The following is a 69855-nucleotide window of genomic DNA, read 5'->3' on the forward strand; positions in this document are numbered from 1 at the left end:
CCGGGTCCCCGACCCCGCGCGAAGCCAGGGAGGGGCACGGACCCGGGGACCGACGGCATCCGGGCGTCGCGGGCCCTCGGGCCCCGGCTGCAGCTTCTTACTTTCCTTTCGCCTAGGTTTGCTGGAGATCAAGGCGGTGGCGCTGCGGACCGTGGCCATCAAGGGCGTGCAGAGCGCCCGATACCTCTGCATGGACGCCGACGGCCGGCTGCAGGGACTGGTAGGTGTCCCCACGGGGCGGGACGCGCCAGACCCACGCCTGTCCCGGGCGGGGGTAGGGTTTGCGGGACCGAATCCAGAGTTGCCTGGATCCCCCTTCCCGGGCCCTCATTGAATTCCGAGGGGGAAATGGCAGGGCCGATTAAGCTGCGTCCGACCCCCTCCCAGCCCCCCCACGGAAGTGGGAAAGGCTGCTGTTTTTGGTCGCAGCTTGCAGCGGGAGAGTGGTTGGGAGCAGTTTTTGCATTCCCAATTGAGCCAAAAGCTGCCCGGAGGAAACCATTATCCGCTTCCTTTGATATTAAACAGGAAAACCCACCTCGGCCCATTCAGCCGCAGCCTGCATGTGGGTGGTCCTCCCTCCATTTCCCTCCCTGTGGTTTAAAGAGAGAGAGAGACCGAGGCTGTATGTTCACAACTTGGATCTTAAATCACTCTTCAAATAAGTCAGAAAAACCCAGTGCGTTGGAGGTTGAGCAGATGTTTAAGCATGAATTTGCGTGTTAGGACGTTTGAATTTCGGCGGTGGCGCTTATCCTTCTGTTGTACTCACCTGTCCCGGAAACTTTTTTTTTTTTTGAAGGGGGGAGGGGGCTAGAGGAGTGCATGAACTCCCTAGGTGGTGCAAACGGTTAAGCGCTCTACAACTGCGCAGAAAGGTTGGCAGTTCAAATCCACCCAGAGGCGCTCGGAAGACAGGCTTGGCGATCTGTTCCTGAAAGATTGCAGCCTAAAAACCCTGTGGAGCAATTCTACTCTACATATGGGGTCGCCACGAGTCTCCTTTGGCTCCACGGCAACGACAGGAGGGTACGTGGGGTGGCCCAGGTAACTACTGAAGCTTCTGGGGGAAGAGTGCGCAAGCTGGGCCTCTGGCCCAGAGGGAACAAAGGCGCGCGAGTTCAAAGGAACGAGCACTCGCCCCTCCCGCGCGGAGCCAGGCGCTCAAAGAGCCTGCGTGAAGTCCCGGGGCCCCCCACGCAGCCCGGCTCTGATGGAGAGGCCCGAGCCAGGGGTGGGGGAGGCTGCGCTTCCCGGGGTGCCCCCGCCTCAGCCAAGATGCAGATGCGCGCCTCCACTGGCGCGATCAGCAGCTCCTTTGTGAACCACAGCGCCAAGCTTTTTAGCATCTCTAGATTGTTTTGTGCCTCTGACGGGCATTTATTCAGAGTCCTCGCTTCTTTATTGCGGAGTCCTCTGTGAAAGACTGTGAAAGAACGCAAAGAAAGGAGGGGGCCGGAGTACTGAAAGCTGACCCCTAGAGCCACTCCAAACCCGTAGTGGCAACTTTTGTTATGTTGACATTTACTTAGGACAGGGGCAGCTAATGGTGGGCCTGGCGGAAGGGGCCAGTGGGTCTAACCCAGCCTTCTTCCCCTAATCCAAATCGGGGAGTCTGTTGGGGGGGATCTCTCCACTTAAAATCCCGTTCTGCCTCTGGATCCCTTGGGCCTGGCCCCGCAAAGATCGTGGTTGTTTTTTTTTTCTTCTCCAGCGGAAATTCCCCATTCTTCTATAAAGGTGAAATCGTTTCTTTTTCTACGTGGAGCAAGCAGGCGGTGCTACTTTCCCCCAAACAACAGCAGAGTAATGTAGAGGCCTCTGATGCAATGTGTTTTTACTTCTCTTGCTTTTAAACATCTACTGATTGGCATATTTTTGGAAATTCAGGAGAAGTCACCCTTGCCATACTATGGCTTTGTGGTGGCTTTGTGCCAGAGTCCCGAGCCGTGACTGGTTGCGTCATTCACGTTATCAGCATATCTCATCCACCTGCGGTTCACTAACCTCATAAACCTGGGCAGAAATGAAGCTGGGTGCTTCCTGGGATTATGTTTACTGCCCAGCTCTTCCAGGCTGCCCTGTCCCTGGTGCCTTTCAGACCTGCCCCTGAAGTGGTAAGGACACTTTCCAGATTAGCACAGGGCTGGCCCATTGGCACCTCTCTTAGGGCTCCCCCAAAAGCAAACCTGTTGCATGGAGTGGATTCTAACTCATAGTGACCCTGTAGGACAGAGTAGAACTGCCCCATAGGGTTTCCAAGGCTGTCATCTTTATGGAAGCAGATTGCCACATCTCTCTCCTGTGGAGTGGCTGGTGGGTTCAAACCACCGATCTTTCAGTTAACAGCCGAGCGCTTAACCACTGCGTCACTAGGGCTCCTTAAGACTACAGATGTCCTAAAACTCAGGTTTCCTTCTCCAGACGTTTCTGGCCACCCACCAGGTGCAGCCTCTTTGGGGGCCTTGGGGCTTGCTATTATCTTGATGTGCCAGGCAAGCTGACATCCTGGAAGATGCTCAGTAACAGGGGGAGCACGATGGAGCCTATACAGGCTTACAACCACAGGACTTAACAACCACAGCAGACGAGAAAGGCCCGAATCATGTAGTTCCCCTGGGTCTGGCTGGGGAGTGGATGCATTACTCAGGGCCGGCCCCACATCTGGGGGCCCGTGATCCTTAGCAAGACTGCTCCTAAGTGACAGCGTGGTTTAGCAGCGCCTCCAGGGTGCCCGTTCACACGGGGGCCGAGCGTACTTTCCAGTGTTAGTTATGTATTCAGTGTAAAGCGGGAGGCCTGTGCCTCCGTGGATATTACTGCCCAGGGCGAGGCTTAGCTCTGAAAGATATTTACAGACTATATAAAGTGTACCTGTATTAAGTATGTGTATAAAACCAGCACATATGAAATATAAACTTGAAATACTCGTATGTGTATAGAGAGAGACAGAGAGAGCCCTGGTGATACAGTGGTTGAGCATTCAGTCCTTAACCTAAGAGTCAGCCGTTTGAATCCATTAGCTGCCCCTTGGAAGCCCCACAGGGTTTCCTACACCTGGTGGCCTAGTGGTTAAGTGCTACGGCTGCTAACCAAGAGGTCAGCAGTTCAAATCTGCCAGGCGCTCCTCGGAAACTCTATGGGGCAGTTCTGCTCTGTCCTATAGGGTCGCTATGAGTCGGAATCGACTCGGCGGCACTGGGTTTGGTTTTTTTTTTTTATCTTTACGGAAGCAGATTGCCATCCTTCCCCTGCAGGGCAGCTGTGGGGTCCGAACCGCCGACCTTTTGATTAGCAGCTGAGCACTTTGACCAGCTGCTGCTGCGTCTGCTCTACATAGGGTTTTTGGTGGCTGATTTTCCAGTAGACACTAGGCCCTTCTTCTGAGGCTCCTCTGGATAGACTCAAACCTCCAAACTTTTTTTTAGCAGTCGAAAGCTTAACTGTTTGTGCCACCCAAGGACTTCGTATGTACTTGCGTATAACCCGTGCCGTTGAGTTAACTCCGACTCATAGTGACCATGTAGGAAGGAGTAGAACTGCTCCACAGAGTTTCCAGGGAGCGCCTGGTGGATTTGAACTGCCGACCTCTTGGTTAGCAGCCGTAACACTTAACCACTAAGTCAGCAGGGTTTCCGTACTATAGTATAGTACCAACACATATATGTATAGTACAGTGTAAGGATCTTTCGAAGGCATACAGGATCTGTATAAGGAGGTCCATAACAGCACGTAAGTGATACTCAGACACAGAAAGTGGTGGATGAGAGCAGGCCTGAGTGACCGTAACACAAATGTCCGTTGTTATCCTTCTGCTGGTCGTGTCAGACCCAGGGGTGCCCGCTGCTCACGGCCCGCCCGCCCCTTTTCTCCACAGCCCCAGTACTCGGCAGAAGACTGTGCCTTTGAGGAGGAAATCCGGCCCGACGGCTACAACGTGTACCTGTCCAAGAAGCATGGTCTCCCGGTGTCCCTGAGCAGTGCCAAGCAGAGGCAGCTATACAAAGGCAGGGGCTTTCTGCCCTTGTCCCACTTCCTGCCCATGCTGCCCATGAAGCCAGCAGAGCCGGGGGACCTGGACGACGACTTGGAATTTGTGTTCTCTTCACCTCTGGAAACCGACAGCATGGATCCTTTTGGGATTGCCTCCGGGCCGGAGCTGGTCCAGAGTCCCAGCTTTCAGGAATAACTGAGGCTCTGCCTCCCATGGCCCCCGCCCCTGGAGGCGAGGTCCTAGGCTGTGGGCCCCTGCCATGTGTGCGCTGACCATGCTTGTCCAGGAGTAATCCTAGTCTGTTCTGTTTAGCTTTAGGGAGAAACATGTAGGAGGTGTATGTAGCCAGAGTTTTATGTTGGCTGTGCCGATTTCTAGTGGATAGATTTGTATGATCATGAAATCCTAAGCCCTCCAGCCGCCCAGCTGCTACCTGAGTACCCCACCCACACCCTTACCGTTGTTGGACAAGTCGCTGTGCTGCCCCAGTTCTGCTTGAATAACCCCGCTGACGGGGAACTCACTACTTTTTGGGAACAATGTTGTGCCAAGCCGAAATTCTTCCTAACTCTCCCATTATCTCCAGCAGGGGCAGCTGGAAGAAAAGCAGTCATTTTAAACTCATGTACAAGCTCTGTGAAATGTCAGGTAAATTTGAGTCAACCCATAAGTCCAGGTGAGAACTGCATTCACCTCAAAGAGAGTTAGCCCTCCCCAAGCCCCTTTAGGCCAGGACCGAGCTGGGCAGGCACGGCCCACCAGCCTCAGGAGCAGGGAAGGCACAGAGTCCCCCCTACCTCTACCCCCCCAGCCCAGATAAATCTTGAGAACCCTGGCCCCAGTCAACTTCTTGGCAGCCTGCCCAAGCGCTACTAAGGTAGTTTTATATTTTCCCCTCTTAACAGCCAGCCACCTGCCCATAGCTGACTTTCTTGTCCAAGTTCAGGGCTGGGTCCTCAGAGGCGAACGGCCCTCATGCCACCTCTGCCCCCTGGAAATGAAGACAGCTGGTCCCTGTCCCCACCACTGATGGATTCAGGATTTCCAGGGAATCCGATCTGCCCAGGTGGTGTGCATTTCTGTGTGAAGGGCCCTTTGTGGTTCAGCCCCACCCACCTCCACACCCCTTCCTAGCCCTCCCACACCCCCTGGGAGCACTCTCCCTGCTAAGAGCTATGGATTTTGACCTGCAGAGAGCTTGTTGCTGCTTCCATCTCCCCGTGTCTCTGCCCCACGTCACCAAGTCCTCTGTGAATCTGGATGGCGAAGCCTCCCTCCTTAGGGGGACCCGTATGTCTCGTCACAAAGCCAGAGAGAAGGGTCTGAAGGCCCCGAGTCCTCAGCAGGGGAGGTGTGAGGCCCGTCCCCAGCACTTAGCTCTCAGCGTGGTATTTATGAGTAATTTATTATATGTACATCGCTTTATTTTCTTACTTTATTTATACCCCAAATTGTATTTATGTTATGTACATGAGTTTTGTTTTCTACATTAAAGCGAAGTTTGTATCAAAAGGCGTCTCTGTGTTATCCAACCGGAATACCCTTGAGAGATACAGGCAGGGAGAGGACGGGGTGGAAGGAGATTGGCGGGCTGGCCACAGAAGGAAATCCTCTCTGTGTTTCATGTCTGACACTGCTTCACCATACACAATTAGCTTTCCCACCTGAGGATCAGGTGGGTTAAATAATAATGTTAACACAGCAACCCTGTGTGTGTCAGAGTGGAACTGGTCTCCACGGGGTTTTCAGTAGCTGGTTTTTTGGAAGGAGGTGGCCAGGTGCCTCTGGACGGACTCTTACCTCTAACCTTTCTGTTAGCAGCCGAGCGCGTTGGCCCTTTGCACCACCCAGGGACTTGGGTTAAACAACAGATGCAGCTTAATCAGTGGCGAAGGCTGGGTTTGCACACCCAGACGCCCTTACTTCAAAGGAACCCTGGTAACGCAGTGGTTAAGGACTTGGCTGCTAACCAAAAGGTCAGCGGTTCAAAACCACCAGCAGGAGAAATATATGGCCATCTACTTCCGTAAAGGTTAAAAAAACCCAAGCCCTGGTGGCATAGTGGTTAAGTGCTACGGCTGCTAACCAAAGGGTCGGCAGTTCGAATCCGCCTGGCGCTCCTTGGAAACTATGGGGCAGTTCTACTCTGTCCTGTGGGGTCGCTATGAGTTGGAATTGACTCGACGGCACCGGGCCGTAAAGATTACAGCCTTGGAAACCCTATGGGGCAGTTCTACTGTGTCCTATAGGGTCACTATGTGATCACTACGAGTTAGAATTCACTCGACACCAATGGGTTTTTAATTTGCTCTTTCTTCATACCTGGGTACTTCCCTTCCTGCTGTCTGTTCAGAGTTTGGAAGGTTGGTGCAGCCACTGTGCCGGGAGTGTTTACAGCTGCGGGAAAAGAAAGCCGAACTATATGAGTTTCCTAACAAGCCAGCACCAAGTGGGCACCTTAAAACAGCAGGAACTAACTCCCTCACAGTTCTGAGCACAAGAAGTCCAAAGTTGGTGCCACTCAACCAAGATTAAGGCGTTGGTATGGTGCGCTCCCCCCAAACGCTCTAGGGGAGGACCCTTCCTTGCATCTTCCAGCTTCTGGTGGCCCCAGGTGTTCCTTGGCGCGTGGGTGCAGCATCACCCCATCTCTGCCTGTCTTCACATGGCCGCCTTCCCTCTTTTTATAAAGACACCCTTACTGAATTCGGTCCCACCCTACTCCAGCAGGAGCCCTGGTGGCATAGTGGTTAAGCACTTGGCTGCTAACCAAAGGGTTGGCAGTTCAAATCCTCCAGGCTCTCCTTGGAAACTCTATGCGGCAGTCCTACTCCTCTGTCTTATAGGGTCGCCATAAGTCGGAATCGACCCGACGGCATTGGTCTTTTTTTTTTTTTTTTGCTATCCAAAAGGCTGGCAGTGCGAATCCGCCGGCCCTCCTCAGAAACCCTATGGGGCAGTTCTACTCTGTCCCATAGGGTCGCTAAGAGTTAGAATTGACTCAGTGGCGACTGTTTTGTTTTTTGATTCCAGTACAACCTCATGTTAACCAGTAACATCTGCAAAGACCCTATTTCCACAGAAGGCCACACTCACAGGGACCAGGAGTTAGGACTTGAACATCTTTCTAGAGGGGACACAAAGCAACCCATAACACCAACTAACAGTGGCTGAGATCAAGATTTTCTCATCTATGGGACTATGAACACTGCGGACCACACAACTTTTTGTCGTGGGGGGCTGTTCTGTGCATTGTAGGATGTTTAGCAGCATCCGTGGCCTCTACCCCTGCACCCATGAGACATCAGTAGAGACCCCCAGACACCACCACTCGTTTGTTCTCTGGGGACAACATCAGCCCTGGCTGAAAATTGCTGGTTGAAAACCTCTGGCTGAAGCATAGGATTTCTTTTTGTCCAGAAACAAGAAAACCAGAGGTAACTGGTGTTGGCTTACAGCCCTGTGAGGCTGGCCGTCTTCTGTAATTCTCTTGGTATCTCTTCTCTATTATTCTCATGTCCGCGGCCTCATGGTCTCAGTATGGCTGCTGTGCCTCCAGCCAAAACATCTGTGCTCCAGACAGGGAGGAAAAATCATTGTGGCATTGGCACAATTCAACCCACAATAGTGCTTAGGTTGGCCATTATTATGATTAAGATACTTGTTAAAAGAAAGACTACAGAGGCCCAGAGCAAATAAGGCCCTCGTTCTCTAAACCATTGTTCCCACTGAGCCCAGGACATACAGTATTGTCTTCAGTCTGTTCCTTCCTCTCTCCCACTTGGAGCCCTGGTGGTGCAGTGCTTAAGAGCTACAGCTGCTAACCGAAGGGTCAGCAGTTTATATCCACCAGCTGCTCCTTGGAAACCCTATGAGGCAGTTCTACTCTGTCTTGTAGGGTCGCTATGAGTTGGAATCAACTCCACAGCACCTAACGACAACAACAACAGGAATCCCTGTCACCTTGCTGTGTAACCTTGAGTAAGCCACATCACCACTCTGAGCCCACATCCTTGTGTGGACTGTTCTGAGCATGTCTGCACAATGCCACCTGGCATACCACAGAGTGGCCTGCTGGCCAGCAACAGCCCTCACCAAGACCCTCTGCCCTGAGCTATTTCCATTGGTTCTCAAATTTGGTCTCACACTGAAACCACTTGGGGAAATATACAGACGGCTAGTTCCAGCCCTGGAAACCCTGGTGGCGTAGTGGTTAAGTGCTATGGTGCTAACCAAAGGGTCAGCAGTTCGAATCCGCCAGGCGCTCCTTGGAAACTCTATGGGGCAGTTCTACTCTGTCCTATAGGGTCGCTATGAGTTGGAATCGACTCGATGGCACTGGGTTTGGTTTTGGTTTGGTTTAGTCCCAGCCCTGGAGACTGTGAGTTAATGGGAATGGGTGAGGCCCAGGCATCGGGATTTTTTAAAGCAGCCCCTGGTTTTTTTTTTTTCCTGGTGATTCTAATGTGTAGCCCAGGTTAACAGCCACAGTGAAACAGTACAGTTCCATCCTTTGTGCTCTGGAGAAAACCTGCGGGGGGAAAACAAGAGAAGAAGGTTATCAGTGCCTCCATTTCCTAAGCTGCCTCCCTACAGTACAGCTGACAATAAGACAATAAGGAGTAAACGTACAATTTGTGAACTAATTCTCACTAGAGTGTTGAGGGTTGATATGTTTTCTCTCCAGGCCACATTTTCACTGGACCTGGCAGCCTCAAAGTTGCAATAACTGACTCTGTGGATGATCTGGGACACTCTGGCAGTCTTCTCCTGCCAGATTGTTTTTCAAGGCTGCATCTTAGCAGCACCCCTCTGCCCTCCACTAGTCCTGTCTCTGAGCCTCATAGAAAAATGGCCTTATCTTCCTGCTGGATTTTCCTTCCCTGCCTTGGGTCCAGTTTTGATCATCATCTCGGGTTTGCATCCACAAACCCAAGCCTGTTAACACTGAGCCAACTCTGACTCATAGTGACTCTATACGACAGAGCAGAACTGCCCCATAGGGTTTCCAAAGTTGTAATCTTTACAGAAGCAGACTGCCACGTCTTGCTCCTGCGGAGTGGCTGCTGGGTTCGAACCGCCAACCTTTTGGTTAGCAGCTGAGTGCTTAACCATTGCGACACAAGGGCTCCTAGGGTTGCCAAATTTAATAAATGAAAACACAGGCACGTCCAGTTAAAAGTAAATTGCAGATAAACAACACTTTTTTTTTTCTTAAAGTCTAAGTATGTCCCATGCAGCTTCCTGGGTGATGCAAATGGGTTGTGCTCAGCTGCTGAGTAAAAGGTTGGCCGGCTCGAACCCACCTAGTGGCACCCCAGAAGAAAGGCCTGGAGGTCTGCTTCCTTAGAGATTGCAGCCAAGAAAACCCTATGGAGCACTTCTAATCTAACCTGTGGAATCGCCTTGAGTTGGAATTGACTGGACGGCAACTATTTTTTGTTTTGTTTTATGTCCCACGCAATGTTTGGGACAAACTTATACCAAAAAGTATTCATGGTTTATCTGAAATTAAAATGTAACTGGGCCTCCTGTATTTTACCTGGCACCCAACCTTTAGGTCCACACCACTGACATGGTGTTGAGCAAGGAGAACCAGGGGCAAAAAGTGGCTCAAGCAGACGGGCCTTTCTGAGGTGAGAACCTAGAAAGAGAAATCAGAAGGTCTGGTGCAGGGTGGCCTTGGGGTAGCCGTTCTGTTTCAGGCCTCTTTCCCTATCTGTTTCGTGAGGGTCCTTAACTACCTCTAAGTGCTTGTGAGCCAGGAGAGGAAGCACCTCTCTGTGACCCTCCAAGGAGAGGCTGGACCCAAGGCCTGGAGCTGGGACTCCCACATTTGCAAGTGACAGAACGCTGACTCAGACCGACCTAAGGAGATAAAAAGAGACTTCCTGGCTGTCATTAGTGTAAAGGGCAGTGGTGCTGGCCTCCAGCCCCCTGGATCCAGCCCTGGGCGCCCTCTGTCCCTTGGTTTTCAGATGTCTTCTCCCTTCATGATGACAAGGGGGCCACCAGCCACTTCAGGCTTATTTTCTATCCTCCCAGTGGCCTCAGCAAGGATGGCAAGCAGTTCTCTCCTGCCAGCAGCCCCTGCAGGAGCCCCGGGATCCCAGCGCATGAACTTTTGTGTCCCATGCTCGCCCCAACCCAGTTCACCCTGGCCAGGGGACAGGATGCACTGACTGACTAGGCCTGGGTCACCTCCTCAGCCCCTGGGGAGTAGGGGAGGGGAGAGACAGAAACAGAGAGAGAGACTGAAAGACAGAGAGAGATGCAAGGTACAAAAAGGGGTAGAGATAGACAGGAGGAGAGATAGGGAGAGAGACAAAGAGACAGACAGAAAGATGGAGAGAGACAGAGATAAAAGATACAAAAGAGGTAGAGACAGAGAGAGAGACAAAGAGAGAGTCAGAGACAGAGAGAGACTGAAAGACAGAGAGAGATGCAAGATACAAAAAGGGATAGAGACAGAGAAGAGGGGAGATAGAAAGAGACAGATAAAGAGAGAGACAAAGAAAGATGGAGAGAGAGATACAAGATACAAAAGGAGAGACAGAGGGATAGAGAGAGAGAGTCACAGAGACAGGGATGGAGAGAGAGATGGAGACAGAGAGAGATGGGGTCAGAGAGGGAGAGAGAGACGGAGATGAAGGAGAAGGACATTTGGGGGTAGAATGAGAGCAACCCCACTCCAATCCCAAACTTGGCCCTGGTCCCTGCTGGAGATGAATTCGGAACAGTCCCTAGGACAGCTCCCCCCGGCCACCCGTAGGACACCTGAGTAACACCTGGCAGACGGCGGTGGTCGGCAGATGCCCTCCCCTCCCCCAGCGCCCCCAGGTAGAATCAGGAATGTGGGATCTGCTCAGGCCAGACACCCCCTGTGGAGCCCAGGTGTTTCACCTCCTGGGGCGTTTCGCCTGGTCAGCCCTCTGCTTTAACAATGCCCCAGAGGCAGGGGGAGGGGACTGGTTTCAGGGGGGAGGGATCCTTCCTGAGACTCTGGAGGAAGCCAGTCTCGGCCCTGCCCCCGCCCCCACCCCCCACTCCCAGGACTCCGGAAACCACAGGCTCCCAGACCCACCTTCACACCTCCGACAAGCAGGTTTTCAGTGGTGGGGCAGACAGACATACTAAGCAGGGGCTCCCAGTCTGAGAAGTCAGTGCCGTCTCCGTCCTGTTTTGAAAGGAGGGAAACTGAGGTAGAGGGGTAGGAAGTGGGGAAGGGGAGGCTGGAACCCCACCTTGCTCGGCTTCCTTTTTGATCCGTGTTTGCATTAAAACATAATTTTTCCTTCCTTTTATTTTCAACCTACCTGTGCCAGGGCAATGGGTTTGGGTTTTTTGGTCATGTGGTATTTTTCAACTAAAAGGAAGGAATATTTATGTTTTAATGCAAACGTGGATCAGAAAGGAGGCTGAGCAAGGTGGGGTCCCAACCGCCCCTTCCTTCTACTTTCAACCTACCTGTCATGTTTGAAGGAGCCATGATGGCACAGTGGTTAAAGTGCTCAGCCATTACCCAAAAGGTTAGCGGTTCAAACCCACCAGCCGCTCTGAGGGAAAAAGATGTGACAGTCTGCTTCTGTCAAGGTTTACAGCCTTGGAAACCCTATGGGCCAGTTCTGCTCTGCCCTATAGGACCGTTACGCGTTGGAATTGACCCGACAGCAATGGGCTCTGAGGGGCTTTAAGGCAGGTTAAAGTGCCACTCTATACCTTTTTCTTGGCCCGTTGCAGCACAAGGGCTCCTGTACAGTGAGGCCCCTGATCACTTTTAATCTCTTTAGGAGTACTGTACACCAATATTAGCTTTTCTACACCTCAACATAAAGAAAACAAGAGTCCTCACAACTGGACCAATGAGTTACATCATGATAAACGGAGGAAAGATTGAAGTTGTCAAGGATTTCATTTTATTTGGATCCACAATCAATGCCCATGGAAGCAGCAGTCAAGAAATCAAAAGATGCATTGCGTTGGGCAAATCTGCTGCCAAGGACCTCTTCAAAGTGTTGAAAAGCAAAGATGTCACTTTAAGGACTAAGGTGAACCTGACCAAAGCCACGTTGTTTTTAATTGTCTCCTATGCATGTGAAAGGTGGACAATGAATAAGAAAGAGAGAAGAATTGACACCTTTGAATCATGGTGCTGTTGAAGAATATTGAATATACCGTGGGCTGCCAAAGGAATGAACAAACCTATCTCGGAAGAAGTACAACCTGAATGCTCCTTAGAAGCAAGGATGGCGAGACTGCGTCTTACATGCTTTAGACATGTTATCAGGAAGGGCCAGTCCCCAGAGAAGGACCTCATGCTTGGTAAAATAGAGGGTCAGCAAAAAACAGGAAGACCCTCCATGAGGTGGACTGACACGGTGGGTGCAACAAGGGGCTCAGGTACAGCAATGACTGTGAGGACGGCGCAGGACCGGGCAGCGTTTCGTCCTGTCGTACGTGGGGTCATTATGAGTCGGCACCGACTTGACAGCACCTAACAGCAGCTACAACAGACCTGAAATGGTAGCGGGTTGATTGGCTGTGTTTAATTATTATTATTTTATTGTGCTTTAGGTGAAAGTTTACAAAGCAGATTGGTTTCTCACTCAAAAATTTGTTTCATACTTCCACTGGATTTGGTTTTTAGAAATTGTTTTACTGCGTGCTTTTCTGTTTGACCTATGTGTTATTGCGTACAGTACTTTAGATAATTCTGAAGTTAAAACTATACAACAAAATGCATTCAGAAGAGTCTCTTTTACTCCTGGGACCCAGACTTTGACATTTGTCTCTTAGGGGCCTCTGGGGCGCTGATAATATCCACCCTGATGGTGATTACCTAAGAAAAGGGCTGCTACAGAGTACTTTCGTATGATCATTGTTACAGCCAAAGAGGAGAAATGGAGTTCGGGACCAGAATGTTCTGGCAGCCGGAGCTGTCACTCCCAAGAGGAAAGCGAGGAGGGGGTGCAGAACCCTGGCTGCGGGTGGGCTAGGAGCCGCGCCAAGGGCAATGGCGCCCCCTGGAGGCCGGTGAGCGAAACGACCCCCGCGCGAGGCCCGCGCCGCCAGGTCCTGGGGGTCGTCTGTCTAGCTCTCTCGCCCCTGGCGACCCCGGCCCACCGACACCTGCCTTTACCGCGGATCCGGGACCTGGAAGAGCGCCAGTTGTCCGAGTGCACGCCGAAGCTGCGCACTCCTGGACGTGGTCTGATCTGACAGTGGGCCAGCTGCCCCCGCTGCTCACCTTTGCAGACAAACCCCCAGGGAAGTGGAAGTATATCAGATACACAGGAACATCTGCAAAGCCCCTACTGTGTGCCTGGAACCTGGGAAGGGGCGAGGAAGTGGAAGGCTCCATCCCTTCTGACACCTGATGTTAGTTTACCAAGGGTTTATGCTCCTAAGAAGAGAGAATGGCGAGATTCCATCTCCCGCACTTTGGTCGTGTTATCAGGAGGGACCAGTCCCTGGAGAAGGACATCATGCTTGGTAAAGCAGAGGGTCAGGGAAAAAAGGAAGACCCTCAACGAGATGGATTGACACAGTGGCTGCAAGAATGTGCTCAAACATACCTCCTGTTGTGAGAATGGTACAGGACTGGGCAACGTTTCATTCTGTAATACATAAGTCAGACTCCAACCCGTGGCACCTAACAACAACATACGTGTTACATACCACCCCCTGTCTGTCGGTTTGCTGTGCTGTGGCGGCTTGTGTGTTGCCGCGATGCTGGAAGCTATGCCACTAGTTTTTCAAATACCAGCAGGGTCACCCATGGCAGTCAGGTTTCAGCTGAGTGCCCAGACTAAGACTAGGAAGAGAGGCCTGGTGACTGACTTCCAAAAATCAGCCAATGGAAATCTTACGGGCCACAACAGAATTTTGTCCTGGACTTCTACTCTTACTTTGGACACATGGTCAAGAGGAACCGATTTTGCCTTCCTGCATTAGGAAGCAGTGGCTGTGTGCCTGTGAATCCCCCAACAGAATCAGGACAATGGGGTGATCAGGAGCTGGGGGACTGGGGTCCCAGAAGCTGAACCACATCTCAGATCTTGTACCTACACCCTTCAGCCGTTTGGGCTGGGCTGGCAGAGGCTGCCGCCTGCTGGCCAGAGCCCTTATGGCACCCCATAGATGCTCAGCACCAGGTGCCCCATCCCCACCAACTTCTCCTGGACCAGGCGGCCAGGGGTTCCTGAGGAGCAGGTGGAAATGGGACTTCCTAGTAGGCTACCAGAGCCCCCTTCAGGGAATGAGCAGAGGAGACGCTCAGCAGGAAAGCTTGACTGGGACTCAGCCCTTGGGTCCTCTGTCCTTGCCCAGTCGGAACGCATTTGGATTTAAAGTTTGAAAAGTGCCTTTTTCTTCAATCATGTTTTCATTTATTTTTGATGACTAGAGAATGAGTTCTCACTTTGAGGACTAAGGTGAGGCTGACCCAAGCCATAGTGTTTTCAATCGCTTCATATGCATGTGAAAGCTGGACCATGAATAAGGAAGGCCAAAGGTGAATTGATGTCTTTGAATTATGGTGTTGGCAGAGACTATTGACTGTACCCTGGACTGCCAGAAGAACAAACAAATCTGTCTTGGAAAAGTACAGACAGAATGCTCCTTAGAAGCAAGGATGGCGAGACTTCATCTCACATACTGTGGACCTGCTATCAGGAGGGATCATTCCCTGGAGAAGGACATCACGCTTGGCAAAGGAGAGGGTCAGTGAAAAAGAGGAAGACCCTCGATGAGGTGGATTGACACGATGGCTGCAACAATGGGCTCAAGCATAACAAGGATTGAAGTGAATTGTCACTTAATAGCTTCCTTGTAGGAATTTGGGAAAACTTTTTATTATTACTACGGAAACCCTGGTGAAGTAGTGGTTAAAAGCTGCTAATCAAAAGGTGGGCAGTTCAACCGAAGAGGAAATCACCAAATCAATACCATTCACAGTAGCCCCCAAGAAGATAAGATACTTAGGAATAAATCTTACCAAGGATGTAAAAGACCTATACAAAGAAAACTACAAAGCTCTACTACAAGAAATTCAAAAGGACATACTTAAGTGGAAAAACATACCCTGCTCATGGATAGGAAGACTTAACATAGTAAAAATGTCTATTCTACCAAAAGCCATCTATACATTTAACGCACTTCCGATCCAAATTCCAATGTCATATTTTAAGGGGATAGAGAAACAAATCACCAATTTCATATGGAAGGGAAAGAAGCCCCGGATAAGCAAAGCACTACTGAAAAAGAAGAAGAAAGTGGGAGGCCTCACTTTACCTGACTTCAGAACCTATTATACAGCCACAGTAGTCAAAACAGCCTGGTACTGGTACAACAACAGGCACACAGACCAATGGAACAGAATTGAGAACCCAGACATAGATCCATCCACGTATGAGCAGCTGATATTTGACAAAGGACCAGTGTCAATTAATTGGGGAAAAGATAGCCTTTTTAACAAATGGTGCTGGCATAACTGGATATCCATTTGCAAAAAAATGAAACAGGACCCATACCTCACACCATGCACAAAAACTAACTCCAAGTGGATCAAAGACCTAAACATAAAGACTAAAATGATAAAGATCATGGAAGAAAAAATTGGGACAACCCTAGGAGCCCTAATACAAGGTATAAACAGAATACAAAACATTATCAAAAATGATGAAGAGAAACCCGATAACTGGGAGCTCCTAAAAATCAAACACCTATGCTCATCTAAAGACTTCTCCAAAAGAGTAAAAAGACCACCTACAGATTGGGAAAGAATTTTCAGCTATGACATCTCCGACCAGCGCCTGATCTCTAAAATCTACATGATTCTGTCAAAACTCAACCACAAAAAGACAAACCACCCAATCAAGAAGTGGGCAAAGGATATGAACACACATTTCACTAAAGAAGATATTCAGGCAGCCAACAGATACATGAGAAAATGCTCTCGATCATTAGCCATTAGAGAAATGCAAATTAAAACTACGATGAGATTTCATCTCACACCAGCAAGGCTGGCATTAATCCAAAAAAGACAAAATAATAAATGTTGGAGAGGCTGCGGAGAGATTGGAACTCTCATACACTGCTGGTGGGAATGTAAAATGGTACAACCACTTTGGAAATCCATCTGGCATTATCTTAAACAGTTAGAAATAGAACAACCATACAACCCAGAAATCCCACTCCTCGGAATATACCCTAGAGATACAAGAGCCTTCATACAAACAGATATATGCACACCCATGTTTATTGCAGCTCTGTTTACAATAGCAAAAAGTTGGAAGCAACCAAGGTGTCCATCAACAGATGAATGGGTAAATAAATTGTGGTATATCCACACAATGGAATACTATGCATCAATAAAGAACAGTGACGAATCTCTGAAACATTTCATAACATGGAGGAACCTGGAAGGCATTATGCTGAGTGAAATTAGTCAGAGGCAAAAGGACAAATATTGTATAAGACCACTATTATAAAATCTTGAGAAATAGTAAACCTGAGAAGAACACACACTTTTGTGGTTACGAGGGGGGGGAGGGAGGGAGGGTGGGAGAGGGTTTTTTATTGATTATTCAGTAGATAAGAAATGCTTTAGGTGAAGGGAAAGACAACACTCAATACATGGAAGGTCAGCTCAATTGGACTGGACCAAAAGCAAAGAAGTTTCTGGGATAAAACGAATGCTTCAAAGGTCAGCGGAGCAAGCGTGGGGGTCTGGGGAATATGGTTTGCGGGGACTTCTAAGTCAATTGGCAAAATAATTCTATTATGAAATCATTCTGCATCCCACTTTGAAATGTGGCGTCTGGGGTCTTAAATGCTAACAAGCAGCCATCTAAGATGCATCAATTGGTCTCAACCCACCTGGAGCAAAGGAAAATGAAGAATACCAAGGTCACACGACAACTAAGAGCCCAAGAGACAGAAAGGGCTACATGAACTAGAGACTACATCATCCCGAGACCAGAAGAACTAGTTGGTGCCCGGCCACAATCGATGACTGCCCTGACAGGGAGCACAGCAGAGGACCCCTGAGGGAGCAGGAGATCAGTGGGATGCAGACCCCAAATTCTCATAAAAAGACCAAACTTAATGGTCTGACTGAGACTAGAGGAATCCCGGCGGCCATGGTCCCCAGACCTTCTGTTGGCACAGGACAGGAACCCTTCCTGAAGACAACTCATCAGACATGGAAGGGACTGGACAGTGGGTGGGAGAGAGACGCTGATGAAGAGTGAGCTAATTATATCAGGTGGACACTTGAGATTGTGTTGGCAACTCTTGTCTGGAGGGGGGATGGGAGGATAGAGAGAGAGGGAAGCCGGCAAAATTGTCAAGAAAGGAGAGACTGAAAGGGCTGACTCAAGAGGCGGAGAGCAAGTGGGAGTAGGGAGTGAGATGTATGAATGTTTGTAAACGTTCACTTGAAGCTTAATAAAAGTTATAAAAAAAAAAAAAAAAAGGTGGGCAGTTCAAATCCACCAAGCTCTCCTTGGAAACCGTATGGGGCAGTTCTACTCTGTCCTATAGGGTCGCTATAAGTCGGAATTGACTCAATGGCAATGGGTTTGGGTTTTTTTGTTTTTTATTACTGTTATTGTGAAAGGCAAGCTTGCTTCATGCTGTTGTTATTGTTAGTTGTCTTTGAGTTGATTCTGATTCATAGCGACCCTGTGTGTGCGGAGTAGAGCTGTGCTCCGTATGGCTTTCAAGATCGTGACCTTTCAGAAGCAGATTGCCAGGGCTTTCTTCTCAGGCACCTCTAGGGCGGTGCAAACTGCCAACTTTTCAGCTAGCGGTCAAGCATTTGACAATTTGTGCCACCCAGGGTCTCCTTGCTTCATGCTTAAAAAAAAAAAAATCCAAATCACAAAGTACAAAAAAATATAAAGGGGAAAAAAAGATTACCCAAAGATGACCACTGTGAGCACTTGGAATCCTACTCTTGCAGGTTATTGTTACACACCTGTGAAAACATGTTGACGCGTTTACGGGTTTCTTCCTTAACCAAAATGAGGACAAAGGACACGTTTGGTTTTTAGCTTTTTTTGTCCTAACAAAATGGATGTGTTTCCAGGTGACCTAGAAGTACATCTCCGTTGTCAGGTTTGGTTTGGTTTGGTTTAGAGGCTGCCTGGTATTTTGCTGCAGAAATATTGAACATTTTAAGTTCAATTCCTATTTGTGAACACATTTCAATAGGACACTTTGATGAATTTTGCATTTCACTTTAGTTAGATTGATTTGGTTTCCTTTAAGAATATGTGAAAATTTTCTATTTTTTAAAAGGTGTTTTATTTCTCAGTATGGTCTTATTCTTAGCATGGAAGTTCAGTATATTACCTTTATACCTTTTGTAAGGTACTTGGATGGTGCACAGTTTGAGCTTGACCACGAACTCACCCAGAATAAAGGCCTGGAGATCTTCTCCTGTAAAGATTACAGCCAAGGAAACCCTGTGGAGGAGTTCGCTCTGTCACACACGGGGTCACCATGAGTTGGGATTGACTCAGTGGCAACAGGTTACCTTTTGTTATAAATTAAAGATTTAATAATAGTGTTTTTTGAACTAGTGTTTCAGAGAAACTAAGATGATGCGTAGAAAGCTCGGTACGTTTAAAACTCTCTTTACGTAGTTTTCCTTGTTCCTATACAAATTTATCATTTCCTATTCCATCCAATTCAGGGAGGAACTTCAGTTTGTAAGATATACACAAGCAAACCCCTCAACCGTTTTCTCAAAAACTGACGTAATAAAGAGAGAAATTAATTCAGACTTTCCCGAACCACTTTCCCCCCACATTCACTTTTTATTTGTTCAGTGGCTGGAACAGAAACCAAGTGGGAAACTTACTGAAGGATGAGGAAATAAGTAAGACTTGTACTTTAAACTCTGCCTTTCTCTATTTTCAAGGCCCTATTTTTGAAGCCTGGTCCTTCTTTGGAAATAATACAATTTGTGAATAACAATATTGAAAATCCAAGATAGCATTGTCAGGCTCTTACCCCTTAACGTTAAGACAGTGTTGGTTCGAAAAAATATTTTAGAAACAAAATCAAGGAACAAGTGGGGAAGGAGGGATCTTCTTAAAGCTTTATTTAGAAAATTAGTAATTCGAATCAGTTGTGTTGATTTTTATAGCACATATGCTCTTTCAAAGCTTTGGAAAAATTTTTAATGGTGAAATTAAGACTCGTACCCTTCTGTTAGTTGTCAGCTGCCATTGAATCGGTTCCGACTCATAGCGACCCTGGGCACAAGAGAACGAAACGCCCCCGGTCCTGCACCATCCTCACAGTCGTCGCTATGCTTGAGCCCCTTACTGTAACCACTGTGTCAGTCCATCTCGTTGAGGGTCACTCTCTTTTTCACTAACCCTCTATTTTGTCTTCTGCATAAGTCTTTACATCTATGGTCTTTATTCTTTAATCGGACTTTTTTTTTTTCTTACTAGGTATCTGTTTTCCTATTCCAAAAGATATAGTCTGTTTTATTTTCCACCACTTAATAAAGCTTACACTCAGAAAATGCCTTTCAAATATGTAATAAAAAGAGGACAGTTCTCTTATTTCGGAAACGCTTGTAATACAACGTTAAGAGGATGGTGAAATATAAAATTGTACATATATTATATTTCTATAAAAATTCAAGGAAAAAATAGCAAAAGTAGCAAAAATTAATTTGTGGCCACGGTGGCAGGAGAGTGGGGTTTTTTTCACTTGTTTTTCCCTTTTTCCTACATTCCAAATGCTTTATGATTTCGTTTGCTTATGGAAAAAAAAAAAAAAGAAAGAAATTGAAAGACATTTTAAGAACAAAATAATGCAAAGTTTGTTTAATTTCACCATCCTTTTAAAAATTCTTTTTCTGCTTATGAAAGTAGCTCACGTCCATTGCAAAAATATAGGATTCTCAGAAAAAATATAAAGAGGGAAATTTAAAAAGATTGCTTGTATTTCCAAAACCTAGTTATGCTTCGGTGCAGTTCCTTTTGCTCTTTTTAAATACATAAAAGCCAGAGGAATTGGAATTCAAGTATATGTAGCGGCTTTGTATTTTTTCCTTCAACAACACGGCAACCGTGGTGGCAGAGTGGTTAAGGGCCTGGCTGCTAACCCAAAGGCCAACGATTTGAATCTACCAGCTGCTCCTTGGAAACTCTATAGGGCACTTCTACTCTGTCCCGTAGGGTCCCTATGAATACGAATCCACTCGCTGGCAACCGGGTTTTTTTTTGAGCCCTAGTGGTGCAGTGGTTAAGAGCTTGGCTGCTAACCAAAATGTTGGCAGTTCAAATCCACTAGCTGCTCCTTGGAAACCTGTGGGGCAGTTTTACTCTGTCCTATAAGGTCACTATGGGTCAGAATCAACTCAGCAGCAACGGGTTTGGTTTGGGTTTGGTCAGCAACATGTGCACTTTCCCTGATGTTACCTTTTTTTTTCTTATTTTTTAAATTGTGCTTTAGGTGGAAGTTTACAAATCAAATCAGTCTTTCATACAAAAAGTTATACACACCTTGCTATGCTCTTCCAGCCGCTCTCCTCATGATGAGACAGCACACTCCTCCTTTCCACCCGGTATTCCCCATGTCCTTTCACCAGCTCCTGTCCCCCTCTTCCTTCTCATCTTGCCACCAGACAGGAGTTGCCCATATGGACTCCAGTGTCCACTTGAGCCAGGAAGCTCACTCCTCACCAGTATCATTGTCTATCTTACAGTCCAGTCCAATCCCTGCCTGTAGAGTTGGCCTTCTGGAATAGTTCAGTCTTGGGCTAACAAAGGGTCTGGGGACCATGGCAGTCAAGGTCCCTCCAGTCTCAGTCAGACCATTAAGCCTGGTCTTTTTACGAGAATTTGAGGTCTGCATCCACTGTTCTCCTGCTCCCTTAGGGGTTCTCTGTTGTGTTCCCTGACCATGATGTTACTTTTTATTATTTTTTTTAATTAATTTTTATTGTGCCTTAAGTAAAAGTTTACGAATCAGGTCAGTCCCTCATACAAAAATTCACATACACCTTGCTATACACTCCCAGTTGCTCTCCCTGTGATGAGACAGCACAGTGCTTCCCTCCACTCTCTTTCCTCGTGTCCATTCGGGTACCTTCTGGCCCCCTCTGCCCTCTCATCTCCCCTCCAGACAGAAGATGCCGACATAGTCTCACGTGACCACTTGATCCAAAAAGCTCGTTCTTCACCAATATCATTTTCCATCCCCTTTATTCTCAGTCCAATTCCTGTCTGAAGAGCTGGCTTTGGGAATGGTTCCTGTCCTGGGCCAACAGAGGGTCTGGGAGCCATGGCCTCCGGGGTTCCTCCGGTCCCAGTCTATTAAGCCTGGTCTTTTTACGAGAATTTGGGGTCTGCATCCCACTGCTCTCCTGCTCCTTCAGGGTTCTCTGTTGAGTTCCCTGTCAGGGCAGTCATCAGTTGTGGTCGGGCACCATCTGGCTCTTCTGGTCTCGGGCTGATGTAGCCTCTGGTTTATGTGGTCCTTTCTGTCTCTTAGGCTCATAATTATTTTGTGTCTTTGGAGTTCTTCATTCTTCATTGTTTCAGGTGGGTTGAGACCAGTGATGCCTCTTAGATGGCTGCTTGCTAGCGTTTAAGACCCCAGATACCACTCTCCAAAGTGGGATGCAGAATGTTTTCTTAATAGATTTTATTGTGCCAATTGACCTAGATGCATGACATTACTTTTAAAAATATATTGTTTTTAATGGTTGCTTAAGAGTCCTAAATAAGAATATTTCGTGGTATACGACATTATGCTACCGCTTTGTCAATTTAAGCCACTTTCTGGCTTTTATGAACAGTGCTGCAGTAAACATCATAGGAACCCGGGTGGTGCCATAGTCAAAGCACTGGACTGCTAACTGAAAGGCTGGTCCTTCAAATCCAGCAGCCATGCTGCGGGAGAAAGGCCTGGCCTCCTGCTTCCATAAACATTACAGCCTTGAAAACCCTGTAGGGCAGTTCTACCCTGTCCTAGAGGGTCACTCACTATGAGTCGGAATCAACTCGACAGCAGTGGGTTTTTAACGTCATTGCACTTCGAATTTTCCCTTTTCTCTGATTACTTCCTTGAGAAGAATTCCCAGAAGTGAAATTACTATGTCAAAGGGTAAAAACATTTAAAAAGCCTTCCATATCTTTGCAAACTGCCAGACCGAAACATAATGCTAACATATTCAGCTCTGGGCGATGAGTAATATTCCTTTTTAATTTTAAAAAGGAAGAAAATCGTTTACTTGTTTCAATAGATTAAAAAAAATGCATCTAATTGAGCTTTCCGTTATTGTTTCTTTTGATTTCTGGCAGGGCTGTTTTATTCTTTTTTGGTTGTCAGCCATCTGTGGTTCTTTTCTGTGAATTATGTATTCAATCCTCTGCCCATTTTTCCTCTCCATATTAGGATGCATTCATTTTGTACCCATTTTAGACATTCTTTATCAATCAGAAATATTATCCCATTAGTTATAATATTTATGACAAATATTTTCCCCTGGTTGCCCTTTGGTTCCTAATTTTATTACTACTTTGGGGATGTACAAATTTACATTTTCATCTGGTAAACTATTTTGTCAGTTGACCAGGTAGCTGACATCAAATGAATCTTGCCTGAAAGCAGAGAATACCAGAAAGATGTTTACCTGTTTTATTGACTACGCAAAGGCATTCAACCACGTAAACTATAACGAATCATAGATAATACTGCGAAGAATGGGAATTCCAGAACACTTAATTGTGCTCATGAGGAACCTTTACATAGATCAAGAGGCAGTTGTTCAGACAGAACAAGGGGATACTGATTGGTTTAAAGTCAGGAAAGGTGTGCGTCAGGGTTGTATCTTTTCACCATGCCTATTCAATCCGTATGTTGAACAAATAATCCAAGAAGCTGGACTATATGAAGAAGAACGGGGCATCAGGATTGGAGGAAGATTCATTAACAACCTGTATTATGCAGATGACACAACCTTGCTTGCTGAAAGTGAAGAGGACTTGAAGATCAAAGACCACAGCCTTCAGTATGAATTACATCTCAACATAAAGAAAATACAAATCCTCACAACTGGACCAATAAGCAAGATTGTGATAAACAGAGAAAGTATTGAAGTTGTCAAGGATTTCATTTTACTTGGATCCCCAGTCAATACCCATGGAAGCAGAAGTCAAGAAATCAAACAACCATAGACACGGCCCAACTCCCTGAGGGACTGAGTTACTGGGCTGAGGGATGAAGACCATGGTCTTGGGAACGTCTAGCTCAACTGGCATAGTATAGTTTATAAAGAAAATATTCTACGTTCTACTTTGGTGAGTAGCATCCGGGGTCTTAAAAGCTTGCAAGCGGCCATCTAATATACTCCACTGGTCCCACCCCATCTGCAGCAAGGGAGAATGAAGGAAATCGGAGACACAAGGGAAAGATTAGTCCAAAGGACTAACGGACCACAACTACGACAGCCTCCACCAGACTCGGTAGAGCACAGCTAGATGGTGCCCAGCTACCAGTGACTGCTCTGACAGGGATCACAATAGAGGGTACCAGACAGAGCAGGAGAAAAATGTAGAACAAAATTCAAACTCCCCAAAAAAGACCAGACTTACTAGTCTGATAGAGACTGGAGAAACCCTGAGAGTACGGCCCCTGGACACCCTATTAACTTAGTGTTGTAGTTACTCCTGAAGTTCACCTTCAGACAAAGATTAAACAGGCCCATAAAACAAATGGAAACCCTGGTGGTGTAGTGGATAAGGGCTACGGCTGCTAAGCAAAAGGTCGGCAGTGAGAATCCACCAGGTGCTCCTTGGAAACCCTATGGGGGCAGTTCTACTCCGTCTTATAGGGTCGTTATGAGTCAGAATCAACTCGACAGCAATAAGCATAAAACAAACAATAACACGCATAGTCCAACCATGTATAGGAGACTAATGGGCACACCAGCCCAAAAGCAAAGACATGAAGGCAGGAGGGGACAGGAAAGCTGGACAAATGGAAATGAGGAACCCAAGGTTGAGAAGGGGAGAGTTTTGGCAACCAGTGTTACAAAACGGTATGTGTACTAATTGTTTAATGAGAAACAGACTTGCTCTGAAAACTTTCACCTAAAGCACAATGAAAAAAAAAAAAGAGAGAAAAGATCAAATACATATTGGCATTGGGCAAATCTGCTGCAAAAGACCTCTTAAAAGTGTTAAAATGCAAAGGTGTCTCCTTGAGGACTAAGGTGTGCCTGACCCAAGTCATGATATCATCGATCGCCTCATATGCACGGAAAAGCTGGACAATGAACAATCAAGACTGAAGAATTGATGCCTTTGAATTATGGTGTTGGTGAAGAATATTGAATATACCATGGGCTTCCAGAGGAATGAACAAATCTTTCTTGGAAGAAGTACAGACAGAACGTTCCTTAGAAGCTAGGATGGGTAGATTTCGTCTCACATACTTTGGACATGTTATCATGAGGGATCAGTCCCTGGAGAAGGACATCAGGCTTGTTAAAGTAGAGATGTCAATGAAAAAGAGGAAGACCCTCACGGAGATGGATTGACACAATGGCTGCAACAATGGGCTCAAGCATAGCGAGGAATGTGAGGATGGCGCAGGACCAGGCACTGTTTTGTTCTGTTGGACATAGGGTTGCTGTGAGCTGGAACTGACTCAGAAGCACCTAAAAACAACAACACTATTGATAGAGGAGCCGGGGTGATGCAGATGTGCTTGACTGCTAACCAAAAGGTTGGCCGTTGGAACCCACCCAGCGGCTCTGTGAAAGCAAGCCCTAGTGATCTGCTTCCCTAAAGAACACAGCCAAGAAAACTGTGTGGAGTTCAGTTTTAATCTGTAACACGTGGGGTTGCCATGACTGGGAACTGACTCCATTGAAAAAATGTTTGGGGAATTTTCTTTTATTAAGACGATCAGGTTGTTTCTCCTTTCTTGCACTGATGTTTTCGACATCCTAATAGCCAATATCCACACGTCTGTCAGTCTGTCCTACTGTGAGGGCCTGTGTGTTGCTGTGATGCTGGAGGCTATGCCACCGGTATTCAGATACCAGCAGGGTCACTCGTGGAGGACAGGTTTCAGCTGAGCTCCTAGACTGAGACTAGGAAGAAGGGACCCAGCAGTCTACTTCTGAAAAGCATTAGCCAGTGAAACCTTATGAATAGCAGCAGAACATTGTCTGATACAGTGCTGGAAGATGAGCCCCCCAGGTTGGAAGGCACTCAGAAGACGACTGGGGAAGAGCAGCTTCCTCAAAGTAGAGTCGACCTTAATGACGTGGATGGAGTCAAGCTTTCAGGACCTTCATTTGCTGATGTGGCATGACTCAAAATGAGAAGAAACAGCTGCAAACATCCATTAATAATTGGAATGTGAAATGTACAGGGTCAATCTAGGAAAACTGGAAATCGTCAAAAATGAACTGAAATGGAACGCATAAACGCATAAACATCGTTGCATTCATTGTCAAAAAGAACATTTCAAGATCTATCCCGAAGTACAATGCTCTCAGTGATAGGATAATATCCATATGCCTACTAGGAAAACCAGTTAATATGACTATTATTCAAATTTAAGCACTAACCTCTAAGGCCAAAGATGAAGAAATTTAAGATTATTACCAAGTTCTGCAGTCCAAAATTGATCAAACATACAATCAGGATGCATTGATAATTACTGGCGATTGGAATGCCAAAGTTGGAAACAAAGAAGAATCAGTAGTTGGAAAATATGGCTTTGGTTTGATAGAAATGATGCCAGAGATCGCATGATGGAATTTTCAAGACCAACGACTTCTCCATTGCAAATACCCTTTTTCACCAACATAAAAGGTGACTATACACATGGACCTTGCCAGAAGGAATACACAGGAATCAAATTGACTACATCTGTGGAAAGAGACAATGGAAAAGCTCAATATCATCAGTCATAAAAGGCCGGGGGCCGACGGTGGAACAGACCATCAATTGCTCATATGCAAGTTCAAGTTGAAACTGAAGAAAATTAGAACAAGTCCACAAGAGCCAAAGTATGACCTTGAGTATATTCCACTTGAATTTAGAGGTCATCTCAAGAACAGATCTGACACAGTGACCACTAACGACCAAAGATCAGACAACTTGTGGAATGATATCAAGGACATGATACATGAAGAAAGTAACAGGTCATTACAAGGACAGGAAAGAAAGAAAAGACCAAAATGGATGTCAGAAGAGACTCTAAAACTTGCTTTTGAATGTCAAGTGGCCAGCATGAATGGAAGAAATGATGAAGCAAAAGAGCTGAACAGAAGATTTCAAAGGGCAGCTCAAGAAAATAAAGCAAAGTATTATAATGACATGTGTAAAGACCTGAAGTTAGAAAACCAAAAGTGAAGAACATGCTTGGCATTTCTCAGCTGAAAGCACTGAAGAAAAAAAAATTCAAGCTTTGTGTTGCAATAATGAAGGATTCTATGGGGAAAATATTGAATGACCCAGGAAGCATCAAAAGAAGGTGGAAGGAATGCACGGAGTCACTGTACCAAAAAGAACTGTGGATGTTCAACCATTTCAGGAGGTAGCATATGATCAAGAACCGATGGTACTGAAGGAAGAAGTCCAAGCTGCACTGAAGACATTTGTGAAAAACAAGGCTTTATGGACTGACAGAACACTAGTTGAGATATTTCAACAAACAGACGCAGCGCTGTAAGCGTTCACTCGTCTATACCAAGAAATTTGGAAGGCAGCTAGGTCAACTGACTGGAAGAGATCCATATTTATGCCCATTCCCAAGAAAGGTGATCCAATCAAATGCAGAAATTATTGAATAATATTACTAGTATCATACGCAAGTAAAATTTCGCTGAAGATCATTCAAAAGTGGCTGTAGCGGTATATCGAGAGGGAACTGCCAGAAATTCAGGCCGGATGCAGAAGAGGACTTGGAATGAGGGATATCGTTACCGATGTCAGATGGATCCTGGCTTAAATCAGAGAATACCAGAAAGAGGCTTTCCTGTGTTTTATTGACTATGCAAAGGCATTCGACTGTGTGGATCATAACAAACTATGGAAAACATTGCAAAGAATGGGAATTCCAGAACACTTAACTGTGCTCATGAGGAACCTGTACATAGATCTAGAGGCAGTCTTTCGAACAGAACAGGGGGATTCTGCATAGTTTAAAGTCAGGAAAGGTGTGTGTCAGGGTTGTATTCTTTCACCATACCTATTCAATCTGTATGCTGAGCAAATAATCCAAGAAGCTGGACTATATGAAGAAGAACGGGGCATCAGGATTGGAGGAAGATTCATTAACAACCTGTGTTATGCAGATGACACAATCTTGCTTGCTGAAAGTGAAGAGGACTTGCAGCACTTACTGGTGAAGATCAAAGACTACAACCTTCAGTATGGATTCCACCTCAACATAAAACAAAAATCTCCATAACTGGACCAATAAGTAACACTATGACAAACGGAAAAAAGATTGAAGTTGTCAAGGATTTCATTTCACTTGGATCCACTATCAACACCCATGGAAGGAGGAGCCACGAAATCAAATGACGTGTTGCATTGGGCAAATCTGCTGCAAAGGACCTTTTTAAAGTGTTAAAAAGCAAAAATACCACCTTAAAGACTAAGATGCACTTGATCCAAGCCATGGTGTTTTTAATCGCCTCGTATACATGTGAAAGCTGGACAATGAATTAGGAAGACGCAAGAATTGATACCTTTAAATCATGGTGGTGGCAAAGGATATCGAAGATACCACGGACTGCCAGAGGAATGAACAAATCTGTGTTGAAGGAGTACAGCCAGAATGCTCCTTAGAAGCAAGGATGGCGAGATGTCATCTCACATACTTTGGACATGTTATCGGAGGGACCAGTCCCTGGAGAAGGACATCCTGCTTGGTGAAGTAGTGGGCCAGCTAAAGAGAGGAAGACCCTCAAAGAGCTGGATTGACACAGTGGCTGCAACAACGGGCTCGAGCTTAACAAGGATGATGAGGACCGAGCACGGCCCTGCAGTGTTTCCTTCTGTTGTAGGGTCGCTGAGTCGGAACCGACTGTATGGCTCCCACCACCACCACCGCCGCCAACATCCAGTCTGACTAAATGGGATTACTGTGGACATTGAAATCACCAACATTTTACACTGCAGTTTCGGATCTAGCTGCATCGTGGTAACTGGTGCATAGTGTCTTCCTCTGGCTTCTTGTCGTCGGTGCCTGGGTCCCGGGTAGCTACCCCCCTCCCCGTCCTGGCTCCAACCTGGGGACCCCCTTCCTTGAAATTTCGCCCCCCAAATCCCCCCCGGCCCGGAGCCTTCTGGTTCTTTGATAACTTTGCGAATGTCTTCCGTGGTTCTTTCTGAGCCACTTTTGGGAATCTGGTTCTGTTTTTTTTTTAAGTAAAAATTCGGGTTTCGGGTGCCCCCGCCCTGCCCACCCCAGGGGCGGATGGACGCGCCCGACGGGAAGCACCCGTCCCCACGGGAGCAAAGGCGGAAGTGCAGGGGCCGCCGGGCGGGGCTTCGCCAGGTCAGCTCCGCCCACCGCCAGGGCGCAGGCGTTCTGGCCCCGCGCCCGCCCTTTCTGGGCCCTCCCGGACGCCGTCGTTTCCCAGACTGCTCCGCGCAGCGGCTCCCGGAAGTGGCTTCACCCCCTCGGAAGCGCGGCGTTGTTTCCGAGCCCCGTGTGCTGGCGACGGCGGAGCAGGGTGACAGGCTCCCAGGGACCATGGCTGGGAGTCAGGATATGTTCGACGCTATCGTGATGGCGGATGAGAGGTGGGTGGCGGGGCCGCGCCGGGGCCGGAACCCGCCGTGTCGAGTGTCCGTGGCGCGGCGGGGCGGGGCGGGCGCTCGTGCCGTGGGTCCCGCTGGGGACGTGTGTGGGGCCAGCAGGCCACTGAGGGTCCTTTCTTCCCCGGCCGCCCCGGCCGGCGCCACGTGCCCAGCTGCTGCTCCGGGCCCGCCTCCCCCGGCAGGGGCATCTGTTGGGCCTGATGACGCCCTGGCCCCGGCGACGCCCCGTCCTCGGGGGGGACAGACCTTTGCCATCTGGGAAGTGCCACTTTCCCTTGTTCCCTCATCGGGGGACATACGGCAGTATTCACGGCTCCGCTGACAAATGTGTCAGACGTCGTCCCCGTTCTCTCCCGGCCCCTGGGGACCGTCTCGGGCCGCCAGTTGCTTTGTGGCCGCCTTCCAGGGTCCAGCCCACAGGAGGCGACCTGTAAATGTCAGCCAGGGAAGCCAGGGCGCCTGGAACAATCGGCCGCCGACGTGTATGGAGGACTTATTGTGAATCAGGCAGTGAGCTGAGTGTCCACACCAGTTAGGTCCTTTAGTGCCGCTAGCGAAGCGATCCTGTGATTTCCCTTATTTTACGGATGAAGAGGCAGGGTCTCTCCCCAGGGTCACATAACTGTTAAGTGTGTACCGCATGGGCCGTTCCAAGAAGCTGCTGTCATCTTTGGGGACTGCGGGTTCAAATGGTGCTAGTTCTCCTGAGCCCTCACAGCCAGCGCTTCCATTACATACTCCGTATCCCACAGTCAAGGAGCCCTGGTGGTGCAGCGGTTAAACGCTCGGCTGCCAACCAGAAGGTTCGAACCCACCAGCCGTTCCTCTCTGCGGCAGAAGGATGTGGCAGCCTGCTTCCGTAAAGCTTTGGAAACCTTACTAGCTGGTTCTACTGTGTGGAAACCTGTGGGGGCAGTTCTGCCCTGCCCTGTAAGGTTGCTACGACTCAGAGTCAACCCCAATGATTTCTTTTTTCTTTTTTATACCAGAGTAGTCACGTATTTTGTGGTGATCTGATGGCACTTCTCACTGCTGTTCCACTGAGATGCGATCGGAAGCCCTGTATGTGTTGAAGGTTTTTGAAGCATTTGACCGAGTCATTACTGCTTAGAGGCTCATAAGACTTTGGTGCCCTAACCTGCTACAGACCCGAACCACTAGGAGGTTCTGAAAAGTAGATTCCTGGGCCTTATTCCAGGCTTACTGAATGTCAGGGACAAAGCTCTTGAATTTGTATCTTTAAAATTTCTACCTGTGTTCTCTCCCAAGTTTGGGAATCACTGATGTAGCCCACTCTCCTCATTGTAGAAGAGGGGAACTGGGCTTCAAGGAGTACAGTGACTTGCCAGAGGAGAGACAGGAAGTGGGAGAGCTGGGATTGGAACCTAGGTCTTCTGACTCTTGAATTCTGTGCTCTCTCTGCTGCACTCTGGCTTGTCCTGCTGGCCCTGGGTAGTAGAGGGAGAACAGTTTTTTTCCAGAAAAAATACTCTGTTCGGTTCGTTTAATCAAACGTTTTGCTTTTGTGTCATAGATTTCATGGGGAAGGATATCAGGAAGGCTACGAAGAAGGCAGTAGTTTGGGTATAATTGAAGGAAGGCAGTATGGTGCCCTTCATGGAGCCAAAATTGGATCTGAGGTAAGTGGGAACCCTATCTGGGCATGAGTCCTTCTCATAGTTTATAACTTAACTTTGACGTTTGGTACAGTTGAACTGGAACTTCAGGACTTTTAAAATTGTACAGAGTGTTGTTAGAGAGACATGTGTAGTACAGAGCTGACGAAGCATGTTGCCGGAGAGAAGTAATGAAGTTACGCAGGCTGCAGAAGAATAAGATAAGGCCCCAGCAACCGCAAATTACAGTGAAACCTGCGAGAGCCGGAACTTAGTGGGAGAGCCTCGTTTCTCCAGGTCTTGCAAGTTTTCTGCCTTTGACAGGGTGCACTCTTTCCGCTTTTCTGTCGTTGCCTGTTGGTGCACTCGAACCTCCTTTTCTGACAAGTTTTTGCCTTACACAGGTTTCAGCGTACACTGGGGTGTCATGGGGCTACCTTGTGTCTTAAGCTGCATCCTCACCCACAGAGTGGATGCCCTGTGCCCTGTGAAGATACTCCATTTATGTTTACACTGCAATCACATGAGATCCGTAGTTTTTCTTCTGTTCTGCCTTTTTTCCTAGATTGGCCCTCACAGATAAAAAAGCCCTTAATGGCCAAATCTGAGGCAGTCACGACTGTATTAGACATAAATTGCTGCTAAACAGATCACCACAAAACATGTGAAATAAAAACGGCAAGCATTTACTTTCACACAGTTTCTGAGGGAATTTGAGAGCGGTTTAGCTGAGTGTTCAGGCTCAGGGTCTCTCCTGACGTTTGCCACGAGGATGTCAGCCAGGGCTGTATCATCTGAGGGCTCAACCAGGGCTGGAGGCTCCTCCACCTCCCAGATGGCGGCTCACACGGCTGTTGGCGGGAGGCCTCAGCTCCTTGCCATGTGGCTCTCTCCACAGTGCTGCTTGAGTGTGCTCACAGCATGGCGACAGGCTTCCCCCAGAGCCAGTGACCCAAGACATCAAGGCAAAAGTGATTTTAATGTTTTGTTGTATTTCCGGTGAAGGTTTATATAGCAGTTTCGGTTCCCATTCAGCCGTTTCTGCTCAAGTTGTTCAGTGACATTGGTTAGTCCTGCACGATATGTGAACATCCTCATTTCCATTCTGGTTGTTCCGTTTCCATTAATCTACCTTCCCTGTCCCCTTACGTATTCATCTTTGTTTTGAAATAATTGTTGGCCGTTTGGGGTGATGACGTCTTTTATGACCTAGAATCAGAAGTCACACCCCATCCCTTCCTTCACATTTTCTTGTTACACAAACCACCCTCATATAGCAAGAGGATTCTCCAAGGGTGTGAATACCAGCGGTGAGGACTGTCGAGGCCACCTTGGAGGCTGGTTCCCCTCCTGATGACTTAACCTCCTAACTCCTGAGCTGGACAGGGGCCCCCAGCACAACAGCGTAGCAGGTCCTCCTGTCCTCAGCCCTCACTCACGTCCTCTTTTGTTTGAGAGCTCGGCGATTAGATACAGTGTAGCTAGTTGCTTATCAATTTCACTCTGAAATATTTTTCTAAATTTACAGATCGGGTGCTATCAAGGTTTTGCTTTTGCGTGGAAATATCTTTTGCACAGTTGTGCCACCAAGAAAGACAGGTAATGTCTGAGACTTGTTTCGTTTTCTGCGTGTGGGCCAGCTCTGTGGCTCCCTAACTGACCTTGGGTGATTTATCAGACTCTCGGCGTCCTGATCTCCAAAATGGAGAGGATAGTAACGTCAGACTTGAGTGTTGTTATGACATGTAAAGGAAATGGGAGAAGGTGCCGGGCACATTTTAGGTGCCTGGTGAACACCGGCTGCTATTAAGACCTGTGATGATAGCTCATACCCCAGCCCTTTCCCTGGAGGGCCAGTGCACCAAATGGGTTCTAGATCCCTTGCCTCTAAGATAATGTTAAAGTCGGTGTCTTCCTGTTTCTTCTTCCCTAAGCTGACCACAGACAGGTTACGATAGTCTTGGCCTGACTTGGGCTTAGAGGCGGTGACTCCGTTTTCCCCAGTTTTTAAATATAGACAGCCAGTTTTCTGGTGCTTGTAAGTGCCAAGTAAACGCTAGCTGTTGTTACTGGAGTTGTTTTTATTTTTGGGTTTTTAAACCGCTCTTCTTGTGTTCTGAAGTCCCTGGGTGGTGCAGAGGGTTCATGAACTTGGCTACTGACCAAAAGGCTGGAGGTTCGAGTCCACTCAGGTGCACTGGAAGAATGGCCTGGTGGCCTACTTCCCGAAAAATGAGCCATTGAGAACACCATGGAGCACAGTTCTACTCCGACACACGTGGGGTTGCCATGAGCTGGAGTCGATGCGGCAGCACCTGGTTGCTATGTTCTACCTCCGTAAGCCCCTGAGGCCCAGTCTCCTCTTTTTCATTCCTAAGCTGGAAGCAAGGCCTGAAATAAAAGACACTCGTGGTCTGGCTATTTTGCACCTAGGGAGCCAGGAAGGCTCAGCCCAGGTGGTGCTTTGCCTCATTCTGACGCCTGTGGCTTTGCCTGGCGTGGATGGGGTACGTGGAGACATGGGACCAAGCCAGGAGGGTGGCATTCCCCCATCCACCTGACATCGTTGTGTTTGAAGTATTTTGAACTTCTAGAACACGGGCCAAACCCATATTCAGACTTCAGAACGAGGGTGCTTACCTGAGTGTGGGCAGTTTTGAGACTGGGTGCTCTCTGCCCTGTCTGCGTGGCCTGCTCCATTGGTCCAAGCAGTCAGGAGCGACCTTGTTCTCACGTTACCAGAGCGGCACCCCAGGGGATGTTTTGTACACCGGTTGGAGTAGTGGTTGGTTGGCAGCCTGTGTTGCCGCTGGGGCAGGCGGTGCTGGGCTTGGCTCTCAAGTCCTGGACTGCCCCAGCTCGGTTTCCCCGTCTCCCCCAACTCTGAAGTCTGCTGGCTCTGACGAAGTGCTGCATGTGTGTGTGGATGGCCCCGCACACGGGAGGAGCTAACCCCTGAGTCAGAGCAGGAATTGTCAAACTGAAGAAATTATACTGACAGGGAAGCCTGCCAGACCCACCTTGCTGCCACCCCCACCCCACCCCACCGCAGTGTCCAAGGGTCTTTTGGGAACACAACTTCAGAGCCTTTCCCTTAGAGAAGTGACTCATAAATTGTTGTTAGGTGCCATTGAGGAACCCTGGTGGCGTGGTGGTTAAGAGCTGGGCTGCTAACCAAAAGGTTGGCAGTTCAAATCCACCTGGGATACCCTGTGGGCAGTTCTATTCTGTCCTGTATTGACTTGGTGGCAATGGGTTTAGGTGCCATTGAGTCAGCTCCAGCTCATAGCGACCCCATGTATAACGAAGTGTTGCTCAGTCCTGTGCCATCCCCACCGTCATTGCTATGTTGAGCCCATTGTTGCAGTCACTGTGTCAGCCCATCTCCTCGAGGGTCTTCCTGTTTTTCGATGACCCTCTGCTTTACTAAGCATGATGTCCTTCTCCAGGGATTGGTCCCTCCTGAGAACATGTGCAAAGTATGTGGGATGAAGTCTCTCCATCCTTGCTTTTGAGGAGCATTCTGGCTGTACTTCTTCCAAGACGGATTTGTTCGTTCTTTTGGCAGTCCGTGGTGCATTCAGTATTCTTCGCCGACAGCGCAATCCAAATGCATCGCTTCTTCGTTGGCCTTCCTTGTCAGTGTACTTGCTTCAGATTGGTAGAGGCTGATAGAGGATCTCCTGCTCTTTCATTTTTCCGGATAAGGATGTTGGAGTGACAATGCGTGTCACCTGCATTTGCGTTCAGTGGAATAATGGGTATTTCACAGCAAAGAAACCACAGAGAGCAGTAGCCCGGGCTACAGGACGGTGCCTTAAGTCAAGTCACTGCAGCTCTTGGATAACTTCTGCGAGGCGCTCCTTTCCCTTTGCGGCAGCCTGGTGGGAACCGAGTGGCAGATGAGCATCAGGCCGGGACTAAAGTCTAAGGGTCTGGTGTTGTCATTACATCAGCTGTGAGCTGTCGTCCACTAGCTGTGACGGTGCGACCACTGGGCGTGTGTGGGCCAAGCCAGAGAAGAATAAGTCACTGCTTGCAAAGTTGCAGATGGGTGGTGGTCTTCACATCCTGTGAGGACATAGCTGGCTCTGCCCCACGTCTTGGCACCTGCCCTTTGTCTCCCGGGACCGGGTGCTTTGCTGAACACGTTCCGACCTCTCACAAGTTTGTGTTTTCTCAGAGAGTTAGTCGTCATATTCTTTGCAAACTGGTTTGCCATGGGCGACGTTCTTATTCTTCTCTGTGTCCCAAACACCAAATAGCGGCACGTACTCAGGAGGGCTCAGTGGTTTGAGTTCCCATCGATTCATCATAAGGCTTGTTGTTGTGAGCTTCAATTGGGTCGCCCCCAACTCCCAGTGACCCCATGCACGGTGGAAAGAAACGCTGCCTGGTCCCGCGTCATCCCCATGGTGGGTTGCGGATTGGATGGTTTTGGAAGGTGGTCACCAGGCCTTTCCTCCTAGTCTGTCTTAGTCTGGAAGCTCTGCTGAAACCTGGTTAGCATCACAGCAACACACAAGCCTCCACTGGCAGGTGGGTGGTGGGTGTGCGTGAGGTGCATTGTGGGGGAATCTAACCCGGCTCTCCTGCGTGGAAGGTGAGAATTCTCACACTGAGCCACCACTGCTGTCCTTCAAAATTCCCCAAGTCAGTGTCTAGAGTGCTCCTGCCTCCTAGGTGGTCAGGCATGGGCTCGGGGAGGGGTGCTCATCACGATGATCTGTGTTGCATTAAAAAGGTCAGAGCCCACCCGGTGTGCACGTATGTGGCTAGTCTTTAAATCTCCACAGGTAAGGCCTCTGGTCTCTGGGATCTGGTGGAAGTGCCGAGACTGGTGTTGACCGAGCACCTATTCTGTACCATGTTCTGGGCTTCACATCCATCATCTAGTCCTTGTGGAATCCTGTGAGGTCGCTGTTACCCTCCCCATTTGGCAGATGGGACACTGAGGCCTAGGGAAGCTCAGCCAGTCAGTGCCTGGCCAGCACGCCCCTCCCTTTCTGCAGGACCCCCTCACCTCCTCAGCAGAGATCTTTGTCTCACCTGAGTGGGAACTGAGCTCAGATGCCACTGATTGACTCCTACCCGCCAGAGGCAGGAGTCCGCCCGCAGCTAAACTCCCAAAGGCTGCGGGCACGAAGTTTCTAAACCCTGGAAAATCTCCAGACCTGGAGCAGCCGGTTGCTGTCCCGACCACTCTCCTTCTTGCCCCACTTTGTCTATCTTTACGCCCGCAGCGCAGAGAACCATTGGCCTGCGGGCTTGTCCCAGGTCGTCCCAGTCACTCAAATGTAGATACGCATTTGATGTAGATCCACGTTTGATGTTGGGGCATTGGGTATGGACGAAAGCATGTTGCTAGGTAAACAAACATCATTTTGTGTAATGAAAAACTTAGTCATCCTGCTATGATCTGAGGTGTTCTTAGCACACCCATTGCCTTTAAGTAAGCTTCTGGCATAGTCATAGCATAAGGAGAGGCTGTATGTACCCAGAGCTAAAGACTTCCTTTCTGTTTTACAGCAAAAAGATGAAGGTCTTAGAATCATTGATTGGAATGATTCAGAAATTCCCTTACGACGACCCTGCTTATGATAAACTCCACGAAGACTTAGACAAAATTAGAGGGAAGTTTAAACAGGTTTGTTTGACACGTGCTTCTTTTCGATGGAAGTGCTGGCCATGCCTCCCCGAGACCTGCTGGCAAGGCCTTTGGCGTGCACTTTGCTAATGGCTTTGGGGCTGCGTGTGCCGTATGAATCCTTAGTAGAAGGAAATAGCTGTGCATCTCAATGTAGGAAACGTGAAAACAGTCTAGAGAACAGTTATTAAAACTTACTAGATGGTTGGTATTATGGATTGAATTGTGTCCGCCCCAAAAATGTGTTGTAAATCCTAACCTCCTTGCCTGTGGTTATAATCCCTAGATAGCTAAGGAAGAATTTGGTAACGAGAAGTGAGGGTGCTGCTCTAACAAATACCTACAATGTGGAAATGGTCTCAAAACTGGGTAATGGGTGGAGACTGGAAGAGGTTTAAGGTGCCTCACAGTAAAAGCCCAGATTGCCTTGAACAGACATGTGGTAGAATTATGGACGTCAAAGGCAATCTGGTGAGGGCTCAGAAGGAAGGGAGGAGAGCCATAGAGAAGGTCATAGAGAATACATATGGCGCCAGCAACAGAATGTTGCTAGAAGTGTGGACATTAAACGTGCTTCTGGCGAGGCTTTAAAAGCAAATGATGAATGTGTGACTGGACAGTGGAGGAAGGGTGGTGCTTTTTATGCAGTGGCAAAGAGCTTTTCTGAATTATCCTCAAATGTTTGCTGGAAGGTAGAACTTGTAAGTGGTGAACTTGGATATCCAGCTGATGAGATCTCTAATAAAGATCTTAAAGGGGCCACATGGCTTCTCCTTGTTGTATATAGTAAAATGCAAGAGGAAAGAGATGGACTTAAAAATGAACTGTGCCCCCCGCCCCCCAAAAAAAATGCACTGTGCAAAATGAAAACGGAACTTAAAGATTTGGAAAATTCTGCTGTACAAACTAAGGACACATGCCCTAGAATGTTCCCCAAGGACGTGGCTACACAAGGTTTTGTTAAAGAGATTAAGCCTGTAACTGATGGATCTAACCAATGACCACAGCGGAAAATCCATCAGCTTAGACTGAAGGGGACAGAGAAAGAATGAAAGGAAAGAATGCTATCTGCCTCTTGGAATTCTACAGTCAGGAAATAGGCCAAAGGAGCTATATCTGTTGTCCTCCAAGAAAAGAAAAGGACCATCCCTGGAGCAGCTTGGAGATCAGAACTGTTGGAAGGACTGGGGGAAGCAGAGCTGCCTTGGTCTCAAAAACTGGGGCCACAGCCTCTGCGGTCTCAAAGGGTGGGACCATGGCCCCTGGAGTCTCAAAGGGTAGAGGCATAGCCTACTAGGTTTCAAAGAGTCAGTTCTTCACCAGCTTGGTTCTGGAGTGTGGGGCTGCCGTTCAGTTTGACCAAGAGGATGGGGCCTGCCCAAAGCTGAGGGGCCAGGGCTGTAATGCCCAAAGGGCAGAAGAATGTGGCCTGCCAGGGCCAAAGGGGTGGGGTGGCCACTCAGACGGACTAGGAGAATGGGGCCGCCCAAAGCTGAGGGAGCAGAGTTGCAGTCCCAGTGGGCTTGGAAGGCCGAGCTAAAGCCCAGGGCCAAGGGGCCTCCACCCAGAATCCAGAGAGCATGGCCAACACCCAGCGTCTGGAGGGTGGGGCCCTTGCACAGATGGTCCCAAAGAACAGAGGATTATTTTCCAGCCTTGAGAGCTAATGTAAATTGTTCTGGGTTTTGGACTTGCTTGGTGCCCTTTATCCCTTCTTTCCCTCCAATTTCTCCACTTTGTAGTGGAAACGTCTACCTTGTGCCTGTTCCACCATCGTACTTTGGAAACAGGTAACTCGTAGTCTAGATTTCATAGATAAAGAGGAATTTTGCCCCAGGTTGGAACACACCCAAACCCTTACCCAGATTTGATTGACAGGATTCAGAAGATGAGATTTTGGACTTGGGGTGGATTTAAGACTTTCGGGATGGTGCGATGGGGTGACTTTGTTTTGCATGTGGAAAGGACATGAAATTTTGGGGGTGAAAGGGTGGAATGTTACAGATTGAATTGTGTCCCCCAAAAATATGTGTTGTAAATCCTAACCTCTATGCCAGTGGTTATAATCCCATTTGGGAATGGGTTGTCTTTGTTATGTTAAAGAACAGGATTAGTGTGGGGCATGTCTTGAGCCTTTTGAGATATAAAAGAGATCAAACAAGCAAGCAAGAAGGGAGCGGTGGGGGAAGATCCACATGGAAATCTCCAAGGAACCAGGAAACAGAAGCTGAAGGACCTTCCCAGAGCCCACAGAGAGGGAAAGCTGTCCCCTGGAGCTGGCACCCTGAATTCAGACTTCTAGCTTCCTGGACTGTGAGAGAATAAACTTCTCTTTGTTAAAGCCACCCACTCGTGGTATTTCTGTTATAGCAGCACTAGGGAGCTAGGATAGTTGTAACAGATGAGAAGAGCTGCAGTTAGAAACGAGTTATGTTCTAATTTGTGAGTAAAAACACTCAAGATTTAAAAATACCATCTGTTTTTGTGTTTTCAGCTTTGTTCATTACTAAATGTTCAGCCGGACTTTAAAATTAGCGCAGAAGATTCCGGACTCTCATTTTGAGGATGACAGATGAACAAAGACGAAACATCAAGGAACGGATGTCCGTATGTTGAGTGTTTAAAACTGTGATTAAAGGCAAAACAATGATGGGGTGTTCATTGTTCTGTAGGGAGGGGTCCTATTCAGCCAGCAAAAGGGCTGCTATCCCTCTGAGGGCTTCTGCCTCTGTTGTCTTCGTCCCCGGGGCCTCCCTTGTTGGGCTCTTTCTGTCTCACAGCCTGAGGAGGCCCTGGCAGAGCCCTCGCTGGGCTGCCACACCTGGTCACCACACCTGGTACCTTCACGGGTCCTCTCCAGTGGGCCTGGCCTGGCTGGTTCCAGACAGGGCAGGTCTGGGTGGAATTACCACTTGGCCCTGGACTCAGTGCTCGGAAGAAGAGTACGTAAGAGAATGAGGGAGACGGATGGGGCGGGTGTGAAGTGAGTGAGTGGGAAGCAGTGATAATCACTGTGGCTCACGGCGCCAGGGCCTGTGCCATGGGCCCCTGTCCTGGTTTGACTTAGTCATTTCAGTAGCTCATCAGACACATGAGGAAACTGAGATGCAGGGGGATTGGCTGGTCCCCAGCTTGATTTCCCATGTTTAGACCAGCAGGATACACCGCTGCCTCTGGCACAACACACAGATTGGCACGGTGTGGATTCCAGATGGCACTGATGGAGAATCTGGTGCTTGGTGGTGCTTAGGGGAGTCCCATGTGGCCAGTTATATGGACACTGCTGAGAGGATGAGGCCAGCCCAGCCCAAGGGAGCCTGGAGTGGCCCTTCACAGCTGTCCTCTTTTGAAACATGGTCTGAGATAATCTTTAAACCTTAAACCAAAACTATCCCCCGAAGTCTTCTTAAAACCAAACAGTAGTTTAGCTTAACTAGTAAAGAATGTCTGCCTTGAGCACTGTGCTCTTTTAAGATCTGTATGGGATCAAATTGACAATAGCAACTCGAAAGGTTAGATAAGAGCCTCGGGCAGTGAATGCGTTCGTGGGGGAGGAGCAGCTCGGAAATGGAGGGTGAGAATGGTTGTGCAACTTGAAGAATGCGATCGGGGTTGCTGAATTGTACATTTAGTGATTGTTGAATTGGTGTATGTTCTGTGTATATTCTCAACAACAACAAATTAGAAAAAAAGAACATGGCTAAGGGGGAAAGATTTTGAACCACAAACTGAATGTTAGTCGCTGTTGCAAGGCAGAAACTCTTGGATCCTTTTAATGAGAGCTTTTGTGTCTGTCCGTGTTTTAAGGCACCTGTCCGCAGTGAAGCACAGGTGAGCTGGCCGGCTGGCTCAGCCCTACAGGGATTCAGCGGCCACACCAGGGTCCCCTGCTACGCTGCACGTGGCCGTCCTCGCTTCTCCACCTGAGAGCCTGTCTGAAAGCACCGAGCGAGATGGCAGAGCCCAGCCTCGACTCCACTCCAGGCCATCTTGTCAAGTTGCTCCAGAACACGGGCTCTCAATCCTGGTGAGAGTGCCTCACACGGCAGAGGTGGAGAGCCTGCAGCTGGCCAGGCCGCGCCATCTCCCTCCTCTGGCTCTGCTGACCTTGCTGTGTGCCAAGGCCAAGGCGCAGGTGGCCAGAGCTTCTGAAGGCTGAGATGTGGCTGTCTGCCGCTGAGCTGTCTCAGCATGGGCCGAACCACCCTGTGTCCTGGCCCTTGTGTGTCCAGCCCACTGCCCGCGAGGGGCCCTTCTGACTTTTGGCTCATTTACGATGAAGGTGCGAACAGCACTTTTCTCTGGGTGGTGAGATTACCGGGGGTTGTTTTCGTTGGTGGACGTTTGAGTTTTCTAAGTTACCTGCTTTGGTAATGTATCATTTTTATAATTAGAGAAGAAAATAAATACTGTATTTTAAAGCATAAGGCTGTTTGGGACCCTTTATAATGCAAATTCCAGCCCACTCCTTCCTCCAAGGTGTCTGGGATCTGGGTGTCCAGGGAGGGACATCCTGCTGGCCCCGCAGAGCCCACTGTTCCGTCTCTGCCCAGGTGCCTCATTAGTGCAGCCTAGAAGTAGGATCCTGGTGGCGAAATACTTAAGTGCTGCTCAACTCCTAACTGAAAAGCTGGCGGTTTGAACCCACTTAGCCGCTCTGCAGGAGAAAGAACTGGCCATCTGCTCCCGTAAAGATTAAATCCCAACCAAGCCCGTTGCCATCGAGGCGATTCCGACTCATAGTGACTGTACAGAACAGAGTAGAACTGCCTTGTGGGGTTTCCAAGGAGCAGCTGGCGGGTTCAAACTGCGGACTTCTGGCCAGCTGCTGAGCTCTTAACCACTGCACCACGAGGGCTCCTCAGGGGTGGTTCTGCTCTGTCACACGGGGTGCTATGGGCAGAATCAACTCCATGGCACCCAAAAACAACAACAGAAGGAGTTATGGAGACCCTGGTGGTGTAAACAGTAAACGCACTTGCCTGCTAGTCAAAAAGTTAGCTGTTCGACACCAAGCCCACATGACAACTAAGAGCCCAAGAGACAGAAAGGGCCACATGAACCAGAGACCTACATCATCCTGAGACCAGAAGAACTAGTTGGTGCCCGGCCACAATCGATGACTGCCCTGACAGGGAGCACAGCAGAGGACCCCTGAGGGAGCAGGAGATCAGTGGGATACAGACCCCAAATTCTCATAAAAAGACCAAACCTGATGGTCTGACTGAGACTAGAGGAATCCCGGCGGCCATGCTCCCCAGACCTTCTGTTGGCACAGGACAGGAACCATCCCCGAAGACAACTCATCAGACATGAAAGGGACTGGTCAGCGGGTGGGAGAGAGACGCTGATGAAGAGTGAGCTAATTATATCAGGTGGTCACTTGAGATTGTGTTGGCAACTCTTGCCTGGAGGGGGGATGGGAGGATAGAGAGAGAGGGAAGCCGGCAAAATTGTCAAGAAAGGAGAGACTGAAAGGGCTGACTCAAGACGGGGAGAGTAAGTGGGAGTAGGGAGTGAGATGTATGTAAACTTATATGTGACAGACTGATTGGATTTGTAAACGTTCACTTGAAGCTTAATAAAAGTTATTATAAAAAAAAAAAAAAAAAAGTTAGCTGTTCGAGTCCACCCAGAGGTGCCTGAGAAGAAGGGACTGGGGATCTGCTTCTGAAAACGCAGCCATCGAGAACCCTGTGGAGCACATTTCTGCCCTGACGTCGGTGGGGTTGCCACGAGCCAGAGTTGACGGCACCTGGTTTTTAGAAGGAGTTACAGTTATTGTAGGAGACCTGGTGGCTCAGTGGGTAAGGGCTTAGCTGCTAACGGAAGGGTTGGCAGTTCGAACCCCCCCGTGGCTGCGTGGGAGAAAGACATGGTGATCTGCTCCCATAAAGATCGTTGTGTCGTTGGGTGCCGTGGAGTTGGCTCCCACGCATAGTGACCCCGTGCACAACAGAACAAAACGCTGCCTGCTCCCGCCCCGTCCTCACGGTCGTTGCTCTGCTTGAGCCCATTGTGGCAGCCGCCGTGTCAGTCCACCTCATTGAGGGTCTTCCTCTTTTCCACTGACCCTCTACTTACCAAGTGCGATGTCCTTCTGCAGGGACTGATCCCTCCTGACAACATGTCCAAAGTATGTGAGACAAAGTCTCGCCATCCTCACTTCTAAGCATTCTGGCTGTACTTCTTCTAAGACAAATTTGTTCATTCTTCTGGCAGCCTGTGCTTCATTCAGTATTCTTCATCAACACCGTAATTCAAAGGCATCAGTTCTTCTTCAGTCTTCTTATTCATTGTCCAGCTTTCTCATGCATATGAGGCAGCTGAAAACACCATGGCTTGGGTCAGGTGCACCTTACTCCTCAAAGTGACATCTTTGCTTTTTAACACTTTAAAGAGGTCCTTTGCAGCAGATCTGCCCAGTGAGAATAGGCAAGGTTAATCCATTCTCCACCGAGGCTTACAACTTTGGAACCACCTTCTCAGGGCAGAGTCCGGTGGTAGCCAATGATAGGTATCTAATGAATTGCCAGAGACTGTCTGAAAACGAGGCCACATTTTATTTGTTATTGGTGAGGAAGGGATAAGAACTCCCGATTACTGAGTGGCTGCTGGTGGCCAATCCTTACACCCCTTGTCATCGCACTGCCCCACTGGCCCTTGGGGCAGGGCTCCTGTCCCCACTTCATGGCGGGCGTCACGTGGGTACGTGTCTGAGCCAAGCAGCCTGGCAGTGGTTTGAGGAGGCACCGTGGGCCCGAGCATTGCCTTGAACCCAAAGTTTCATGAGGCCATTGTTCAGGTTGGTCTCTTCGGCCTAAACGGAGCCTGCTCCTGTTGTTAGGTGCTGTCAAGTCAGTTTCAACTCAGTGACCTTATGTATGACACAACGAAACACTGCCAGGTCCTGCGCCATCCTCACAATTGTTGTTATGCTTGAGCCCCTTGTTGTAGCTGTTGTTTCAGTCCATCTCGTTGAGGGTCTTCCTCTTTTCTGCTGACCCTCTACTTTACCAAGCATGATGCCCTTCTCCAGGGACTGGTCCCTCCTGATAACATGTCCAAAGTACGTGGGATAGTCTTGCCATCCTTGCTTCTGAGGAGCATCCTGGCTGTACGTCTTCAAAGACATTTGTTTGTTCTTTTGGTAGTCCATGGTATAGTCAATATTCTTCACCAACACTGAAATTCAAATGAATCAATTCTTCTTTGGTTTTCCTTATTCATTGTCTGGCTTTCGCGTGCTGACTCTCTGGGTCTTGGTCTACTCATCTACAACAGTGGTTGACAAACTACGACCAGCAGTCCAAATGTGGCCCCTGGCCTGTGGTTTATAAATAAAGTTTTATTGGCACATAGCCACGATCATTCGTTTATACATTGTCCACAACTGCTTTCTGCTACAGTGGCAGGTTTGAGGAGTTTCGACAGGGACTGCATGGCCCACCAAGCCTAAAACATGTACTGTCTGGCCCTTTACGGCAAAAGTGTGTGGACCTTGACCTAGAACATGGGGATAATTACACCCGTGAGAAACTAGGCTCCGTGAGAGCAGGGCTATGTTTGTCTTGCTCTCCAGCGTCTCCCTGGCCTGGAGCTGTGCCTGCCACCAACCCCAGGGGCTTTATGAAGATTCAGGGGGAAACTACACTTAGCATTATGCACAGTGCCTGGTCCATGGTGCCTGCGGAGTAAACTAACTGCTTTTATCTGCCCCTGATGGCCTTGGGTGATGCAAATGGCTTGTGCTCAGTTACTAACCAGAAGGTTGCTGGTTCAAATCTACGCAGCAGTGCTGTGGAAGAAAGGCCTGGCAATCTACCTCAGTAAGATTGTCGTTGTTGAGTACTGTCAAATTGACTCCGACTCATGGTGACCCTGTGTGACACAACTGCCCCATAGGGCTTCCTAGGCTGTAATCTTTACAGGAGCAGATCCCCAGCTCGTTCTCCCAAACAGTGGCTGGTGTGTTGGAACCACCAGCCTTTCAGTTAGTAGCCGAGCACTTAACTGTTACATTACCAGGGCTCCTTTCTCTAGGGTCACAGTCGATGAAGACCCTGTGGAGCACAGTTCTACTCTGAAACGCGTAGAGCTGCCATGAGACGGAATCAACTCAATGGCAATGGTTTGGTTTTTCAGTTCAGATGGCCTTGGAGGGCCTGCACTCCAGGATGCGGAACGCCTGCTGGTTAGACCCCTCTGCACCTGCAGTGGTGGCCAGCTGAAGCTCATCTGGCCTTAGGGAACTGAGGGCCGGGGGCCTTCATCTCTCCCAGGCTCAGGGCCAGTGGAGCCTCCCCAGCACCAGCCAGCCAAGGTTCTCTTCCCTGATCTGTGAGCGGCGGTGACAATGCCCTGCTGGGCCCCCAGGCCAGCGTCCCTGGAAGCCGCCGACTCACCACTGTCCACTATTGTCTGCTAGTGTGGCCAGGGCTTGGCGGCCCTGCGGGTGGGCGGGCCAGGGGACTGTGGGAACGGATTAGAGTCCCTGGGCCTGTGTCCCCCCTGCACAAACCCCTGATCAAAGGCATTCCTGAGATGACAGTGCTCTGTGCTGCAGGCCTGCCTGCCCGTGTGTGCACAGACAACCCTGCTCACCGCCCACACTGCAGGGACCACTGGGGGGCCTTTTGGAGGGGGCTTCTAGGGGCACTGGGGCTGCCAGTGAGAATGTGTGCATGGTGTGGGCTCTCCTCCAAGGCAGTGGATGGAAGCGGAGACTGGGGCCAGCCCCTCCACACAAGGGTCCCTGGGCCAGGTTCTGACTCTGTTTCCTGCGGTGGGCGGGCGGGGGGGGTGTGGGCCCCACGGCTTCCTAGATGGTGCTTCCTGGAGGATCATGGGAGGTAGCTCCATAGGAGTCTGGGGCTTGTCACTTCTTCGGCTGTACCTTCTAGGTTCCCCTCCAGATGCAGAGACTGCCCCAGCAGTGTGGCCCTTGGGTGGTCCCAGCACTCACCATCCTCCGTCATGCTCCTGCCCGCCCCCACTGCAGTGCCTGCGCTGCTCTACAGGTTTCCCGCAGGCCAGCGGTGTGGGCTTGGTCAGCACACACCCATTGGTCTCTAGGGCTTCCTTGACATCATGACGAGTGTGGTGCTGCTGGCACCAAGGCCGAAGCTGCCTGGGCCCCTGGGGACCCCAGCTCCCCATGACGGTGTGGCCAGCCTGCTGCCCAGCTCAGGAGGGCTGTTCTCTGCACCTCAGCAAAGCCAGAGGTCCTGAGCTGACTTCCCCACCCAGGCCTTCCCGGTGTTCTCGGTGCCTGCTCTTTGCCGGGTTGGGCAGGCAGGGAGCCAAGGACACTTCTCATGGCGCTCGGCTGGGGAGGGGCACTAGCCGACACCCCGACTTCCTTCAGGGAGGTGGCTCTGGACCCGGTCTGAGGGACAGCTGATACAAGGTCTAAGCACAGAGCTGGACGCTTGACAGGCTGGTGGTGACTGCACGTGGATGGGGTCCGGGGAGTCTGCCCGGGGGAGGTGGGTCAAGGGAGTCGGGAGTCCCAGAAGAGAGGGAGGATAAAGAATTTCGTCTTTGTCCTTGGTGCCTGAGAGAGAACCTCTAAACCTTGCAATTTCCTGTGATTGAGGTGTCTGAGGAGGCCTCCAGACGACACCTGAGGGGTTTTGCTAATAAGGTGACTCAGGTGGGGGCTGGCCGGGATATCAGCCACCTCAGGGAGGTGGGCTGGGTCAGTCAGCCATGACTGTGTAATGAGCCCCCAGTACAGGCTCTGGACATGGAAGCTCCACAGCCTTGCTGGCTGGTGACGGACATTGATGCGTGGGGGGAAGGGCAGCTTTTGGGACATGGAAGCTCAGGGCTGAGAACCCTCCCAGACTCTCCCTGTGTGTCTCTGCATTTGTATCCTTTTTTGCTGTAATAAAGCGATAAACCAAAGTGTAGCACTTTCTGTGAGGTCTGTGAGTCGTTCTGTGGATTATGGTGACTCAGGAAGTGGTGGGAGCCAGCAGGTTGGAAGTGAGGGGCCCCGGACCCCTGAGCTTATGGCTGGTATCCTGAGGGGTAGGGAACTCCCAAACTTGTAGCCAGCAGCTCAAAAGTGAGGGTATCCGCTCTTATTCAACATTGTGCTGGAGGTCCTAGCCAGAGCAATTATGCTAGATAAAGAAATAAAGGGCATCCAGATTGACAAGGAAGAAGTAAAATTACCTCTATTTGCAGACTACATGATCTTAAACACAGAAACCCTAAAGAATCCTCAGGAAAACTACTAAAACTATTAGAAGAGTTCAGCAGAGTATCGGGATACAAGATAAACATGCAAAAATCAGTTGGATTCCTCTACACCAACAAAGAACATCGAGGAGGAAACCACCAAATCAATGCCATTTACAGTAGCCCCCAAGAAGATAAAATACTTAGGAATAAATCTTATCAGAGACGTAAAAGACTTATACAAAGAAAACTACAGTACACTTCTGCAAGAAACCAAAAGAGACCTACGTAAGTGGAAAAACATACCTTGCTCATGGATAGGAAGACTTAACATTATAAAAACATCTATTCTACCAAAAGCGATCTATACATTTAATGTAATTCCAATCCAAATCCCAACGACATTCTTTAATGAGATGGAGAAACAAATCACCAACTTCATATGGAAGGGAAAGAGGCCCCGGATAAATAAGGCATTACTGAAAAAGAAGAACAAAGTGGGAGGCCTCACTCTACCTGATTTTAGAACCTATTATACAGCCACAGTAGTCAAAACAGCCTGGTACTGGTACAACAACAGATACATAGGCCAATGGAACAGAATTGAGAATCCAGACATAAATCCATCCACATATGAGCAGCTGATATTTGACAAAGGCCCCGAAACAGTTAAATGGGGAAAAGACAGTCTTTAAGAAATTGCGCTGGCATAACGATATCCATCTGCAAAAAAATGAGACAAGACCCATACCTCACTCCATGGACAAAAACGAGATCAAAATGGATCAAAGACCTAAATATAAAATCTAAAATGATAAAGATCATGGAATTAAAAATAGGGATGTTAGGAGCCCTAATACATGGCATAAACTGTATACAAAACATTACTAACAATGCAGAAGGAACACTAGATAACTGGGAGCTCCTAAAAATCAAACACCTATGCTCATCCAAAGACTTCATCAAAAGAGTAAAGACTACCTACAGACTGGGAAAAAGTTTTTAGCTATGACATTTTTGATCAGCGCCTGATCTCTAAAATCTACATGATACTGTAAAAACTCAACTGCTAAAAGACAAATAACCCAATTAAAAAATGGGCAAAAGATAGGAACAGACACCTCACTAAAGAAGACATTCAGGTAGCTAACAGATACATGAGGAAATGTTCACAATCATTAGCCATTAGAGAAATGCAGATCAAAACTACAGTGAGATTTCATCTCACTCTAACAAGGCTGGCGTTAATCCAAAAAACACAAAATAATAAATGTTGGAGAGGCTGTGGAGAGATTGGAACACTTATACGCTGCTGATGGGAATGTAAAATGGTACAACCACTTTAGAAATCGATTTGGCGCTTCCTTAAAAAGCTAGAAATAGAACTACCATATGATCCAGCAATCCTACTCCTTGGAATATATCCTAGAGAAATAAGAGACCTTACAGGAACAGATATATGCACACCCATGTTCATTGCAGCACTGTTTACAAAAGCAAAAAGATGGAAGCAACCAAGGTGCCCATCAACAGATGAATGGATAAATAAATTATGGTATATTCAGACAATGGAATACTATGCATCGATAAAGAACAGCCATGAATCTGTGAAACATTTCATAACATGGAGGAACCTGGAAGGCATTATGCTGAGTGAAATTAGTCAGTTGCAAAAGGACAAATATTGTATGAGACTACTATTATAAAACAGAGAAGATATTCTTTGATGTTTATGGGGGGAGGGAGGGAGGGTGGGAGAGGGGTATTCACTAATTAGACTAATTAGATAGTAGATAAGAACCACGTTAGGTGACGGGAAAGACAACACACAATACAGGTGAGGTCAACACAACTGGACTAAACCAAAAGCAAAGAAGTTTCCAGAATAAACTGAATGCTTTGAAGGGCAGTGTAGCAGGGGCAGGGGTCTGGGGACCATGATTTCAGGCGACATCTAAGTCAATTGGCATAATAAAATCTATTAAGAAAACGTTCTGCATCCCACCTTGGAGAGAGGTGTCTGGGGTCTTAAACGCTAGCAAGCGGCCATCTAAGATGCACCAATTGGTCTCAACCCACCTGGATCAAAGGAGAATGAAGAACACCAAGGTCACACGATAACTGTGAGCCCAAGAGACAGAAAGGGCCACATGAACTAGAGAGTACATCATCCTGAGACCAGAAGAACTAGATGGTGCCCGGCTACAACCAATGACTGCCCTGACAGGGAGCACAACAGAGAATCCCTGAGGGAGCAGGAGAGCAGCGGGACGCAGACCCAATTCTTGTAAAAAGACCAGACTTAATGGTCTGACTGAGACTGGAAGGACCCCAGTGGTCATGGCCCCCAGACCTTCTGTTGGCCCAGGACAGGAACCATTCCCAAAGCCAACTCTTCAGACAGGGAATTGGACTGGACAATGGGTTGGAGAGGGATGCTGGTGAGGAATGAGCTCCTTGGATCAGGGGGACACTTGAGACTATGTTGGCATCTCCTCCCTGGAGGCGAGATGAGAAGGTAGAGGAGGTTAGAAGCTGGCGAAATGGACAGGGAGAGAGTGGAGGGAGGGAGCGGGCTGTCTCATTACGGGGAGAGCCATTGGGAGTAGGTAGCAAGGTGTATGTAAGTTTTTGTGTGAGAGACGGACTTGATTTGTAAACTTTCACTTAAAGCACAATTAAAATTTAAAAAAAAAAAAAAAAGTGAGGGTGTCATGGGGACCCTGAGCTTGTGGCTGATATCCTGAGGGTGTAGAGGGAACCCCTGAATTTTCAGCCAGCAGGTCGGAAGTGACGGGGGCCGTGGGGACCCCTGATCTTGCCGCTGATACCCTGAGGGGCAGAGGGAACCTTGAATTTGCAGCCAACAGGTCAGAAGCGAGGTGAACCCTGGGGGCTCCTAAAGCTTGCAGCTGATATCCTAGGGGGTAGAGGGAACCCTGAATTTGTAGCCAGCAGGTCAGAAGTGAGAGTGTCGTGGCAACCCCGAGCTTGCAGCTGATATCCTGAGGGTGTAGAGGCAACCCCCGAATTATAGTCAGCAAGTCAGAAGTGAGGGTGTCCCGGGAACCCTGATCTTGCAGCTGGCGTCCGAGGTCCTGCACTGACCTGGCAGTCTGGAGGACAGTGCCCATTCCCTTGTGACCTCTGCCCTTGCTCCGGGTGGTTGGGGTCGGGGAGGACGTGCCTCATGTGCAGCTGGGGACAGGACGGAGGGGAGCAGAATTGAATTGATCCTCAGTTTGCTGCCAGAGAAGTGGGGTTTGGTCTTTTCCCAGCACGAAGCCCCTGGGCGGTTTTGGGCAGAGGGTGGGGTGGATGTGGGGAGGCTGGTTAGAGCAGGGGCAGGGTCCATCTTAGCACGATGGGGCTTCCAGGCTGCAGGCAGGTGCCAGCTCCAAGGGTCTCAGAAGTTCCTAAGGTGTTTTCATCATCACTACATGGAGTGGCCAGATCCCCGGTGACAGCCCTCACACGCAGGCACGTGCACGCATGCAGTACCTTCCGGGGGCTTCAACAGCACCCCGAAGAAGACCTCCAGAGCAGGGCAGTACACAGTAGGTGCTTCCTAAATGCTGAACATGGGCTGACATGCAGCGCCACCCTGGGCCTGTGACCCGGGCTTCCGCTTTGTTCGTGGACATTTGGAATTCTCCCCCAGACCCGCGGGGTGTGGACAAACTAGTCTTGTTTCAGACAGGACCCCAAGGCTCTGAAGAGGCACAGACCCAGGCCCTCACAAGGCTGGGAACCCACAGAACTGGGGTCCTAAAGGCCCGGGGTCTTGCAGACTAGAACCAAAGCCTGCTGCTGCCTTTGCTAGGTGCTGGTCACTATCCCCTCAACCCCCAGGGTTTGGAAATAAGACCCGTTGCATGCACTTGAACCCAAGGATGAGGTCCCAGGCGTCCCGCCGGGCTCCCTGTGCCTCCTCCGGCTTCTACACCACACTCCACCCTCCCAAGTCTGGCCACTTCAGGCTGCAATTCACCCCAAGCAAACAGCAGGGGGCAACAGAGGTGGCCCTTGTTTATCTTGCTGCAAATAGCCTAGGGAGGCACACTGTTGGGAATGTGGGCAGGATGATCTTGTCACCAAGGCCAGGGCTACCGTGTTCCATGGTGGATGGTGGGCCCACCAGGTGCCGGCCAGTGGCAGATGCATTCACAAGCCCTTCCCGGGGATCTCCTGGGGTCCCAGGAACCCCCTCCCACCTTGTTCTAGGACAGTGTTTCTCAACCAGGGTGGCTCTGCACCCTCACCCCTGGGGGCATTTCTGGTTGTCACAGTGGGAGGGTGGGATGCTGGTGGCATCAGGTGGGTGAAGGCCAGGGATGCTGAATGCACCCCACAGTGCACAGGAAGCCGGCACAACCCAGTGTCAAAGTACAGAGGCAGGGAATCCTCCCTGTCACCCCCTCCCTGCCTGCTGGGTCCCAGGCAGCAGGCCCCGCACCCCTGGCTTCCGGCCAGCCCTAGGAAACAAACAGGCAGGGCACTGCACGGGGGTTTTACCAATTTTATTTCTAGACTTTTCACGTTTGTCTTTTGCTTTCTGCTGGAAACGTGCCGGTTACATGTCTGTGGTGGGAAGCGGTATGCATGCGGCCTGTGGCAGCTGCCACCACCAACCATGACACAGAAATGCGCACAGACCCAGACCGCCTCCGCCCAGACCCTTACAGACACGGGGATGCACTCCCTGGACCTGCCACCAGCCGTGGGCTTCCGGGCCACTGTGGGAGGCGTCTGCCTGGCCCTGCGCGCCACTACGCACAAACAGTCCCTCAAGGAGCCCGTTTGGTTCAGAGAAGACGCAGCGGGTGGTTCTGAGGTAAGCGTAAGCAGTGTTCCTGGGGGCGGGGGTGCAGCCAGGTGGAGGCGGGCAGGGTCCTGGCCTCGCGGGCCCACCAGCATGCCCACCCTTTTGGTTTGGGCCCGCGACGCCGTCAGCTGGCTTCATCGAGATTTGGAGTCTCCTGAAATTAGCATCATCCTGTCATTGACAAAACAACAAAGAGACACTAGTACGTGCTAACAGACCAGACACGCCCCAAACCGAACACAACTCTAGAAGCTGTTCCGATCGTCCCAGGCACCAGTGCCCAAGACAGACTTGTCAGAGCAACCATGCAACTTTCGTAGCCAAACACAAAGAACGATACAGCTTTTGGAAACCACCACGATGATAAATCCCAGGTCAGATGAAGAACCCAGCATGACCAGCACGGGGGAGAGGACAGCAGCGCGGACGGGTCTCGGGCAAGGCCGCACAGTTGACGTGAGCGCCACTGCCGGAAACCTGGCTGTCTGGTCTACACGTGGCTAAGTGAAGCATGAGGTAATGTGAAACAGGCAACCTTTTTTGGAATAGAGCAGTAATCACATATTGATCACATAAAAAAAAAAAAAAAAACTACAAAAAAAATGTCATCCGTAATACAATTTTCTATGAGAAAATTAAAACCCTAGCACATGGCAGTATATGACATTGTAAAACGAACTGATCCTCCAATAGCAGCAAAACGACGTGAGAGACACAGAAGCGACGTGAATGTTTCCAGACCACGCTGGGAAGTCACCAACAGCAGCGCGGTAAGAACGCGGAGCCGCCGCCCGCCAGCGGCGTGGCCCCCACGGCGTCCCCCTCATATCCTCTGTCCAAGCATCAGCCTCAACGCTCCCGCCACCTCCCTTCAACACTTCCTACACAATCATGACAACAAGGTATGTCACCGAGATGTGCAAATGGTCTGTGGTTGCTGAACTCGCTTAGAAAAGGAGGGGGCTGGGGTCAGAGTATCTCGGAACCGAACCTGTTTCAAGTGCACTAATTTCCCACCTAACTGATATCTCATGTCCCACCACTCAGAAAGAAACGCCAAACCGGCCGAATCACTACCTACCTTCTCTTTGTCTTGTCTCTGAAAAGGACCTACCTTTTACAAACTGGGTCGAGTCTGCAACATCCAAGGCAGAAAGGTTTGTGTTTGTGTGTGTGTGTGTGTGTGTGTTTTAAATCAAAGGGAGATTGCATTACTTTATAAATCATACTGGCCTTGCGAACATCCTCTGCAATAAATATTCTTTTTAGCCTTAACTATAAATTATATATTTTAGTGTTTAAAAACCTTCAGTTGTAAAACATCTAAGAAAAAAAAAAAAAACCCAAAAAACAAAAAACAGACCAATCCCACTGCCGTTGAGTCGATCCCGACTCACAGCGACCCTGCAGGACAGAGTAGAACTGCCCCATAGGGTTTCCAAGGCTGTCATCTTTACGGGAGCAGACTGCCACATCTTTCTCCCGCGGAGCGGCTGGTGGGTTCGAACCACCGACCTTTCGGTTAGCAGCCGAGCGCTTTCACCACTGTGCCACCAGGGCTCCTAAAACAGCTAAAAGATAATCCTTAAACTACGTGTTCTCTAGGTTAACCTTTAAGGCCCCTACTTTCAAACACCAGTTGGCACCAAAGGATGTCTAAACTTCAACTTCTCTACAGAAAAGGAAAGGAACGCCAAAGGATGTCTAAACTTCAACTTTTCTACAGAAAAGGAAAGGAACGTATCCCAGCAACGTGAAGATGCAATTCTTGTTCTCTCTCTTGACCGAAACGTAGCCTTCAAAAACACCCCCTTCCACGAACACCCTAGCGACACGCACTTGCTCTCCAATCCTGTTTGCACACCAGTCCATGAATATCCCCAAACCATTCCATTAAAAAATCGCCCCCCTTCCCCGCAGACAAAATACACACAGATGCTCCCATAACTACTGGACTGAAAGTGCTCTGAAATGGAATGGTTTTAGAATATTGGGGAAGGAAAACGAACACAAAGACCCAAACGTAGTAGCTGTGGATTTAACCTGGCTGTGAGCAGACTACAAGTCTGTTGGGTGAAGAAAACAAAAACAAAACAAAACAAAACAAAAAACCAGCGTTTCATAAACAGGTTAACTACAAAAATATGAAGATTATAAAAATAGAATATATTATGTCACTATTTTGTTTTCTCTCAATAGTAGCGTATCGGAGGAGTCGAAGTCGGCCTTTCCCGATAGCGCACGCTGGCACCCTTGTCGGCCCACAGGCGTCACGGGCATGAGCTGAACACTACTATGCTAACCGAGGGGTCCAGCAATCACTGATAAGGTGAAGAGGTTACACGTCTACCTAAGAAATAAAATAAACACGTACAAATGACTTTTAAAGTGACTACATGCACAAGCAAGCGAGATAAAGGCCTAGAACTGCGTGAAAGCTATGCTGTTCAGAAAAAGCACAATACGGAGGTTTCTACCTAAAACCCTCTTCTATTTTAAAAATGGTTTGTTGGCTTTTTCTCAAATTGTTTTTTTTTCACATTTTTATGCTTTTTTTGTTTTTTGCTTTTTTAAACACATAAAGAATCAAATCTAATCTTCCCTGGAGACACTTTGTGTTAACGCCTATTCTCATTAACACAGACATAAAGCCATTAATATAAAAACTAGTTGATTATTGGGGTGGAAAATTCTCTATGGTTGCAGCACAGCCCCCTCCCCCACTCAGGGTGATCCAAATACCTACTCCCTCTCTTCCTCTCTCTCTCTTTTTTATAAGACAGTTTTGGGGGTAATTTTTTTTTCTTTTGCTTAAGTCATAGACGGCAAGGAGAAAGAGCAAAGGAAAAAAAAAACCGATTAAAAAAAAAAAAAAAAAAAAAAAGAGAACGAAGATTTCCTTCTGTAGCGTAATGTCCCAGAGAAGCGCGATGCCATCGGGGGACCACCGGGCGGCTCCTCCCAGGGAGAGGTGCCCTCTGCCCTGGCGGATGCTGGCCGCTGCTCCGCTCGCCGGTGGTGGCGGTGGGTGGCGCCCTCCTGGCGCCCTCAAATGTTCACGTCCCGCACGTCGGTGGGGGTGCAGGCCAGGTCCACCTCCTCTTCCTCCTCTTCCTCCTCCGCAGCCTTGGGGTCCAGGCTCTGTTGCTGGGCCTGGCGCAGGCTGGACTCCAGCAGGGCCTCGATCTGCTCCTGGCAGGCCCGGAGGCAGTCCTGTGGAGACGGGGCAGAAAGAAGGCGCCTTGGAAGAGGCCTCCGCCAAGGTTTCTATCAGCACAAAGCTCAACAAAACCCCCTTGTAGTGCCACATGCCCCCCCAACCTAATGCACCTGGTGGGGAGCTGCTATCAAACACTCCACTGGTGGCCGCCAGCTGCCCTAAATGCCCACTGGGGGCCTCGAGCTGGAATGCCTCCGCCAGCTCCGACCCCCGGCCCAGCTCTTGTGGCCCTCAGGCGAACACAGGACTATCACGGCAGGAAGCCCTCTGAACCCCCCCCTCTTGGAGAACCCAGCCTTCCGTGATACATGGCCCTCCAGAGCGTGAGGCCACCGCGACCGAGGATGTCAGGTGGCCCAGACACCTGGCCACTTTACCCCCCTCCATCTACTGGAGCTGCACCTGCTACTGCCCCGCCCACAGACGGCACCGGCACACAGGCAGAGCAGGGACCACCTCCTGGAAGGCCCTGGAAACGCTACACTGTCACTGTGTTTTCTGTGGGGAAGGAGGAATGCAGAGCCTGGGGACTTGGTGCCTGGGGCCTCTCCTTCTAGTCTCCAAGAGGCTCTGAGCTGCTTTTGGCTGACAGGCAGCCCTGAGGCCCCAGGGTCTGGACAGAGAAGCGGGATTCCAGGACCCCTGGATGCCACGTGGGGGGGCTTCTAGAACCAGGCAGTCTCCAGCTGTGGTCCAGCCTGGAACACACAGACCACGGCCCCAGCCACAAGCCCTGGAGGTGCCGCTCAACTTCCAACCAGACGTGGAAAGACGCCCCCACCAGAAGTGGGCCCAGGCCAGGAGGCATCTCAGGGGCCCTTGGGGACCACCCTCACTCAGAGCTCTGTGTGTCACAGAAGGGGGAGAAAAAAAACCCAAAACCCAAACCCACTGCAGTGGAGTCGATTCTGACTCATAGTGACCTGATAGGACAGAGCAGAACTGCCCCATAGGGTTTTCGAGGAGCGGCTGGTAGATTCAAACTGCCAACATTCTGCTTAGCAGCCAAGCTCTTTAACCACTGCACCACCAGGGCTCCTACCAGGAAGGCAGGGCAGTTACAAAACGTACCATTTTACAGATGAGAAAACTGAGGCCCAGAGGTGCTCTGATCCAAAACGCTATCGACACACCCTCAGTCCTAACCCTGACAGCGACAGCTCCCACCCTTCACCATCTAGGAGCTCTTTGCATGTAACCCTTAGGTGCAACTGTCTACCTGCCCCTGGTAACTCAGGGGGCAGGGCTGCCTCAGTGAATTCTGCAGCCTTAGCACCTGGTTCTTCTTCTCAGTGGCCCAACAGACTGGGCTCCCAGGCCATGGTTGCCTGGAGCCCACACTGTAAGGTCAGAGCTGGACCCGGGCTTCCTCGCCCTTCCCTGTGGACCCTCAGTGCCGGCCTCCAGCCCTGCCAGGAGAGCCCAGAGAGCTTGACGGCTGGGCCCGGCCCTCCCGAGTGGGCAATACTGCCCATGGCTCTCAGCAGCACGAACTGGGCTTTTTGGTGGAAGTGCCCTGTGGCACGCTAACAACAGAGATGCTGGAGCCCCCCATGCTGGACAGGAAGGCCAGTCACCAAAGCAGACGGCCAAGACTGTGCCGCCTGCCACCGCCACCTGGAGGAGACCCCACTCACCCGGGGGGATAGCTGAGGCCAGGCAATGAACCCAGAGTCCCGGCGTGAGCAGAGGGAGGCAGCTGCAGCCCTCCCCCACCCTGAGTAGTCAGTCGGGGCAAATAGGGTGCCAGGAATAGTACATTAGGCCCAGCTCCCGAAGGGTGGACACCCGGCTGCTGGAGATCATACGGGCTCCCACCACAGGCTACCTTTGCCACCTGATAACCAGACAAACCAAGTGCTTGTTGTTGTGTGCTGTCGATTTGGACTCATAGTGCCCCCATAGAACAGAGTAGAACTGCCCCGTAGGGTTTCTAAAGCTGTAATCTTTACAGAAGCAGGTTGCCACAGCTTTTTCCTACGAAGCACCGGTGGGTTCGAACTGCCAACCTTTGAGTTAGCAGCTGAGCACTTAATCACTGCACCACTGGGGCCTCCCAGGTGCAGCCACAGATCATTTCTCCCCCCAGGACAGCTGTGAGGTGTTTTCTATTTCAGGTCTAATTAGAACCATTTCTATCTAAATAAGGAGCAATGCAGCAGTTCCCCACAACTGCCTGCAGGCGGCGCTCTGTGGCACTGTAGGAGACAGCCAGACAGCTGACCTGCCCAGCAGACAAACCGTGTGTGTGTTTTTGCACACAAAAGTTTTCATTATGGGTGCGCAGCTTGGGGTTCAAAGTCCACACACACAATTTCATTCTGACCCAGGGCTCTTCCTTGGCTTTTATCTGTCTTGGAGGAATTACACCCAAAACGCTCCTCAGAAGCAACGACGGTGACACTTGGTCTCACGTACTTTGGACGTGTTATCAGGAGGGACCAGTCCCTGGAGAAGGACCTCATGCCTGGCAAAGTATAGGGTCAGAGAAAAAGAGGAAGACTCCCAAGGAGATGGACTGACACAGTGGCTGCAACAATGGGCTCAAGTATAACAATTGTGAGGATGGTGCAGGACCGGGCTGTGTTTCGTTCTGTTGTACACAGGGCTGCTATGAATCTGAACCGACCCTACAGCACCTAACATTCTGAGAAAACGGGGATGATGCCGTCACTGAGCATTAGGTGGGGAGCCAGCTGTACCCCACACTCCCCAGATGAGCGGAGGGCAGTCAAAGCTCGGGAGGGAGGGGGCCGCCTCCAGAAAGCCGACATGCATCGCCCAGTTGACTCCTTTTCTGAAGGACAGCCTCAATGGGCACCCACCCGCCACCAGGGACACCACTGGGCAGAGGGCTCACCTCACACCCAAACCCCTGGCTCCATTTCTCACAGCTGGACGACGTTGCCTGACCTCTCCCGCACGCCCTGCGGTGAACCACAAAGGCAGCCTGGCCCGCGGCCCTTCTGCACAGAGGGGGCCCTAAGTGGAGACAGTCACCCACAACACTGCTGGTAGCCACCTCTGACCCGCCAGCCTTCTGGTCTAATTTGGTAACTGCCACAAACCCTAGTAATTGTTATTTTAATTCCTTTTCTAAAAAGAGGCAAGGCTGGGAGTAAAACAATGGCATTTGGAATAAGAAAGACCCAGTCGGTCAACTCTGGGTTTAGCAGCAGCCGCCTCTCAAAGCAAGCTGAAAAACAAGGTTGTCCCTACTGGCCTCATTGTCTGCGTTCGCAGACCACACAGGGGCCCTCTGAGAGCCTCTCTCTCACCATCCACATTGTCTCCCAGACAAAGCTCAGCGGGGCCCCGACCTCACACACCATTAGGACACTGATCACTGGCTGGGGCTGCCTTGTGGCCCAGCTTCCTGGAGGGTCACTCAGGAAGGGCTACAGCCCTGCCTGCTCCCAGGTGCCTCAGGGAACATGAGAATACACAGAAAACCCTCTTGGCTCTACCAGCAAGTTCTGGAAGGTGCTGGTCTTTGCAAAGAAACTCCCTTTCAGAGGCTGGAGGCATGGGCCAGTGTGGGGCAGTCATTTAGGCACAAAGATGCCTTAGTGGTGGCCCAAGAGGACCAAGGTCCTACCCACATCTCCCCTGCACCCTTGATGGGCTCCCTCCTCTCCTGAATGTGGCAGGCACCTGCCCTGTCCCCGGTGCAGCCACAGCCCCCTTGTCCTGCTGCATGGACTCCGCACCACTTCCTGCCTTTCAGCTATAGCTTCAGACCCCCGGGCACTAATGTCCCCCCCTCCCCGTGCCTGCAGGCCCCGCCAGGCTGGCATGCCACCACTCACCGGGTCACACTTGATCACTTTGGAGAGGAACCGCGTGAGGCGGTGGTAGGAGAGGAAGCCGCTGGTACTTCCCAGATGCAGACCCTGCACCGCAGCTACCACGCTCCCGGCGGCCACCATGGAGGGTGGGTTGGAAATGAACTTCACATCTGCGGGAGAGGGAGAGAGAGGCCGGGCCATGAGGGTGCAGGGGATGCCCTGCCAGAATATCCCCACACATGCATCAGGCCCTTTGCAAGCAGGGCGCCAGGCTGGGGGTGCTGATGCCCATCCAGCTGGGGGTGCCCTGGCTCGTGCGTGAGAGTTTCCACTCCCCAGTTATCCTCAGAATGGTCACCTGATGCCCAGGAAGAGCAAACCTAAAACCGGCTTCTACGTTCACATGCAAACTGAAAACATAGCTTTTGGGTACCGGGACTGAGATGAGCCAGGGGAGAGATAGTGGGGCTTCTGGGGGCAGGAGATGCCCCCTCACCCTGCCTCCAGCTCCCAGGCCTCGTCCTTTAAGCATCTTTGAGCCTGGTGAGCATACCACCTATTCACAAAAACAAATAAAAACCTGAAAAATTAAGACAATCCCCCAAGATGTTGCTCCTACAACTCTTCGCCAAGTTAAAAAACCAGGAGCCTTCAAGTTGACTCCAACTCATGGTGACCCTGTGTGTCAGAGCAGAACTGTGCTCTGTGGGGTTTCTAATGGCTGGTTTTTTGGAAAGGGATCACCAAGCTTTTCTTCCCAGGTACCTTTGGGCGGACAGGAACTGCCAACCTTTTGGTTAGCAGCTGAGCACAACCCTAACCCTCGCACAAGCTCTAAGCAGCTGCCACCACTCAGCAACAGGGACTGGAGACCACGGGCCACATCCTGAAGGGACCTCTGTGGACAGGGGCCCAGGTTTCCACCCAGATCAGGTGGGGTTAGCTGCTATCAGTGGTGCCAACAAAGCCACTCCCCAAATCCCCTGAGGGTGGAGCCCTGCCGTCCTGGCATTGGACCAGCTGGACCCCTCCCTCCCTCAGAAGGAAGAGCCCTTCCTGGCAGCCCGTCTCCCCTCCCTCCAGGGAAGGTTGGTGAGCAAGCCCAGCCCATGCCAGGCCTGTTGCTGGTGGTCGTGACAAGGTCCTCCCTGGGCCACTGGACGGAGCATAGCACAATTCCAGTGATTCACTGTGTCCCCTAAATTAGGGACGCCCACGATTTACACCCAGCCGGTGGAACAGATGGCCCCAGGAAATGGGCAGGCAAGTCCCAGCCAGAAAGGGGGCCCTGCTTGTCCTACCCAGGGGCTGGGGGCCTGATGCGGTGGTGTATCCTGCCTCCTCACCTCCCTGCACCCCAGACCCAGCTCTGCCCCACCCAGCTGGTTGACACCAGATGCCCCCCCGCCCCCACCCCTTGGTGCTATCTCGGGACACGGGCACAGGCCCTGGCTGTCAGCCCAGGATGCACCCTCGGCTTTGCTCCCCTTGACCACTGCTAGATGCTCATCTGGCAACGCCTCATGCTGGTCCCTCCTCCCTGGACACGACAGCCGGGGCGCAGCCTTTCACATGTTCCCCGCAGGCACCACGGCCCCCCCCAGGCAATGCAGCCCCCTGCAGTGTGCTCAGGCTCGCTTTCCCTCTGTCGGGCAATGAGCAGAGAAACACAGCTGGCCCCATACCCTCAGGAACAGGTGGTGACATCTGCATGGCACTACACAGCCTCTATCTACCCACGCCACTCCAGACAAATGTGGGGGCTCCCTTGTCGCCCCTTTGAGGAGTTATTGGAGAGGCCGATTGCAACATGTGAACGGGGCCCCCTCCTATAACCGGTTGCCCGCACACAGCCAGGGCATCTCTGTCGGCTTGCCTCATCTTGTGCCACTGAGCACCCAGGAACAAGGGGCGTCAGGTGAGCTGAATGGAGCCAAGCTGGCACAAATGGAGAGGGGCCTCCAGGACCATGGAGCGGCCCCTGCAGGCTGGCTGAGACTTCATCCGAGAAGGGGGCACCGGTAAGGGGGCTGGGAAGAAAGGCAGCCACTGTGGGTGGAGGACAAAACCAGCTTCTGGGCAACGTGAGGTCTTAAAGAACTCCCAAAGGAGGTTGTGTTGGCAGGGGGTTTTCGGTTGTAAGGAGGTTGCCACCTTGCCGCCTCTTTAAACTGGGTGTGTCCACCCAGGCTGAGAGGGGGAGCCATGAGTGAAGAGCTTTGCGTTGAGGCAAACCCATCTTGCACAGAAACCCCACCTGCCGGTGCGACAGGTCCCGACCCGCCCACACCTGAGATGCCACCCTAAGGGCGCAGCATGGGGCAACTGGGATGGAGATGTTTCCAGAGGTCCCCCATTGGAGCAGGTGGGGATCGGGGTGGGAAACCTCATGTTTGGATAAGGGGCAATCCGTAAGGGAGCATGGGGACACCAATACTTGGCTCCTGTTCACTGCCTGAGCCTTGGTGGCACAGTAGTTAAATCACTCGGCTGCAAACCGAAAGGTCAGTGGTTCGAATCTGCCAGCCGCTCTGTGGGAGAAAGGTGAGGCAGTCCGCTTCTGTAGAGACCACAGCCTCGTGGAGCCCATTGCCTGCGTGCAGGGCGATGCCCCTCACTGGAGGGCTGTGGCCTCGCTGATGCCCACCAAGGCCCATTTGTTAAACTCAGTTATGTGCTAACTTGAAACAACACCGGTTATGTCTCTTCCTACGATCCACCGCTGCCGTACAGTCGACCACGACTCGTGGTGACCCCCACGTGTGTCAGAGTAGATTTGTGTTCCACAAGGTTTTCAGTGGCAGACCTTTCGGAAGCAGATCACCAACCAGGCCCTGAGCACCCCCCCAACTAGGAGCACAGCCACGCTTCAAGGAGCACCTTGAAGGGAGTGGGCCCAGGTGCAGCAGGCAGAGGGGGGCTCCCTTCTTGAGCTTGCCTGCCCCACCACAAGGGCCCCCCCCAGAGGCCACAGCTGCTCAGGGTGTGAGAAAATCCAGGGCACCCAGAACCACTGCGCAACTCCACTGTGGGTACACCCAAGTGGCTGGAGCTGAGCTGCACTCCAGCTGGGTTGGGGTGTGCTGCCTAGGCCCCCATCTTAGGGCACCGCCTGACCACTGGCATCGAGACCTCTTTGCAAACCTCGGCTGCTTGCTTCCCTCCATGGCAGGCACCCCATGAAGGTCACACACCTGGTCCCAGGTTCTAGGGGAAAGAGGAGCTCAAGGCTAAGCCACCCTTGGGGAGGCGGGTAGCAGGGTCCTCAATTTATCTTCAGAAAACTTCGCCGCTTCCCTGAAACCACTTGCAGCTCCATAAAAGGCTGTTAAAGTTCTTTCTCCTCGCAGGTGCCCCAGCCAGTGACCACCTCCCCCACATCCCGCTGGGGCTGCAGGGCAGGAGGCAGCGAGGGGGCTGACCCCCATGGTGTCCATGGCTTCTCCTTCCATCTGCTCCCCAGCACCTGGCCCAGAAACTCCAAAAGCCTGAGGAGGGTGGGGAAGCCCAAGAATCTTCCCAACTCTTGTCCAAAAGAAAATTATTCTAGAAAACCACCCACCAGGGCTGCACCAGACTATGGGAGAATAAAGTCGTGATGTCAGGGCTGGGAAGCTTTGACCCTTTCGAGGATGTGGGGAAAGACGTCAATTGCCCCCTTTTTGATGCCATCCTGCTTTGTGGCCCTCAAATGAGCCTTGAACATGTGACAACAAATCGGGGAGGAGGCAGTCCAGAGCAGAGCTGGGGGACGGGGGCCTGGGTGCCCCCATTGGGGTGGCCAGGCTTCCTCAGGTCCGCCTACACCATCAGAGACACGGCTGGGCTGTGATATGTGGTGTTGGCACCAAGTTCCCAGAGGCAAGCTGGGGAGGGAGGGGCAGTGCCAGGGGGAAGGTGGGCGGGCCCCTCAGCTGCCAGCCGAGCCCAGGCTGCTCCACAGCCCCTCCCAGGTCTGGGCAGAGCTGAGCTGCCCCAAGGAGCCCTTGGCAGGGCCTCAGGCGGCTGCACGCCTCTGCTGGCCGCCCCCGCACGTGGTGCAGGCCCTGCCGGCTGGCTCAGTCGCTAGGGCTCCCGCCCCTATTGGCGCCCCTGGCAGGGGGCCCAGCCTGGGAGAGGCTGGGAGGGGGCCCCCATGGCTCAGGCCCCTTGAGGACACTGGAAGAGCTGGAGGTGGGCGGGGGAGGAGGCAGGCCTGTCGCCAAAGTAAACCCCTTCCAGCATGGGGTGACCGCAGCCTGCCCCTGCCAGTCCCAATGCACAGAATGGTGGCCATGACCAACCTCAGCTGCATGACCCCAAGACAGCAACCCCTCCCTCCATTTAGCCCTCGTTGAAAAAGGAAGATCCCAACCCTCTGCTCAACAGGGCAGAGGAAGAGCAAGAAGGGGTATGATACGGGCACTGTCGAGGCGGGGAAACTGAGCAAGAAGCTGGGCCCCAGTTGCCTGGGGAGGAGGGGCTGGCCCGCCACCCTACCTACCTGTGGCACAGAGCGCCACGAAGGTCTGGGCGTGTTTTCGGATAATCTGCTTGTTCTCCTGGGCCACGGGCATCTTGGACAGGAAGTGTTCGATGAAATCGTGGGGGGTCATGGCAGCCAGGTTCCACTTGAGCTTGTTCACCAGAAGCAGCTCCATGTGCTGGGGAGATGAAGCGGGCAGAAAGAGAGAGAAAGAGGTGCAGGGTCAGTCCTGGGGGGCCTGGGATGCCGGCCAGGAGCAGGGCAGAGGGTGGGAAGGAGGGATGTGGCCTGTTGAGGGGTTCAGGAAGTAGGGCGAGGGGGACAGACAACCCGCAATCCCGGATCAAAACACAGAAGGTGCCGCGTGAAAAGGCCCCCGTGCTCATTGTCATTAAGCCGACTGTTCACAAGTGGAGACAAAAAGACCTCCCACCATCTGCAACCAAAGGCCTTATTAATTAGCGCGGGCGCCCTGAGCGCGCCGCCACCGCTAGAGGGCGCGCGCCGTCCACTTTTCGCCCTCGCTCCGGGGTGCAAACGTGGTCGAAAGTGGGATGTGGGGCGGCGGGCGCCGAGATGGGGGGGCGGCCCGGATAACTGCCGCCTGCTGTTCCTGGCCTCCCCCCTGCCCCGGAGCGGTGTGGCCGCCCTCCCTCAGGCCCGAGGATCTGTCAGCGTCTGGCTGGGCCTTCCCGCGACCCGCGCCCCGCGCCCCCATCCCTGGGATCCTGTAACAAACGGGGTGCCCGGGGGCCGTGGGGGTCCCCCGGTTACCAGCAGCTCGTCGGGTCGGATGGAGTTGTCTGTGTAGATGCACAGCTTCTCGGCCGTCAGGGGGATGGTCTCCTTCATCTTGGAGGCCACGAACATGCAGGTGGCCCCCAGCAGCTGCAGGCGGCTCTTCTTCACCGGCTCCAGGGACAGGAAGCGGTCCAGATAGTTCATGGCCAGCGGGAAGACCTCCTCCTCGCACTTCTGCTCCTCGCAGACCTGCAGGGGCAGGGGGGCCGTGACCACCGCCGCTGGGGGCGTGGGACCCCCGCCCGACGTCTCCGCACGCCCACCCCGCGCGCGCCGGGGCTGCGGCGCCGGAGCGCGGGGAGGCACCGGGCAGGGGGTGGCTTGAGCCTCCGATGACGCGTCCCCACCCCCGCGCGCCCCCAGCACCCATCCACCTCCGAAACTGAAAGGGAAAGTCCCGCGCGGCTGGCACGGTGGGGGCGGGAGTGGGCACCGCGGGCAGCGGTGCGGCCGGGAGACCCCAGCCCACCTGGGGGCTCTGGGGGTCCTTCTGGCTGGGAGCCCGCACCAAATGGGCCGCGGGGCCGCGGGGCTGGACCACGGGGTTGGGCGCCGCGCTCGCCCCGCCTGCGAGACACAAAGGTGGCGTCCCAGGCCGCAGCGCCGCATTTCCCCAGACGTCATCTTTTCAAAAAATATTTAAAAATATAAAAAAAATAAGTGGGCGCACAAAAAATCCCTGAAAACGATCCCCGGACGGCCCTTTACCTAGGCCGGGGCTCTGGAGCTCACTACAGGCTCCAGGGAGCGCCCCAGGGACTGAAACTCGGGGGCACCCCTTCCCCCTGGGCGCGGGCGCCGTTTCCCTCTCGCAAGGGCACCACGCCGCACTTTCAAAAATTATTTTAAAATACTCGCGGTCCCCCTAGACGCCCACCGCGGGCCTGAAAATGTGCCCCGGACACCCGGATGACTCTGGGCAGGCCCCCCCAAGCCAAGCCCCTCGCAGACGGGGGTCAATTCCTGGTGTCTTGGGGGCCACGCGACCTTGCAGCCCGGCGTGCTCTCCGGGCCAGCTGGCGGTGCAGGGAGCCCCAGGGGTCGCTGCTTGAACAAAGGGGCCACACTTCCCAAGCGGGGTCCCCCCAGAAATGCCCACACCCTGTTCCCGCACCCCTCCCGCCTGGCTCCCGGCAGCCGGGCGGCCCCTCGCCGCGGCCCCAGCGCCTCGCCGGCCGCTCCCCGCCCCCACCCTCCCCCCAATTATTAATAAACACTTTTGCTTTGCAATAAAAGAACAAAGATGGCGCATAATACTGGCACGAGTGGCCCTTGCATACGTGTCCATGGATATTAATTTAAAAATCAAATCGATACCCCCTCCCCCCGGGGCTGGCGCCCCGGGCCGCAGCGGCCGGGAGAGGAGGCGCAGATAGGCGCGGACGCAGGCGGGGGCTGCGCGGCGGTGGCGGCCGGGAGGGGGCCACCAAAGGCGCCCCCAGCCTGCCGACCCGCACCTTTCGGCTTATTCGGGTGCCCCTGCCACTCGCTTCTCCGAAGGCACCCCTCCTCGAGCCCTCCACCCCGTAGGAAAGGGAGTTTCGAACGCCCCCACCCCCATCCCCATTTTTTCCTGGTTAAAAAAAAAAAAATACCCACAATATCTATTTCTTTGGAAAAGACAGATTCCTAGCAACCCTCGGCGAACTGGAAAGTTGGGGTGAGGGTGAAAGAAGGGAGAGATGAGAGGCAAAGCAATCTGGGCTTAGGCAACAAGTTGCAGAAAGTCCCCAAAGGGCGGCCCGGCGCCACGCACCTCCAGCATCCAGGTGGCCACGATCTTGCGCATGGACGGCAGTATCTCCTTCTGCACGCACTTGAAGTAGGACACCGAGGGTGCGCAGGTCTCTTCGGCCTTGAGCATGGCCTGCAGCACCCGGTCGTTGAGAAGGTTGGCATCGGGGTACGCGCGGCGGATGGTCTCCACCTCGCAGCACAGGAGCTGGTGCTCCATGCCGGCGGCTGGGCTGGGCGGCGGAGAAGGCGGTCGGCTGGGCTCAGGCTCGGGCTCCCGCTCGGTCCGCGAGCTCGGCCTCGCTCCTCCCGCTGCCCCGCGCTCTCTCGCCCTCGTCTGCCCCTCGCAGGAGCGCGCGGCCGCTGCTGCTCGCTGCTACTGCGCCGACAGCCCTCTGGAGGCTCCAGGACTTTGCAACTTCCAACAAAACTCCCCTGTAGTCCTTGTGACGTTACTGTTGTTAAGCAGAGATCAAAGCCGGGCAGAGAATGGGAGCGGGGGGGCGGGGCGGGCGCAGGGGGAGGGGGCGCGGGCCGAGAGCCGGGGAGCAGCGAGGGGCAGAGCCCAAAAGGCATCCCAGAGGCGCCGCTCCTGCCCCGCGGCGGAGTTCCCCCCGAAGCCGGGTTTTCATAGAAATGCAAATCGCCCCGCCGCGGCCTTTCTCCCCGCGGGGGAAGAGGGGTGCAGGGGGGCCCGGTTCCCTCCAAGTGGTCCCCGGGGATTTGGGGAGGGGGCGTTGCAGAAGGGGACAACGAAGAGGGCGGGCAGGCCACACGGAGCCTGGGGAGACCGCATGGAGGGGGGACGCTGGGGCTCGGCGACACCCTATATCCGAGCCGGGAGAATGGGCACATTTCCGAGAACGCCACGAGGTCACCCACGGGCGGAGGGACGGCCAAGGAAGGAATCACAGCTTCTGCCTTTTCTTTCATTTTCATTAACACGTGTAAATTTCAGGAACTGTTTAACAGGCGGGGACGCGGGGCAGAGCATAGGACCCTGGTGGCACCTTCATTCCGGCCCACGGGGGGGTCATTGGAAATGCCCGAGGGGGTAACCCTAAACGTTAAAAGGGGCTTCAGCCCAGCACAGGCTCGCTCAAAAAATAAAATAAAATAAATCCCCGAAAATTCCAGAAGCAGCCCAAGATGGTGGCCAGCATTTCCATCATCCTGTCCTGCTCGCCTGAGGGATCCGCGGACTGTCCTCCTACCTTGGCAAGTACATCCTTGCAGGGGTCGCCAAGTGTCCCCTCCCCCAGTCCCGGCATTTCAACAGCGGAAAAACACCTTGGAATGGAAGGCTGCGAAACAGAGGTCTGTCCCGCCTCACTTTTTAATTAAAAAAGAAATTAAATTGCTGGAAATATTAGCCTCCTCTCTGCCTGGGACGAGACCACCGGAAGCTTCCTACACGGTTTTGCCGGGGTTTGTGAATGTCTCTTCACCTTTCGAACTTGCCCTGGGGCTGCGCTTGTGAGCGCCAGAGGGCTGGCAAGAATTAGAACAATTGAAAGTGAGAGAAATGGGTGCTTGAACAGATGATTTTAAACAAAATCTATATGTGATCGTGGTAATAGGATCGGGTCCCTAATATTAACTTAAATTTAAGAAAGACACACAAAAATATATACGGTATTTTTATTAAATGGAGATTGGCTTTTTGGTGTGTTTTTTCTTTTTTTTTTTTTAAATAAAAGGCTATTTTACCCATTCTTAACTTTTTTTTGTTTGTTTTTACACTACCTGTCCCCACTTTAGAAAACTGTTCATTTACGTATCTTTGAACCTAGTTTAATGTCCTAAAAACCACCGACTCCCCTAACAGTAAAGGCGCAAAAGAAAACGGGTTTTTAGATAGCCCTCCGGGTGGAAAGGGCGCACGCTGCGAATGAAGACGCCCCCCGCCAGGGGACAGGGGGGATTCCTCCCGCGCCCCATCCCCCGCCGGAATGAGGGCGGCTAATATTCCGGGTCTGGGAGGGTCACAGCCCCCGAGGCGATGGGTGACCGGGCAGGACGCGCCCACCGCCATGCGCCCTCCCCGGGTACCCACGCCCCGGCCGACCCCGGGCACGGCGTAGCCTCAGCAGCCTCCGCCGGCGCACGAGGGCGGCCAGGCAGCTTTTCATTCATAAATTCCCGACCCGGCGGCCGCCCGATGATTTATGGGGCTGCGCGCCCTCACCGGCGGCAGGGCCTCGAGGGTCCAGGGGCTCGCGCCCCGGTGTGCGCCCCGGCCCGGCCAGAGGCGCGAGTCGCCGACGTTGGCGAGGGGCAGCAGGGCATAAGGAGGATCGCCCACCCCGGCCACTCGGGCTCCGGGATCAGGAGGGAGCTGCCCCCCCACGGCGAGGAAGAGAGGAAACTGGAATTAGCATGAGCCAATGGGGGCGCGGCGCTGTTACTAGGCGGGCCGGGCAGATCTCGAGGAGGAACTTTGTTGATTTCCCGGCTCAGGGACGGGCGCAAAAGTGCAAGCCCGGCCGGCGGGCGTGTAGAGCCGTCCAGGAACCGGTGGGGGAGGCGCAGGAATTTGGGGCCCCGCGGGGAGCGCCCGGCGCCCAGCCCCCGCCGGGAGAGCCCAGCCTGGCGGCCCCCTAGCTCCCGAGGAAACCCACCGCCCGGCCCCATGAGGTTAATTGCTGCTAACAGAGCAGAAGACGCATTTTGATTTTTTTTTTTTTGCAGAGTAAAGCAACTTTTCAGCACTTTTCCGTTGCCGCTTCCATTTGGCACTGTTTGTAAAACCCACCACGCCGCCGACACTGCGCATTCCGAGCTCGTTTAAAGCGCTCCGCGTGGATTGCGTGGGACCACTTGGAGACAAAGGTCGGGTGGCCCAATTCGGAGGGAAACCGCGTTCGTGTGAAAGGAAACCCTAAGTTACTGGAACCCCCATCCCCACCTCCCTCGCCTCGGTCCCCTGGGCGGTGGCAGCGGCCGGGCGGATCGCTGGCCCGAGAGGGCGCATTCCGCTGCGGCGCGCGTTTGCCACCGTCCCTGGCTGTGGGAACCTTCATTCAAAGGGGGAAGGGAACGCGTTCATTCAGGAACCCGCGCGCCGCGGAGCCGACCCAGGTCCCACCGCGGCTGCGCGCTGCCTGAGCAGGGGGCTCTCCCGAGGGGGCTGCGGCCAGAGGGGCGACCTTCCGCTGGCGTCGCCCTACGGCACCCGCACTCCCCTCCCCCCCACGGGAGGACGGCGACCGGGCGCACCCAGGTGGGGTCACCTGCAGCCGCATACCTGGCGGCGACTTGAAAGGACTTGGCTCCAGCACCGCGAGTTTTCCATTGTTAAGCCCTTAAGTCGCACTGGAAAGCGCTTCCGAAGGCGGGCCGCGGGGTTCCGGGGACGCTTGGGCTCCCCTGCCCCCACGCTGCTAGCTTTTGGGGCGCGCACCGAGAGCCACGTGCTCAGCAGCTCCGCAAGGGCTCCGCGGCGCCGATTGCGCGTGCCCCAAAGCTGCCCGCCCAGCGCACCCGAGCCTCGGCGCCCACCTGGGGTAGCCAGCAGCTTGGGACGGGGGCGGCCGCACCCCACGCCGCCCCCATCAGCGATCCCTTAATTTAAGCCACACACAGGCTCCCCCCGCCCCTAGACGTCCGGCGGCGGGGCTGGGACACTGCCTGCCCCTACGGACGCGGGCGAAGTGGGCGCAGGACTTAAAAACCCCAACAGTAGTGGGGCCCTGGACCCAAAGACGCTTTTGGGATTGCGAGGGAGGAGGTGCAACTCTTGAAGTTGAAAGAAGATTCTATCCCCTTGATCCTCGCCCACTCAAAACGCGTTGCCTGGTGCCCTGAGCAAAATGAACCCCAAAGTTCAGTATTTTCCGGCCTGCCGGCTCAAGCTCCCAGTGGGGAGTGGGCGCCCAGGTGTAGAAGAAAGCCTCTCCAGCCAAGGCGGAGAACTCGGGCGGGGATGGGGGCTATGACTTCAGAGGCCACGTGCCCCTGGATGTCTGAGAGGGCTTCTGCCGGTGCGAGGGCTCGCGGGGCCGCTCCAGGACCAGCGGGGCCGCGGGGCCGCTCCAGGACCAGCGGGGCCACGGAGCCTGGGGCTGCGGCTTTGCAGGCGGCGGGACCACGCTGAGACCGTCGTCGGCTCCCACGCGCCCTGGCCCCGCGGGAGCAGGACGTCCCTCCCGCGCCCCGGGGCCTGTCACCTGCCCTCCCCCGCCCTTTCTCGAGGATCTTCCGCGGGGACGTACCCCCCGCCTTTCTAGCCGGCTTCCCCCTGTGGATCCCTCCAGAAAGCGTTTCTACGCTTCGCCTTGGCCCTGGGGGTGGGTGGGACGGCCGGGGTCTCCGGTGGGGAGACTCCGAGTTCTAGAACTCCCGATACTTGCCGGGGAGGGGGGGCGAAGAGGAGGAGGACGGAGCCTTTTTCGCAGGCTTGGGGGAATGGGGCTCAAACCTAGCTTCCGGTACCCCTTCCCTGGGGACCCTCGAACCCGAGCCGTCGGGGGCTTTGTGGAGGGACCGGGGTCGCGACTGACTAGGGGATTTAGGCGCACGGGATCCCAGGGGCCAGTTGGGCCGCGCTCCGTCCCCCAAACCCACCGGGTGCCCGCGTGTGCCCGGGGCCAGGGCCAAGGGGAGGCCCGGCTAGGGCGGGGGGCGCGCGCCCTGACCTGGGCCGGGGCTCCCAGCGGTGCGAGGACGCGCGGCACATTCCGCGGATTCTCGCCCGGCCCTAGGGCCGCGGCCACGTGGTTGCTCTGCGCTCCGCGCTTACCGTAAGGCT

The 69855-nt window shown here is 51.6% G+C and overlaps 3 protein-coding genes across 5 annotated transcripts in view; 2 read left to right on the forward strand and 1 right to left on the reverse strand.

Annotated features, from left to right (window-relative positions):
* FGF19 (fibroblast growth factor 19) overlaps positions 1 to 4189 on the forward strand; it is a 4560-nt gene extending 371 nt beyond the window's left edge. Inside the window, exons 2-3 of the mRNA XM_064288947.1 lie at positions 117 to 220; positions 3878 to 4189. Of these exons, the coding sequence (XP_064145017.1) occupies positions 117 to 220; positions 3878 to 4189 (416 nt within the window). The remainder of the gene's footprint in view (positions 1 to 116; positions 221 to 3877) is intronic.
* Positions 4190 to 28655: 24466 nt separating this feature from the next.
* LTO1 (LTO1 maturation factor of ABCE1) lies at positions 28656 to 44635 on the forward strand. Of its 2 annotated transcripts, XM_003419532.4 has the most exons (6): positions 28656 to 28803; positions 30356 to 30461; positions 31966 to 32036; positions 35967 to 36084; positions 38579 to 38691; positions 39892 to 44635. In XM_003419532.4, exons 1-5 carry the CDS (start codon positions 28754 to 28756, stop codon positions 38645 to 38647), a joined length of 414 nt encoding a protein of 137 aa, XP_003419580.1. In that variant the 5' UTR covers positions 28656 to 28753; the 3' UTR covers positions 38648 to 38691; positions 39892 to 44635. The 2 variants fall into 2 exon arrangements, with proteins under 2 accessions (XP_003419580.1, XP_023415278.1); XM_023559510.2 differs by having other exon boundaries at positions 38579 to 44632.
* A 6142-nt stretch (positions 44636 to 50777) lies between these two features.
* Positions 50778 to 65545, reverse strand: CCND1 (cyclin D1). 2 transcript variants are annotated; one of them, XM_064287622.1, is made up of 5 exons: positions 65128 to 65545; positions 63345 to 63560; positions 62589 to 62748; positions 58127 to 58275; positions 50778 to 51268 (listed from the first exon to the last, which is right to left on the reverse strand). In XM_064287622.1, the coding sequence occupies exons 1-5, from the start codon at positions 65323 to 65325 to the stop codon at positions 50846 to 50848; spliced, it is 1146 nt and encodes a 381-aa protein (XP_064143692.1). In that variant the 5' UTR covers positions 65326 to 65545; the 3' UTR covers positions 50778 to 50845. The 2 variants fall into 2 exon arrangements, with proteins under 2 accessions (XP_064143692.1, XP_003419581.1); XM_003419533.4 differs by lacking the exon at positions 50778 to 51268 and adding an exon at positions 51671 to 54310 and having other exon boundaries at positions 65128 to 65543.
* Between the last annotated feature and the right edge of the window lie 4310 nt (positions 65546 to 69855).

Source organism: Loxodonta africana, chromosome 7, assembly GCF_030014295.1.
Source record: "Loxodonta africana isolate mLoxAfr1 chromosome 7, mLoxAfr1.hap2, whole genome shotgun sequence".
Taxonomy (NCBI): Eukaryota; Metazoa; Chordata; class Mammalia; order Proboscidea; family Elephantidae; genus Loxodonta; species Loxodonta africana.

Coding starts and splice junctions, on each gene's coding strand:
- LTO1 (XM_003419532.4), top strand. CDS start 28,754: ATGGCTGGGAGTCAGGATATGTTCGACGCTATCGTGATGGCGGATGAG. Junction 32,037..35,966: donor TGTGCCACCAAGAAAGACAG/GTAATGTCTGAG, acceptor TCTGTTTTACAG/CAAAAAGATGAAGGTCTTAG. Junction 36,085..38,578: donor TTAGAGGGAAGTTTAAACAG/GTTTGTTTGACA, acceptor TTGTGTTTTCAG/CTTTGTTCATTACTAAATGT.
- CCND1 (XM_064287622.1), bottom strand. CDS start 65,325: ATGGAGCACCAGCTCCTGTGCTGCGAGGTGGAGACCATCCGCCGCGCG. Junction 63,561..65,127: donor TGGCCACCTGGATGCTGGAG/GTGCGTGGCGCC, acceptor CTGCCCCTGCAG/GTCTGCGAGGAGCAGAAGTG. Junction 58,276..62,588: donor CGTGGCGCTCTGTGCCACAG/GTAGGTAGGGTG, acceptor CCTCTCCCGCAG/ATGTGAAGTTCATTTCCAAC.